The 69,328-nt window shown below is 54.0% G+C and overlaps 1 long non-coding RNA gene across 1 annotated transcript; it reads left to right on the top strand.

Moving 5' to 3' along the window:
• The first annotated feature begins 10,358 nt into the window (after positions 1-10,358).
• LOC123584424 lies at positions 10,359-40,582 on the top strand. The gene is made up of 3 exons (XR_006705411.1): positions 10,359-10,707; positions 36,347-36,612; positions 40,537-40,582. It is a non-coding gene; the product is annotated as an uncharacterized LOC123584424 (long non-coding RNA).
• Positions 40,583-69,328: the final 28,746 nt, after the last annotated feature.

The following is a 69,328-nucleotide window of genomic DNA, read 5'->3' as shown; positions in this document are numbered from 1 at the left end:
GAGTCCTGGGGGCGGGGCCGGCCCGTGGTCAGCTCCTCAGACACCCCCCCCCCCCCGCCAGCCACGCGAGGCACCTTACAGTCCCCGTGTCACAGGTGAGGGGCTCAGAGAAGTCCGGTGACCTGCTGGAAGTCACACGGCCGGTGTGGGTTGAGCCCGGGAGCCTTGCTCTCGGCACCCGGGTCCGCGGCAGCTGCCGCACGGGGCTGGGCACCGCCCAGCAAGCATGCTTCAGGGCGGACGGCGGGCGGCCCTGGTCCTGCTCCAACCGACTGGCCTCCCGTCCCGGGATTTGCCGTCGTGGCCTCTCTCCTTGTCTGGGCCCATTCGGGCCTGAGACCCTCACTCCAGTTGGTACATGAGGTCGCACCATTAGCCCCCTGTTGAGACTTTAAATCACTCCGTAGGAGTCTGCCCTGGCATCCATTCCGTGTGGCCGAGCAGCCCGCGGGGCCTTGACCTCGCACGTCCCCCCCACCCTCCCACAGGTCCCAACAGGTGCACACGCTAATAACGGCCCGGGGGCCTTGACCTCGCACCAGCTGATCCCACAGGTGTGCACTCTAATAGCCCACAGGGTCCCAAGTGGGCGTGGGTTCCTGAGGTGGTTTCCCCCCGCACTCCTGGTGGGGCACAGCCTCTCCTGCCCCCCAGCTCCCTCCCCTTGTGTGGCCCCTTAGAGAAAACCCCTCAGGGCGCAGCCAAACCCTGCTCTTTTGGGTGCAAGCCAGCCAGCCATGCGCCTGCCGGGAGTCCCAGAAGCACCCTGTCCGTGGACCGTCATCAGGGCGTGTGCCCGGGTCAGGCTGCTCCTGCCCGGTCCGCACCCCGTCCTGACTCCCCGCGGGGCCCCTCCAGGCGGGGTGCTTCCTCCAGACCTGTGAGTCATTCTCTTCCCTGCTTCACTTTCCCTGGTGGTCCCTGAGCCGTGCCTCCCCAGCAGACACCCCGCCCACACTCGAAGTCCAGCACCCCTGTGCTCGGCCAGGCTGGCCTTTGGGATGCCGAGCCGGACTCCCCACCTCGTCCAGCCTGATTCTTCCCTCACTTTTGTCCCCCGAATTCAGGACGCATCCCGTGCTAGCAGGATGTGCTATGTGACCGTTGTGAATTCAGGCCATTTTCACCCCAGAGCTGGCCCCTTCCACACTCCGGCCTTCCGTGGGGACGTCCATCCCACCCCCACGCCCTCCATGCGATTCTGCAGCTGGGACTGGGTCCCCGACCCCAGACCATGTGTCTGCCCACCCGCCGTGGGTACTGGTCCCGTGGTGGCCCAGGGACCCTCTCAGCCAGGCCAGGGGGAGCCTGGCAGGCTGTGCGGAAGCAGATGGGGCTGGAATGTGGTGGGGCTCCCCTCCAGGGCAGGGGAGGAGAGAGCAGGCTTGGACGCAGGGCTGGGTATTATTCCCACACCGAGATGTGCCAGGTGCCTCCTGAGAGCCCTGGGCAGAGCGAGCGGCCTGCAGCCAGATGGGCCCCGAGGCCACCAGCCTGCCGCGTGTCCTGGCTGGGGAGGAAGGCATGCGGCGGAGGGGCCGGAGGGAGGGTGGACAGCCAGCCCGAGCATCTGGTCTCCCTCCCTCCGCCCCTCCTGCACTGTTATCTCAAACCCCTCTTAACAGACTCGTGTCCCTGAGGGTCCCGGCATCTCGTGCCCCAGGGCCAGCACTAAGCTGGGGGTCCCGGGCCCCACCGCCTGGGAATTCTGGTCCCGCAGGCAGACACACTGGAGATGGGACACACCATCCACGGACAGGTGTGAACTTCGCTGCTGGGATGCCCTGAAGAAGCAGGACGGGAGGGGCGAAGGGATTCCGAGCAGACTTGCTGAGGCGCCCTGGCCGCGGCCAGGAGGACGCATGGGTGCCGAGTGGGGGCAGAGAGAGGACCCGCGTCCCAGGCCACGGAGCGGAGTGTGTGTGGTCAGGAAGGGGCAGGGGGGCGGGGTGCAGGGGCCTCCGCCGACTCTGAGATAGGTGCAGGGGGGTGGGGGCCCGGCAGGCTCGTTCCGCTGCAGGAGGCACGTTTTCCGGCACAGACGGGGAAGGTGGCTGGTGACGATGGCCGTGGTCCCCGTGCTCTGTGGTGGCGGTGTGGGGGCGGGCTCCACGGGCTCCCGGGTCCCCCCAGGGAAGAAGGGGCCAGGCCACCGTGCGGACCCACAGAGGGTGGCCGGGGCTGCTCGGGCAGCACAGAGGGGGCGCCAGCAGCCCCACGCGCACCCCGATTCCCACGCTCATCAGCGCCTCCACTTTATGGTCAGGCTGGACGCGAGGCCGGTGATGGAACGGGGTGGAAAGCCGCAGCGTCTCTCCTGCTTTGCCTTTCACCTGCAGGGCTGTCCCGTGCTGTCACTGGTCTACGGTCTTCCTCATGCCGCCTGGTGTAACCCTCCCACATCTCCAGCCGCCATTTCCGGTCGTGCTCCTTGGCAGCAGGCCACAAATTCGCTTCCCAGCACCCAGTGCCAAGCTCTCACTGCCTCAGGGCCCTTGCACATGCTAGGCCGTCTGCTTGGAGTTTCCGTCCCCTACTCAGCCTTCTGGTCGGATCTCAGATGTCGTCCCCCCCCCCCCCCCGCCCCGACTTCCACACAGATCGCGTGTGCTCATTTCCCACCGCAGGTAACCACGTGCCTGTCTTTGCGATGGTTCAGGTTGGGCATCCCCACGAGGCCTCCTGGAGGGCAGAGTGGGGTCTGTCTTGCTCGTGGCCGCGTCTGCAGCACTCGGCACGGGTCTGCACAGAGCCGGTGCTCAGAAGTAGGTGTTTCTGCGACTCCGTGAAAGGCTGGGGCAGATGCTCGTAGGCCTGACCAAGGTCGCTTTCTGGCTCGCTTCCCCCAGAAGGCCCTGTGTGCACTTCCCGCCCAGAAGGCGGGTCTTTGTCGTGAAACCAGCTTTGCCGCTTTGCCTGGGACGGAAGCAGATGCCACCCGGTCCCTACGCGCGGCTTCTGGCCGGCAGCTTGTCGCCCGCAAGCGCCTGAGTTGGTCTGTGACCCCCAGCATCTGCCCACGCGGTGGGCTCAAGCCCGGGGAGGGTGGCCCCGTGGGGTTAAGCTCTGTCCCCACAGCACTGGGTCATTTGGTGATGTGCCCTTTCCTCCCCGCTCCCCCTCGGCCCCCAAATAAGCCACTTGACTTATTGACTTATTAGCCATGTTGATTAAGTAAACATTAAAAAATTATAAAAAAAAAGAATTCGATACTTTTTAAAAATGTTTTACTTATTTTTGAGAGAGAGCAAGTGGGGGAGGGGCAGAGAGAGAGGGAGACACAGAATGCGAAGCAGGCTCCAGGCTCCGAGCCGTCGGCACAGAGCCCGACGCGGGGCTCGAACCCACGAACCATAACATCATGACCTGAGCCAAAGTCAGATGTTTAATCAACTGAGCCACCCAGACACCCTCACTACTATTTTTTTAATGTTTAATTTTTTTTGAGAGAGAGAGAGAGAGAACACAAGCAAGGGAGGGGCAGAGAGAGAGAGAGAGGGAGACACAATCCGAAGCAGGTTCCAGGCTCCGAGCTGTCAGCACAGAGCCTAGTGGGGCTCGAACTCAGACTGTGAGATCATGACCTGAGCTGAAGTCGGACGCTTAACTGACTGAGCCACCCAGGTGCCCCTAGGAATTAGGAACTTTTGTGTTCATTTTACAGAGGGGGACGTGGAGACACATCAGAGAGGTAAAGTGATTTGCCCAATGCTGAACAGCTGGTCAGCTGTAGCCCCCCCCCCCCCCACCTGCTGCTCAGGGATCTATTCTTTCTGTCACTGGGCCCCCGAGGCTGTGGGTGACTGTGTGGAGACCGGCTGTGTGCGAGGCCCAGGCTGTGAAGGGTGAACCCACACCCAACACCACTGGCCCTTAGAGGTCAGACGGTCAGGCGTAGATGCCCACACACAAGTCCCCAGAGACTCCTGCAGACCCACGAATGCCATTGTGTGCACACTTAGACCCCACGGGCAGGAACGTGCACACCTGTTAGCAGTGACCGCGGTTCTCGATGAAAACCAAACAGCGGGACACGTTCGCACACGCGAGCTCAGAGGACCTGGAGGCTTCCTCAGGTTGTCTGGCCCAGCCTCCTGCTGCTAAACTGTTCAGACACCCAAACCAGCATGGAACGAGGCCTTGTCTGCTCGGAAAGGGCACGCCCCCCAGCCATCGAGTGAGCGCTGGGGACCCTGGGGTAATGACGGGCTTCTCAAAATGGGAAGGTCGAGTTTTCTTTTTGACAGAGGTTGAAAAGTGCATAGTAGAACTGATAGGCCCCTTTCTGTCTCGTGTGTCGTGATACAACCACTCCAGTGTTTGGCTGCTGGTCCCCTCGGACGAAGCTCTGAGAGTCCGGCGGAATTGTAATACGGTGGCAGGCGTCACGCCGTGGCTCGTGACAGTCCCTGTGCTCAGCTGTTGTGCTGAGCAGGTGCGCATGGGCCAGAATCCAGGAGGAGGGCCGTGGGCTCCGTGGGGCTATCACGGAGCCCCAGGACGAGGAGGCTGGAGCCTGGGGGCTTAGGTGGGTGTTCGGTCTTCACCGTTTCCCCTCCGGAAGCACAGAGCTTCCCGGATGCCACGTCCACACAGGGACAGCCCTGCGTGGCTTCATCTCCGTGAGTTAGCGCCGTTCCTGCCACGGAGGAATCACAGGGAAGTCAACTCTAAATTGTGCGGTGTGCAGGAAGAATGGACGTTGAGGTCATTCTGCCCGGGACGTCTTAATTTCTGGAGTCGTCAGAGTCTGATGAGTCCGGCTCTCACACGGACTCAGCGCAAGGTGGGTGCTGAATGACAGTGATTGTGCCCGGAGTGTTACTGGGAGGGCGCGAGCTGAACATCAGCACCCCCGAAGGGGCTCAGCCAGCAGGATAGGGCTCTAGGACGTCCTGTGCTGCCCTGTCTCTAGAACTTTGGACTTCTGAGTTCCTTAAGAAACTTGGTTTGGTTTTTGTTTTTTTTTTTTCCATCAAAAAATCTCTTAGTTGGGACTCTTCTGGTTGCAAGTTCAAGACATCAGTGGAAACCGTGAGGCCAAGGGAGATGGTTTATAAGCCAGGAGAAATTAGGTGTGTTCCCCATCCTCCTCTCAAAGGGCTACCAAGACGCCGCCCCGGCCTTCCGGACGCCGGATGTGTCCTTCGCTCCAGGAGAGGAGAGCATTTTTTTAAAGTCTGTTTCAGTGGGGGCGCCTGGGGGGCTCAGTCGGTTAAGTGTCCAGCTCTCGATTCGGTTCTGGGGACGGCTGTGTCTTTAGGGGGCGTGTTGGGAAGCAGCAAGCTTCACTGGGAAACGTAGGATCTGCTGTTTCCGTTGTGAACGTCTCTGTGCTCAGAAGGAGGATCTGAGCTTGCGACCGGGTGTTGTTGTGAACGTCTCCGCCCGCTCGCTGCCCCGTCCGCGGCTCCGTGCCCTCGTCTGTGAGTTGGATGCCGTAGACCGTGTGGAAGGGATTAGACAGGCACGTGTGAATCCGGGCGCTATTTGAACGACGCACGCACTGCTCAACGTGGGCGTCGGCTGGGGGGCTGCTGTGTTGGTCTCGCTGTGGGTGCAGTCACGTGGACCAGGCTCGTGGATGTCACAGCAGGCGCGAGTGCAGGGCAGGGGTCACTGCTCTTGGCTTTAGAGCCTGGGGTCCCAGGAGCGGGCTGTTCATGTTTGTCTGTGCCACGTGTCTATACGTGGGGCGATGTCTTTAAAAGCTGGAAATCCTAACATGCTTGGTTTTTTTTCCCCCTCTTCTGGCTTCCTCTTACACCTGCTGAGTTCTCTGCTGAGTTTGTGTTTAGCCTGTTACACAGAGTATGAGTGTTAGCTCAGTGGAAATTACTACGAAAAGCCGAAAAGGGAGAAGAAAACCTTCCACTTGTCCCCCTTGAGGGAGGAGGGATCTTCAGCCCCCAGCACTGAGCCCCCAGGTCCCAGCACCCAGCCCCCAGGTCCTAGCCCCCAGCACCAAGCCCACAGCTCCCAGGCCCTAGCACCCAGCCTGCAGCCCCCAGCCTGCAGCCCCCAGGTCCCAGCCCCCAGCACCCAGGCCCTAGCACCTAGCCCCCAGCACCCAGCCCGCAGCCCCCAGCACCCAGGTCCTAGCACCTAGCCCCCAGCATCCAGCCCCCAGGTCCCAGCCCGCAGCCCGCAGCCCGCAGCATCCAGTCCCCAGCACCCAGCTCGGAGCCCCCGGCCTTGTGAGGATGTATGCCCCTCCATGCCCGCCCCTGTCTCAGCCTCGCTCAGCGCCCCGTCCCTGGGCCTTCCGTTCACTTCAGCTCTGACGTCTGTCTACCCACACATGGGCTCCTAACTCGTATCTCACTGGGCAGCCAGCCTTCCTCGGACGCCGGCCTTCCGTGCTCTCGGCAGCAACTGTCAGGCCGTGAACGTGACCCCTCCTGCCGTCCTCTTGTTGGAGGCTGGTGCTCCAGGCCGCTGGGGCCGCGCGTGTGCTGGGCCGGGCTGTATCCTGAAATGAGCTCTCCCTGGGAGCCGAGGTGGGAGAACAGCCACGTTTTATGAATGGGCCAGAGAGGCGCTCGAGGTTTTGCAGGAGGGAGGACCTTGGGCAGGAGAGGGGAAAGGGCTCGGCGGGCCGGGGATTCGGGAGAGCTTGCTCAGGAGTCCAGCCACATGGCGCCCGCGGGGGATCCTGGGGGGCCTTGCCCAGACGCCCCCGCGGGCCAGGGCTCCGACTCCAGCCGCTGTGTGTGCGCGCTGCCCCGTCTCTGCAGCACCGCCTTCGGTCAGCAGCGGCTACTTCCCTGCAGGTTGTGTGTCCCCTCCCACCTCCCCTGTGCAGCCCACAGCCATGCCCGGGCCTGCACACGTTCAGGAGGCCTTGCCTCCCGGGGCACCAGGCCTGGTGTGATCCCCGTCCTGGCTTAGCTTCTTCTCTGCTTCCTCCAGCCCCTGCTCCTGAGACTTTCCCCTCAGTAAGTCTCCTGCACCCACATCCTGGCTGCAGACTCTGCGAAGTGTTACAAAGATACCTGTCAGACTGCCCACCGTGCTCCCTCCTGCCGTTCAGACGTGCCCACCGTGCTCCCTCCTGCTGTTGAGACGTGTCCACCGTTGAGACGAGCCCACCGTGCTCCTCCCACCATTCAGACGTGCCCACCGTGCTCCCTCCTGCCATTCAGACTTGCCCACCATGCTCCCTCCCGCTGTTCAGACGTGCCCACCGTTGAGACGTGCCCACCGTGCTGCTCCCTCCTGCCGTTCAGACATGCCCACCATTGAGACGTGCCCACTGTGCTCCCTCCCGCGGTTCAGACATGCCCACTGTGCTCCCTCCTGCCATTCAGACTTGCCCACCGTGCTCCCTCCCGCTGTTCAGACATGCCCACCGTTGAGACGTGCCCACCGTTGAGACGAGCCCACCGTGCTCCTCCCACCATTCAGACGTGCCCACCGTGCTCCCTCCTGCCATTCAGACTTGCCCACCGTGCTCCCTCCCGCTGTTCAGACGTGCCCACCGTTGAGACGTGCCCACCGTGCTGCTCCCTCCTGCCGTTCAGACATGCCCACCATTGAGACGTGCCCACCGTGCTCCCTCCCGCGGTTCAGACATGCCCACTGTGCTCCCTCCTGCCATTCAGACTTGCCCACCGTGCTCCCTCCCGCTGTTCAGACATGCCCACCGTTGAGACGTGCCCACCGTGCTCCCTCCCACCAGGTGGCCTTTCTGTGAGCTCTTCCCTCTGCCTCGGATGTTGTTCCTGCTGCTGTTCGTCTAGTTAGCCCTCGTCTGTCCCCCAGCTCTCAACAGACGTCACCTCCTCAGGGAAGGTTTTCCTGGCTTCCCCGACCGAGTCAGCGTCCCTGCTACTAGATCCCCCCCCACCGTGTAGTGTCCCCTCTCCCTGTACAGTGTCCCCCGCCGATGAATGGGTTGTTACGGTTGCAATCTGACATCTGTGTGTGTAGGTGTTTGTTGTGCGTCTTTCCCATTAGCGTGTAGCGTCCATAAGGATGGGAACTGGTCACCGCCGTATTCCCGGCGCCTAGACCGGTGCCTGGCCCGCGCTGGTGGAAGGAAGGAGTATTTGTGGAAGGGACTGCCAACAAAGGACAGCTTGAGAGAAAGTGAAGCAGGGGACAGATCGCGGGGCCAGTGCTGGCGGGTGCTCCGGAAAGGCTGGCGTGTCGAGGACGGGGAACGTGCCCTTTGGGTCTGGTGAGTGGAGGTCCTGGAGGTCGAGGTCTTGCAGTGACGGAGGCTGGAGGCTGGGTCACGGCGTGGCGGGACGGCGTGGCGGGCAACTGGAGAAGGAGTGGACGTGGCCCCTCCTAGAAGGGCAGGGGGCCCAGAAAAAGGCCCTGGAGGTGGCAGGGGGGAGCCCGACCCCTCCTCTCTAAAGCCTGGTTCCACTGCAGACATGCCCGCCGTGCCCCCTCCAGCGCATGCCGGTAAGCCAACGGGCCCGCTGGAGTCCTGGGGGTGGCAGGGAGGCCGGCCTTTTGTGGCCTCCCCAGGGCCGTGTGTGCCTGGAGCCTCCGCGCTGCCCTGGCGCGTCCTTCAGCAGCACAGTGGCTCCCGTCCGGGTGGCTGGTGTCCCGTCCCACCGAGAGCGCCCCTGGGGATGGCGGGACTGGAGCCACGGGGCTTCTTCAAGGTCTAGAGCAGGAGGTAAGCTTGACGGACACGGGTCTTTTCCGTGGAAGAATCAAACTGGGCGCTGAGGCCGGGACACGGAGATGTCCCAGTGCTAAGGTGCCGGGAGTGTGCAGGCTGGCCTGTGCGTGGAATTGAATGACTTGTGGCCCTCAGACCCTACAGACCACCGGGTTCAGCAGCCACGCGTGTCACGTGGCCAAATGCCAGCAAGGTAGCCGCGGTCCTGTGACCTGACACCTCCAGGGACAGGAGCTCCTGCTTCCTAAGGCAGCCGATGCCATCCCGGGACAGCTCTCAACCGCGTTTTTGTAAAGGTCTCCTTTCTTCTCAAAATAGATCTCCCTTCCCATTGAAAACAGCCTTTCTTCGCCCCTGCTTATCCTTTCCTCCCTGTCGCCTCTCGTCAGCCCATCCCTCTGTAGGCTAATGGAAACAGAGCTACAGAATATTTTGGTTGTCAGGTCAGGGACCTCAGTCCACACTGCATGTGTCTGGGGAGCAGACCCTGTGGCGTCTCTGGTCTCTGAGATGAGATGTCTGCCCTGCGAGAGGGGCCCTGGGCGGGAGAGGCAGGTAGGAGCCTCCCCGGCGGCCATCCAGGCTAAGGAAGGCCTGGCAGAGCCACGGCGGGTCCCGGAGAGGAAGCCGGCCTTCGGGGAGCTCTGCGTCCTCCGGGACCTGGCCTGCCTCAGTGGCCCTGCTGGACCCCATCACCGGAGGGAGTTGCTCCTTGGCACAGACGTGAGGCTGGATTTCAGAGGCAGCTGGAGTTGTCAGGGAATTACTCTCTCTGTAGTTGGAGATCCGTGAGGCGCGTCGTGGTGGTCAGTGTGCCACGGTCTCCTCTCTGTCTGCCTCAGAATGAAAAGGTGGCCTTGTTCCTCCTGGAAAGGGCTGTTGGTGACCGCAGATATGCACATGTTTGGGTCTAGGGTTCCCTTCACCTTGTTCGCTAGCTCTCCTCCCAGGCAGTCTGCTCTCTGTCAAAAGCACTGCTTCCTGTGATTTTGGCTGCTGCTGGCCCTGAGGTGCCCCTCGGCTCCCACTGCGGGGGGCCCGGAGGGTCTCCGTGGGCACGGTACATTTGGTTCAAAGGGTTCTCCCACCCATTGTCCCATTGGACCCTCACCAGAACCTTGTCAGGTTTCCATTTTACAGATGAAGAGACCAAGACTTAAAAAAGCTAAAAGAGGGGCGCCTGGGTGGCTCAGTCGGTTAAGCGTCCGACTTCGGCTCAGGTCATGATCTCATAGTTCGTGGGTTCGAGCCCTGCATCCGGCTCTGTGCTGACAGCTGGGAGCCCGGAGCCTGCTTCAGATTCTGTGTCTTCCTCTCCCTCTGCCCCTCCCCTGCTTGTGCGCGCGCTCTCTCTCTCTCTCTCTCTCTCTCTCTCAAAAATAAACATTAAAAAAAAATTTTAAAAAAGCAAAGAACGGAGAGAGCCCCTCTCATCCCTTCCTTGAGGCTTGGAAGTCCTGCTCTGCCCATCAGGTACCAGGACGGAAAGGGTCACTTTCTGTTGTATTTGGCCAAGGATGCCCCAAAGCTTCAGAAACAGCTGTACCGGGGACCCGAGAGTAAACTCAAGGCCCCCTGACTTCTGCTCTGGTAATAATAGCTGTCACTGTAGGAACGTAGTGATAGTAACAACTAACACTTTAAAAACCATGTAACAGCTTACAAAGCGCCATTTGTACAAATTGACGTACTGCATTTACTTTCTGTCCTGCTTGCAGGTTCTCTGTGCTCCAGAACCACACGTGACCCCGCGGAGATGACCGTCCTCAAGGTCAGCAACGTGTTACCAATTTCACCTGATTACTGTGTGCAGAATACGGAAAGCCTAGGTGTGGTCCCCGAGGGTAATCTCCAAAGGGTGCGTCTTCCGTGGCCCAGCTCGGATTTCAACCCCGCGTGCTTGCTCATAGCGCCCCAGCCTCCACGTCACGTTCTTTACGAGTCAACGGTGCATTTACTGAAAGCAGAGTCAGCCCTCTGTTAGGACGCACGTGTGAGAGTGGGTTTCTGCCTGGCGCAATTCGATATACCGGCTATTAAGCCACCGAAAGACGGCTGAGGTCTAGGTGAGTATTTAAGTTTGCTCAGACTAAGGCATCCCCTATCATGTTTTTGCCAGGAAAGAGGCTGGGGATGGCAGCCTGATTTGCATATGCAAACCCGATCACCATGCTGTGTAAATACGTATCCCTCGTTCGTCGTCACTTCTGTGGTCGGCAGTCCCACAGCGAGCGTCCGTGCCGGCCAGGCCTGTTCCTGAGTCCGGGAGGAGACTTCTCCACACGTCATCCAGCTTCTGTGCAAGCGTAGTCTTAGCAGGGCGAATTGGAGGCTGAGTGTGTGCGTGTGTGACGGGTATGGGTGTGTGTGAGTGTGACAGTGTGTGTGAGTGAGTGTGTGTGCGTGTGTGTGACGGGCATGAATTCAAAGTGACACCGTTTGGGGCGCCTGGGTGGCGCAGTCGGTTAAGCGTCCGACTTCAGCCAGGTCACGATCTCGCGGTCCGTGAGTTCGAGCCCCGCGTCAGGCTCTGGGCTGATGGCTCAGAGCCTGGAGCCTGTTTCCGATTCTGTGTCTCCCTCTCTCTCTGCCCCTCCCCCGTTCATGCTCTGTCTCTCTCTGTCCCAAAAATAAATAAACGTTGAAAAAAAAAAAAATTCAAAGTGACACCGTTTAGTGGAAAGGCTGATTTATGTTCCCTCCTGCCTTGAGAACACTAATTAGGATAACGGGAGAGCCTTTCTGGTTTGGAAAAGCGTTCGAAGGGGGTCGGGGAGGACTTTTTGTCTCCTCTCTCAGGCCTCCTGCCCCTCAGCTGTGGCCCGTGGGCTCACGGGGTGACACAGGGGAGGACAGGTGGCTGTTAGGGACACTTTGTAGACTCCAGGGCGCCTGCCGACATCACGGGGGCAGAGAGCTCACCACGTCTCCTGATCGGTAGCGTCCACTTTGATCAACGTGTCCACAAATCAAAGTCCTGTCATTCAGACCAAAAGAAGTGACACCACGGCGCATAGGACGTACGACAGGACAGTCCTTACCAAATTCCGGCTGCCGTTTGGGACTAGGACAAGCTGGTCCTAAAATCCAGATAGAAATGCAAAGAACCCAAAATAGGCACAGAGAATTTATCGAAGAACTCACACTTCCCAGGCTCAAACTTACTACAAAATGACACAAATCAAAAGAGTGTGATGCTAACACAAGGGTAAGTATACAAATTAATGGGATATAGTCGACATTCCAGAAATAAAGCCTCACGTTTATGGTCAACTGAGATGTGACAAGGATGCTAAGACAACTCAATGGGGGAAGGAGAGTCTTTTCGACAAATGCCGCGGGGACAGCTGGACAGCCTCACACTGAAGAATGAGGTTGGACCCCTGCCTCAAAGCCCAGGCAAAAATTAACTCGAAAGGAATAGACGTAAGCACTTTAATTATAAAACTCTTAGAAGAAAACATAGGAATAAATCTTCCTGATGTTGGATCGGGAAATGGTTTTACAGAGACGAAGCCAGAAGCAAATGTGACCAAAGAAAATACGGGTATTTTGGACTCGCAGAGATTTTTAGTGCTCCGGAGGGCACTATCAAGAGAGTGAAGGATGGAGGAAAATATTTGCCAGTCAGGCGTGACAGGACTGGTTTTCGGAACTCTTAGGCCCGCGTAACGTAAAGACAAAAAAGGGCAAAGGATCTGAAGAGACTTTTCTCCAAATAAGATGTGTAAATGGCCAGTGAGCACAGGTGTTCCCTCGCTGACTATTAGAGAAATCAAAGTCAAGACCACAATGAGTGACTATTTCACAGCCATTAGTGCTTCCAAAGTAGAACACTCAGGTAATTACAAGTGTTGGCGAGGATGTGCCGAAATTGGCACCCCCATTCACTGCCGACAGGGATAGAAACACAGCTCAGAACGTTAACTATAGAGTCGTTACTTGACCCGCAGGTAGGAGACAGGACAGACCCGCACAAACGCTGTAACGTGAATGTACGTAGACCACGTGTAGTGTGTAAACAGCCACGGTGTAGAAGCAGTCCCGATCCGAATCAATTGGGGAACGGGCAAACACAACGTAATCTGTCTGTACAGTAGAACGTTATTCGGTAGTACGAGGGAGCGTTGATACACGCTCCAACGTGGATGAGCCCTAAAACCTTACCCTGAGTGAGAGAATCCAGACACATAAGGCTGACTGTTGTATGATCCCGTTTATAAGAAGTCCTCAGGCGGGGACCTCTGCAGACACAGAAGGTGTGGCAGCAGCTCGGGAGGCTGGGGCTGGGGTATCGTGGGTATTTGCAGAGGCGTTAAAATGTTTTGAAATTTCCTGTGCTGTTGGTTGCACAACTCTGAATATACTAACTGAATTGTACAATTTAAATTGGTGAATTGTATGGTGTGTGGATTATTTCTCAATGACACCGTTAAGACAAGGTGCAAAGGTAAAGGCCCCTTGTCTCTCCTTCCCCGTGTCTTCCCTCCTTTCAGAAATAAGGGTGGCTGTCGGTGGCACCAAATCCCGTTAAGTAAGTTTGTAAAGTTCCTAAGCTGTGACTTGAAAGCTGCCCCTGTGACTCCTCTGCGGGGAGGCGTCTTTATCTGAGGGTCGCATGCAGGGCCACCCTCAGGGGAGGCCTGTCACTGGCTGCTGGGAAGGGACCAAGGATGGATGAAGGGGCAGGTGTGCGTTCAAAGCTGGGGAGACCCAGAGCTGAGATTTCAGGAGTTGGGTGTTTAGGAGGTCCTGAGAGTGTCCTGATCCTTGCGTCCGGGCGGCTTGGCTCCCTGGGACTGGTTCTGTTTTGGGGAGGAAGTGAGTGGAGAGAGGTGTCAGTGAGGCTGAGAGAGCAGAGGGCCGGGGTCCTGGAGCAGAGGTGGCCCTGAGAACCCACAGCCGCCAGGATCCACAGACACCATGATCCCTCTCAGGGCCGGAAAGAGAGGGTTTGCATCAGGCTTGCCTAAATCTTGAGACAAGGTGACCCTAAGATGGGGTTCATGTGCTGGTGAAGTTCTTGGTCCAGAGCAGGCTGTGAACAGGTGCCCTTCCCGCTGGGTCTCCCCTGGGGGGGGGGGGGCTTCCGCTGCAGCAGCGTGGCCCCTGCTCTCCACCCCTCCTTCTGTCTCCACCCCTCCTTCAGAGAACATAGTGGCTGGCGCTCCGTCTGGACAAAATCTTGCCACGGTTTCTGCCCAACCAGGACCTGTCTCTGAAGAACCTCATCCGCAGCTTCAAAAACGTTTGGGGGCATCTGGGCGGCTCAGTAGGTTGAGCGTCTGCCTCTTGATCTCGGCTCAGGTCATGATCTCACGGTTCGTGAGTTCGAGCCCCGCGTCGGGCTCTGTGCTGACAGCATGGAGCCTGGAGCCTGCTTCGGATTCTCTGTCTCCCTCTCTCTCTGCCCCTCCCCACCCTCTCTCTCTAAAAAAAAAACTAAAAAAGAGTTTGGGAGTCAGACAGGGATCCGCGTCACCATCAGCCAGCCTCCCGGACCCTTGGGTATCTTGTCTTCTCCCTTTGACAACAACCTGTGACCCTTTATGCTGTACGAATCTTCGTTACTGGAGCCACTTCACGTCTGGCTCCTGTTGGACGCTTCTGGACGGGGCTGCACTTCTCCCGGACACATCAGTCACGACGGGGTGACCCAGGGAGGCTTGCCGCTGGTTTGGCCGTTCCTTGTACCGTTTCTGTAGTCTGTTCCATGTCTTTGCCGGGGCCGTTTCCGGGGACAGAGCGGACGTTTGCAAGCCCTTCAGATGAGTCAGGCCCTTGACTCCACATTCACCCTGAAAAAGAGGCAGGGCTCCCGTGCGGACTTTGTCTGCACCAGAGGTGGTCAATGGCAGTGGCGCCCCCGGGGAGCACCGTCGATGTCTGCAGACATGTGGGAATGCCAGAGCTCGAGAAGGGGCTCTGGTGTCTGGTGGGTAGAGGCCAGGAATGCTGCTGGAAGTCCCATAGTACACGGGGCTTAGAGCTCCAAGCCTTGGTGTGTGTGTGTGTGTGTGTGTGTGTGTGTGTCTGCTCACAAGTGAACGACACCAGGGGTCTTGACTGGCTGGGATTTTAGGGTTTGGATGTGAGGAAACCAGGGATACAAGCAAACACCGACTTTGCAGTAAGACGGATGAAGATATTAAAGAGGGAATATCGACCTCTCTGGTCAACGTGAAAGAACTTTCTATTCCTAGTGGAAAACAAACTAGCGAAACTGAAAACCGCCACCTCGGGGCTTCCAGGCAAGTCCACAAAGAACAAAACCAACATGGTAGGCCCCCCAGCGCCGTCACCCACCCCCCTGGCAAACTAGGACTTCCCTTGTTTAAAAGGCCGTCTAGACGATGGTGTCTGCAGATGTGTTTCGCACTGTGTGGGACACTTTGGTTCTGAAGAATGACGCTTAATTACTCTCCAGGCACTATGCTAATTTCTAAGTGCGGCATATTGGAAATTCTGTTTACTCTCAGCAAACGTGATTGGCCGGCATTCTCAGCGACGTCATTTCAGACGGGCGCTCATTAAATTCTGGCTGAATAACCAAAGCATCGGCTTAACAGAACTACCTTTCCAATGACTCATCTACTCGGCTACTTGGTTTAATTAAACATAAACACGTGCAGCTTCAAACGCTTATATTTGGCTTTCCCTTCAAGACTCTGGCCGGGACCCTAATTTGGCAATTACCCGTGGCAAGGAGCAAGGGGATGTCGGCATCTGGTCCCAAATGCCCATCCAGCCAGGGGCAGGTCCCCACATTCCCCAGAGCCTTCGCACGGGCATCTGGATGCGTGAGTGCCAAGGGCTCGGGGTGAAGAACCCATGGGCCAGGCCCACCTTCTCCCCCGGGATCCTCCTGAGACGTCCTTCGCCCATTGGCTTGGTCACCATTGGGCGTCTGATGACCCCCTTTCATTGGGTGCCTGATGACCCCCTTTCATTGGGCGTCTGATGACCCCCTTTCATTGGGCGTCTGATGACCCCCTTTCATTGGGCGTCAGATGACCCCCTTTCATTGGGCGTCTGATGACCCCCTTTCATTGGACGTCTGATGACCCCCTTTCATTGGGCGTTTGATGACCCCCTTTCTGCTGTCTGCAGGGAAAGACCAAGACCAGAACCCCGGCTGCTGTCACCGGTGTGGCTGCCTTTCCCGCTCTGTGCTGGAAACAGGTCTCTCGAAACATCAACACAGTCTCTGAGCCAGACCCAGGCGAGCCTGTTTTCTTGTCGGGCCCCAACTTGGCCAGAGTGGCGAGGTGTCCTCACCTGAGAGTGTGGGGGGCGGGGTCTCATGCCAGTTGGGGGCTCTGCCTTTCCAGAATTAAGCCCAGCAAAGTGCTTCGATGCACACCCCTTCAGGTTGGCATTGCAATCCTCCCTGGACCACAGCTTTGTAACCCTCGGTCCATGCACATAGCTGCCGGGGTCCTCGAAGCTGCTTCCTCTCCCCCCCAGCTGAGGACCTGCCTCTTCTCCCCTCCCCGCCCCCTCGTCCAGCTCTCACCTCTCGGACCGGATCCAGCACTTTCTCTGCGTTTCCGAAGCCAGTGTCCACAGACCCGTCCTCTGTCTTCTGCGTCCACCAAGCTGCCTGTGGATTGTGTGATTTATGGAAACATGTCACCCACACGAGAGGTGAAGCTCCAAGTAGCTCAGGACAAGCTGAGATTGTACTCAGCAAAACAGCCAGCAGCCAAGAGCAATTTTAGTTTTTTTTTAATTTTTTAATGTTTATTTATTTTTGAGGGACAGAGAGACAGAGCGCGAGCAGAGGAGGGGCAGAGAGAGAGGGAGACACAGAATCCGAAGCGGGCTCCAGGCTCCGAGCCGTCAGCACAGAGCCCGATGCGGGGCTCGAACTCACAGACCGTGAGATCACGACCTGAGCCGAAGTCGGACACTCAACTGACTGAGCCACCCAGGTGTCCCCAGCCAAGAGCAATTTTTAACAACTTGCCATTGTGCTCCTGTCCGTGGACGTTGATGGGAACCCGGTGAGCCGTCCACAGAAACAGTTCTTTCCTGGAGATCACGCGTGGGGACTGGGATCTGGGCTGGGGAGGCGCGTCTAGAGGCTACCCGACGGACACAGGGAGGGTGACCGCGTCTGGCTGCAGCAAGTCCCAGGTGTCATGGCTGACCCCCGCCTGCGCCTCTGGGGACAGTCCCTTTATCAGTCCGTCTTCAGATGACCCGGTCCCGGTGTGTCCTGTGCGTCCGGCCGGGGCTCTGCCTGATGCCGGAGTTAATCACGTTCTCTCTACGCCCTCACGGCGTCTTGTGCCCGCCCCTGCTTCCGCACACACCGTGCCGTCTCGTAGGACCCGATTCCGTGCTGGTGTTCCTGAGAGAGCTGTGAACTCCGGGGGACAGGGACAACGTCTTGCTCACCACTCTGCCTCGGGGCCAAGAAACTGTCTGGGGGTGTCTTTGCGGATGCAGGAGATGAGGCGGACGGTGCCCCGGGCAGGTGGGAGAGAGTCCCAGGCAGTCCTACCAGGTCGTGCCGCACGCGGGCGGGGGTCTCCCACGAGGCAGGGGTGGGGAGTGGGTCCAGATTCGGGAGCAGGACTGTCGGCCGTACGCCTAGTGTGCACGCCCAGGGGCCAGACGATCTGCGTTTGGAGCCGACTTCATTGGCTCGCCGGTTGTGTGCCTTTCCCTGCCCAGGTTTCTGTGCCCATCGTACGGTCATGAAACAGTGCCCACCTCGCAGGATCCACGTGTCGATGGGGTGTGATGCCACGTGCGGGCGCATGGTGAGCCCTCGGTCACCGTGAGCTTGAGCATAAGCCGTGCTCCCAGGGTTCAGGTGCAGGCCGGGGCACAGAAGGGTCTGGGCTCTCAGGTCAGCTGTGTCGTGTGGCCGCGACAAGTCGGTTCTGTCCTCTGGGTCCGGAGAGCGCTTCTGGGCCGACTTTCTCGCACCTACTGGCCGAACAGTTGTATCCGAGCTAGTCTTCGTGGGTTTCTGTAGGTAGAATGGTCCCTCTCCTCTCCCCGTGTCACTGCCAGAGCCCCTGAGCCCTGGGACGCGGTTTCTGCCCGTCTCTCACTCTTTGTTTGCTCAGCACTTGGGGACAGAGGTGGCCGTCCCCTGGCTAGGACCCGTGTTCTGCGTCTCCGTCTGTCCTGGAGCCTTGTGACCTCCTGCCTTCTCTCTGCCTCCCACGCGTGATAAGGCACCCGGGACGGGTGTGGCCCCCATAGGGCAGGGTGGGGGTGGGGAGGGGGTGGCCCCCACAGGGCAGGGCGGGGGTGGGGCTGGTGTGCCCCCTTCCCCACCCCGTCATGCAGGGCAGGGTGGAGGTAGGGTGGGTGTGGCACCCCCACGGGGGGGGGGGCGGGCAGGGCAGGGTGGAGGTGGGGGGGGTGGCCCCTAGAAGGTAGGGTGCAGGTGGGGCGGGGGTGGCCCCCACAGGGCAGGGTGGGGCGGGGCGGGACGAGGCAGCCCGCAGTTACCAGTGGTCCTGCGCAGCCGGGTGGGGGGAACGCTCTCCTGCGGGCCCATGTGGGACGTTCCTGTCCTGCCCGACCGCGCCGACCCCGCCAGCACTGAGGCAGGTACTTCGGTTCCCCGAGATTCCCGTGTCTACTTCTCGCAACGTGGAACAGAGAGGGGAGTGGACAGGTGTCGCCCTCAGTCTCCAGCGCACGCTGGGCTGACTGGGGAACGTTCTACGCGGCCCCAAGGACAGTGGCCAGAATCCTGCCTGGCAAGGCCTGACGGGCACAGCCGGCGGAAGTGTTCGTGACGCTGCCTGGGGTGTGTGGCCCGGGACCGCGTGTCCCGACTGGTGTTTGTAGGCGAGCCGTGGGTTCGGTGGATGCTGGCCGCACGGGCTGCACGGATGGGCCTGTGGGCCGGGCAGCTGCCCAAGCAAGGCTCTGCCTCGTGCCCATCTTGGGGCGAGCCGGGGGGGCCGAGGACCCCCTGAGCGTGCCGGCCGAGGGGGGCCCCTCTCTGGGCGGGAGGCTCGTCTGAGGGAAGGGCCCCTGAAGAAGCGGCTCCGCTCCTTGGGACCTTCGGCGTCCCACGCGGGGAGGGCGGTCAGTCCTTCCTCCTGGACTGCGGGGGAGGCGGGTGATGGGGCCTTGGGCTCAAGTGCGCTCACTGAACCCCAGTGTTCACGGGCTCGCTGTGCTGAGCGCTGGGGGTTGGCAGGTAAGTGCGTGTTGTGGTTCCCTCTCCGATGGGGAGGGACTGCTTAAGGGACTGGCGTCCGGCAGGAACGTTCCCCCTCCCGTCGGAGCGGAGAAGCTGGAGCAGGGCAGGGGAGAGTCAAAGCCGAAAGGCGAGCACGTGGCAGAAGGCGTGGCCTATCCTCGGGGTTCCGAGGGACTGTTGGCTGTGTGCCTGGCTGGGGAGGAGGACCCGGGAGCACCGTACCCGGTCGGGGAGGAGGACCCGGGAGCACCAGTGCACCCGCGAGGCCGATTTCATCCCCTGAATCCCCCAGCGAACGCTCACGGGTGGGAACTGCAGACAAGCCTTGCACATGGCGGGCAGCCCGGCGGGATCGAGACGGAAGGGTTTCTCTTCCCTCCCATGATTCCTCTGTGGCCCTGAGACGCCCCTGAGTCTCTACTAGAGGGCTTGCTCACGCAGGAATGTGGGTACGGGGACCCCCGAGTGCAGCTTTCTGCAAGCCTAACGTTCCCGGGCTGCCTGCTCCAGAGTCGGGGGGGTGACGGCGGCCGAGGGCTGGCGATTGTGTTCCGTGTCCCGCCCGCATGTGGGCTCTAGGGTGTGGGGCTGGGAGAGAGAGACCGCAGGGACTGCCAGCTGCCGACGGACGCCCCTCCGTGCCCACCCTCCGATGGCCAGATGGACGGACTGGGGAGAGAAACAGTTGTCAGGATTCGCACCGACACTCGGGTATGAGAGAAGGGGACTGTTTTTGTGCGTCGGGCTTTCCTGGGGAGTGAGATGGGAAGGGGTCCGGGGCTCCGTGTAGGTGACAGGCTTTGTAGCTCCTGGAGCCATTCTCTCGTCGCCTCCAGGGCCCCTTCTGCACCGTGTGGCTCCGTGTAATTCAGCATCACAGCGGGAACAGCGTGTGCCTTCTGGCCTGCAGGTCACAGTGGCCTTTGGTTAATGTGTCGTGTGGGGCCACCTCAGGGTCTTTCGAGGGGCGGAAGGTGAACAGCCCATCCCTGGTCCCCAAGGAGAGGTTGGTGTCCGCAGGGAGGGGGGCAGGCCTGTGCCTCTGCACAGGGGCCTTCGCACGCCTGCTTGACCGCAGGCTTCCGTGCTGAGCCCAGAGGGCAGAGCGTGACGCGTGTAAGAGGGGCCAGCCTGTCCCCTGGGAACCTCGCGTTGTGGAGGGTTGGGGACCTGCGGGGGGGGGAGGTGACTCACAGGGCTGGATTCCCCGGCCTGGAAGGGGTGCTCCTGGCCGGCTACCGGAATTGCTGCCGTGGCCTCCTCTGTGTCACAAGTCCACCGGAAGGCGTCCAGCCGTGGACACCTGTGGCTAGGAGGGCATCTAACTCACGGGGAAGGAGAGCCCGCCGCCATCAGGCTGGCATGCTGATCCCCAGCCGAGTTCCGTGGGTCTCCCGGCTGGAAGAGGGGGAGTTACCGAGCTCTCTCAGTCCCGCACTCGTTCCCCTTTCCATGTGGCCCCGGCCTCACGGGCAGTGCTCCAGCCACGGGGCCACGTGTGGTGTGGCCTGCACACAGCCTTGCCAGGTGCCCTGCACAGGCCACTCCTGTGCCGAGGGGCACGAGCTGTGAGGGCGTGTGGATGGGCCTTCTGGAGGCCAGCTTGGTTGGTGCCTGGTCCGCGGTTGGCACTCAAAGACCAGTTATGGAGCCACTGTTCCCTAAAATTCCAGAGAGCGGACCGCACGTGGCTTTGGAGGGGGGGCCGCACGTGTGTTTGGAGGGGGGGGCCGCACGTATCTTTGGAGGGGGGACCGCACGTGTGTTTGGAGAGTGGGCTGCACGTGTCTTTGGAGAGGGGACCGCACATGTCTTTGGAGAGGGGGCCCCATGTGTCTTTGGAGAGGGGACCGCACATGTCTTTGGAGAGGGGGCCCCATGTGTCTTTGGAGGGGGGACCGCACGTGTCTTTGGAGAGTGGGCCGCACGTGTCTTTGGAGAGGGGGCCCCACGTGTCTTTGGAGGGGGGACCGCACGTGTCTTTGGAGGAGGGACCACACGTGGCTTTGGAGGGGAGACCGCACGTGTCTTTGGAGGGGGGACCGCACATGTGTTTGGAGGGGGGGGGCCGCACGTGTCTTTGGAGAGTGGGCCGCACGTGTCTTTGGAGAGGGGCCGCACGTGTCTTTGGAGGGGGGACCGCACGTGTCTTTGGAGGGGGGACCGCACGTGTCTTTGGAGGGGGGACCGCACGTGGCTTTGGAGGGGGGACCGCACGTGGCTTTGGAGGGGGGGCCCCACGTGTCTTTGGAGGGGGGACCGCACGTGTCTTTGGAGGGGGGACCGCACGTGGCTTTGGAGGGGAGACCGCACGTGTCTTTGGAGGGGGGACCGCACGTGGCTTTGGAGGGGGGACCGCACGTGGCTTTGGAGGGGGGGCCGCACGTGTCTTTGGAGAGGGGGCCCCACGTGTCTTTGGAGGGGGGACCGCACGTGTCTTTGGAGGGGGGACCGCACGTGGCTTTGGAGGGGGGGGCCGCACGTGTCTTTGGAGAGTGGGCCGCACGTGTCTTTGGAGAGTGGGCCGCACGTGTCTTTGGAGAGGGGCCCCATGTGTCTTTGGAGGGGGGGGCCGCACGTGTCTTTGGAGAGGGGGCCGCACGTGTCTTTGGAGGGGGACTGCACGTGTCTTTGGAGGGGGGGGCCGCACGTGTCTTTGGAGGGGGGGCCGCACGTGTCTTTGGAGGGGGGACCACACATTTGTTTGGAGGGGGGGCCGCACGTGTCTTTGGAGGGGGGACCGCACGTGGCTTTGGAGGGGGGGCCGCACATTTGTTTGGAGGGGGGGCTGCACGTGTCTTTGGAGAGGGGGCCGCACGTGTCTTTGGAGGGGGGGCCGCACGTGTCTTTGGAGGGGGGACCGCACGTGGCTTTGGAGGGGGGACCGCACATGTGTTTGGAGAGTGGGCCGCACGTGTCTTTGGAGAGGGGCCCACACGTGGCTTTGGAGGGGGGACCACACATGTGTTTGGGGGGGGGGCCGCACGTGGCTTTGGAGGGGGAGCCGCACGTGTCTTTTGAGAGGGGACCGCATGTGTCTGTGCTGGAGACATCTTACAAAACAGTGAGACTCCTCCACGTGCCCAACCTGAAATTTGTGAATATTTGATCGATTTTTCCCATTCTGCCAGCTCTTAGCCATGGTTTGAGAACTCATTGGTTAATCCGAGAAGGAACTTTCCAGATGCAGAAGTGAAGGAGCCGCCCCCCTGGCACTCTTCCCGCCTAGGCCCTGGGACTCGGCTCCGGGGAGGGACAGGGCGTGAAGCATCCTCGTGCGCTCTCTGTGGGTCGCACGCCGACATGGTGATATTCGGGTTCATCGTGTTAAATGAAATGCGTATCAGTACTTGTTTCCTGTTTCACCTGCTTCTCTTCTCCTTTTCTGTCTTTTTTTTGTTTTTTCGCTTTTAGAGAGAGCATGTGTGCAGGGGAGGTGCAGAGAGAGAGAGAGAGAGAAAGCGAGAGAGGGAATCCTAAGCAGGCTCTGGGCTGTCAGCCCAGAGCCTGACGTGGGGCTCGATCCCATGACTGTGAGATCATGACCTGAGCGGAAATCAAGAGTCGGACACTCAACTGACTGAGCCGCCAGGCACCCTTGTGTTGTTGTTGTTGTTGTTACCTTTTTAACAAAATGCGGCTGCTGGAAAATTGTAAATGAACGTGTGGCCATCGGACGGGGCCGTCTTAACACTCCAGGTGTCTCCCCATCGTGGGCCGTTTCCGGGGACCGGGACGGCACCGGTTTGCACCGTGTCCTCACTGTTCTCTGCCCTTGCGTCACTCCTGTTAGTGTGGGCTCCACACTGCGTATGTCACTGCCACACTCTGTGAGTCTCACGGCTGGGTGGCGGAAGGGACCTGGCCCCCGAGTCCCGCCAGCAGGAATCAGCCTGAGTGTGCGCACGGCCCTGACGCTGCGGCTGGGTGAGGGCGAGCGGGACTCCAGCAGCCAGTGTGAACGTCCCGTATGTGACTCATGGCCCTGACCTAGGCGCGCTGGAGGGAGATGGGCACAAATGCTCACTTCTCCGCTGATGGAGACGTTGGGTGTTTTTAACTTCACGGCTGAGCTGCATCTTGACGATAATCAGAGAAGGAACAGGGCTCTGTGTCCAGGCACACAGCCAGGAGGGGTGCCGCATACGACACGGGACGAGGGCGTCGCCTTTGGAACGGTGACCCGGTGCCCCCACCATGGCTTCTGCACGCTCAGTGGGATGCTGAGGTCCGGTCACGACACGGCAGTTTAAATGGCCCGATTTTTCTTCACCAGAGTTTACTTAACACGGACTCATTGAGGTGGAAATCTATTTGTACAGAATTACGTACAGTTTGTTGGTTTTTTAAAAAAGGATCTGCTTATACGAAGGCACTTAATGGGCCCAAATGAGCCGGCCTCAGAAGCCCGAATCGTCCCTCGGGTCTCGTCTCATCAGTGCCCGCTAACGCGCGGTGACGTGTTTCCTCGTTCCTCCTGTTTTCCTGCCGCTGCCCTAATTTCTGGTTTAGTCCACACACTGGACACCCTTGTCCTTTTTCTGCCTGGCATCTCGTGCCGTGTCTTAGTGGGGCAGGGTACCTCCTTCCTACTACAGAGGCCAAAACTGCTAGACGTTTGCTGTCCTGCGTCCTGGGAGCCGGGGCGCCCTCCGTCGTGTGGCCCGGGCCTGTCCAAGCACCTGTTCACGCTGGAGACTGTGAGGCTGGGTCCAGCGAGGCAGGGAAGTAGGGGGCATGGGCTCACCCGCCGACAGTGATGCCCAGTGTCTCCGTGAGACCGTGACATGAACGGTCCCAGCGGGCAGCAGGGGCCAGCGGTGGTGACCCGGGTGGGGCGGTGATGGCCCGGGCTGGAGACCTAATGTACTGAGGCCCTTCCCGCAAACTCGCTCCCAGCACCTCTCGCCCCCGTACCTTTCTCTGCATTTTTAAAAGGCTGCGTTTGCCATCTTTTGACACACTGTGTTATTTACGTATTTTTCATATTTACTGCTAATACGTGTCCAGAGTGAAGTCCACGGGATGAGCACTTCTGTCTGTTTTGTGTGCCCACGTGTCCCAAGTACGTGTCCCAAGTACATGGCCCGTGTAGGCACTCAGTCCGTACTTGTTAAGTGACATGTTGGTGGCAGGATGGAATGAGGTCCTCCCAGGATGGGGTGGAGGCGGCCGGGCCTCCCTCTGCTTTCTTCCGAACCCCGACCTCCGGAATCTGCCACTGCCCACATGTTCCCATTCGTCCCCTTCCCCCTTAACTTAACCAGAATCGGCAGCAGCCGTTTGCAGGCAAGGTCTGCAGGGGGCGTGGGGTCACATCCCGAAACTTGCAAACGGCTGGGGCTCATTTTGTCCCCAGGGACGATCTGGCCATTTCCAGAGTCAGCTTTTTGTCACTACGTCCGGGACGTGCTGCTGGCGTCCAGCGGGGGAGGCCGGGGAGGCAGCTGAACGTCTCACACAGCAAAGGCTGGCCTGGAGGGTGGTCCCCTGGTAAGTGAAGGAACCTGGCTGCAACCCCTGTAGTTTCAAGGTCACACTCACCACGGGTGGAAATAGAATCAGAGAACGAGTAAGGCACGTGACGCAGAAGCTGGTGCTGTCACACAGGAGACTTAAAATCACAATGCTTCCTGTGTTAAAGGGTTAATGGAAAAGATGGGCAACGCGCATGAACAGACAGTGATTTAACCTGAGAAGCCGACCAGTGAGAGTAACCAAGTGAAAATGGGAGAACTGAAAAGCATAGTAACAAGGATAAAGAACGCCTTCTTTGGGCTCACTCATAGACTCAACACAGCCAAGGGAAATAATCACTGAGTCTGGAGGTAGGGTAATAAGAATTACCTGAGTGAATAGAAAGGGAAAAGAGTGGGGCGGGGGGCAGACCAGATCATGCTAGACCCCCATACAGCAGCATCGGTGGCATACCACAGCTGGCTGGCGTTGGCTTATGGAAGCCAGTTATGCACCTCTTTCCTGCTCTTTGTTCAGTGGCAAAGAACCGCGTTGAAATCCATGAGGATGCAGTTGTTTATACTAATGCCACAAATGGTATAAATGCCACCAATCAGGGCTTTTTCTCCCCTGGACAGCTGCTGTCACACACTGACCAGCACACCGCTGGACACACGCATTTAGATTCCCAGACTGGCAAGGGGGAGGCCAGGGGGCAGAAAAAACGGTGACAAGAAATTTCAAACTTAATAACAAACATATCTGGGAACAAATACCTGGTCTGGGAAGTTCAGAGACCACCAAGTAAAAGAAAACAAAACCATCTAGGTGTACTATCTCCAAACTACTGAAAACCGAAGACTAAGACAAAATCTCAAAGGCAGCCAGAGGAAAAATGGCGCATTACATAAAGAAGATATTTGTACAAAGATAATCATTACAGCCGATTTCTTATCAGAAAATATGTGAATCAGGGGACGATGAAGCAGCATCTCCTGGCGCTGAAAGAAAAAAATAATATCGTCAGTGCAGAATGCTGCACCGAGCAACATATCTTTCAAAAATGCAAGGGAAATAAAGACTTTCTCATAGAAAAAAACCCAAGAGGATTAATTTTCAGAATACTTGAACTACAAGAAATGCCAAGGAAATTCTTCTGGAAGGAATATGTATCAGTACCAGATGGAAACTTGAATCTATCCAGAGAAATAAAGATCATTCGAAATGGAGTAAAATGAGAGAAAGTGGAAAATTAATTTTTCCCTAAAAGATAATTGATATCTAAAGCAAAAATTGTAGAAATGTATTGTGTGTTTCTGATATATGTAAAAGTAAAATGTATAACAACAATGGCACAAAACATGAGAAGGAGAAATTGAGAGTATGACATTGTAAAAGGCTTACATTACGCGTGAAGCCGTATTATGCTATTCACAGTTAGACTTGAACTCAGATGTATATTGTAAATCCTAGTGGAATCACTAGGAACCTTAAATTAGTTTAAATTAAACATTAAAAAATAGATACAAGTAATAAGTCAATAGTGGAGATAGGACAGAATCATAAAAAAATAAAAAATGAAATCAAGTATACAGTCCCATTGACAATAGCATGAAAAGAATAAATTTAGAAACACATTCATGGAACGCCTGGCTGACTCAGTCGGTTACGATCGGCTCAGGTCATGATCTCATGGTTCGTGAGTTCGAGCCCCGTGCCAGGCTCTGTGCTGACCGCTCCCTCTCTACTGTGTCTCTCTCTCTCTACTCCTCCCCTGCTCCCACACTCTCTCTCTCAAAAATGAACAAACGTTAAAAACAATTTAAAAAAAGAGACACATTCATGATTTAGGATTGTATAATTTATACAATTATATAATAACATGTATTAAGTAATATGTACGTAATATAATATCATTATACGTTATATTAATTATTAATTAATATTAATATACTTATCACTATTATATTAGTAAAAGAAAGGCAATATTTGTGTGCCGGGATGACAAAATACTGCTTAGGGACAAATGAAGGTCTCCATCAATGAAGAGACATTTGTGTCCGTGGGCTGGAACTCAACATGTTGGACAGCACTCTCCCCATCAGTATAATCCACATCAAAATTCCATTGGATCTTTTTTTTCCAGAAGTTGATAAGAAGATCCTGAAACTTATATGGAAATGCACAAACATTTTGAATAGTCAAGACAATTTTGAAAAAAAAAAACAAAACAAAAAAAAAACAAAAGTTGGAGAGTTTTTATTTCCCGACCTCAAAACACCCTTTACAGGTCTTGTTACCAAGATAGTGTCGAACTAGAATCAGGACACACATATCGATCAACTGACCAGGATTAGGAGTCTAGAACTTAATCCTTACGTCCACAGTAGATTCAGTGTTTTACAAAAGTGTGAAAGCGGGTGTCTGGGGAAGGGATAGTCTGCTGGACGGCTGGCTCTGGGACAGTTAGACGCTCACGTGCTAATCGCCCAAGGTCTGCAGCTTACCTTAGGGTTTGCTCTTGGTGTACGTTCTGTGGGTTGAGACAAACGTATAATGACATTTATCCATCACTATAGTGTTACGCAGAGTATTTGCGCCACCCTAAAACGCCTCTGTGTTCTGCCTTGACTGCCACCACTGGCAGTGACTGACCCATTCGTTGTCTCTGTGCTCTTGCTTTGTCCGGAATGTCGATTTTGTTGGAATCATAGAGGGTTGGCCTTTTCAGATTGGCTTCTTGCACTGAGTAATACGCATTTAAGTTTCCTCCGTGTCTTTTGAGCCTGATGGCTCCTTTGTTTTTAGTGCTGAGTCATATTCCGTTGTCTAGATGGAGACGGTTTATTAATCCACTCACCTGCTGAAGGACATCTTCGTTGCTCCCAAGTTTCGGCGATTATGAACAAAGCTGCCTTGGACATCGCGTGCAGGTTTTCGTGTGGACGTGAGTTTTCAGCTCCTTTGGGTAAACGGCACGGAGCGTGATTGCCAGATTGCGTGTAAGAGTGTGTGCGCTTTTGTCAGAAACTGCCGACTGTCTTCCCAAGGGGCCGCCCCATGTTCCCGCCGGCGGAGAAGGGGGGTTCCTGTCGCTGCACGTCCCCGTCAGCGTCTGGTGTTGTCGTGGTTCCAGATTTTGGCCATTCTTCCAGATGCGTGGTGGCGGCTCCCTCATGTTTTCGTTTGCGTCTCCCTGGTGACCTGTGACGTGGAACATCGCTCTGTATGCTTACGTGGCGTCGTATGTCTTCCGCGGTGGGGCGTCTGTTAAGGTGTTTGGCCCACTTGTAATGGATTGTCCGTTTTCTTATCGTTGAGTTTTAAGAGTTCTTTGTGTGTTTTGCATAACAGTCCTTTGTCAGATGTGTCTCGTGCAAACGTTTTCTCCCGGTCTGTGGCTCGTCTTCTAATTTCCTGACCGTGTGTTTCACAGAGCAGACGGTTTTAATTTTAATGAAGTCCAGTGAAACGTTACTTCTTTCACGAGTTGTGTCTTTGGTGGTGTATCTAAAAAGGCATCACCACACCCAAGGTCATCGGGGTTTTCTCTTCCGTGATCTTCCGGGAGTTTTCTAGTTTTGCATTTTACATTTTGGTCTCTGGCCCATTTTGAGTGGATTTTTGCGAAGGGCGTAAGGCCCGCATCTAAATTCGTTAATCTGCACGTGGACGGCCAGCTGTTCCGGCACCATTTGTTGGAGAGACTGTCTTGGCTCCTTTGTCAAAGATCAGGTGACTGTATCGATAGGGTTTTCTTCTGTGCTCTTTGTTCTGTTCTGTTGATCTATTTGTGTATTCTTTTGCCAATACCACACTATTTTTGTTAGTACTGGTTTGTAGTAAGTCTCGGTGTGGGGCAGCATCGAGTCCTTCAACTTTGTTCTACTCATTCAGTATTTTGTTGGCTATTCTGGGTCTTTTGTCTCTACATATAAACTTGAGAATCAGTTTGTTGATAGCCACAAAATAACTTGCTGGGATTTTGGTTGGGATTTCACTGCATCTACAGATCAATTTTGGAAGAACTGACATCTGAACAATACTGAGTCTTCCTGCCCATGAACATGGACTCTCTCTCCATGTATTTAGCTCTTTGATTTCATTCATCAGAGTTTTGTAGTTTTCCTCATGTAAATCTTTTATGCATCTTGTTAGATTTATGCCTAAGTTTTGGGGGGAGGGGTATTAATGTAAATGGTGTTGTGTTTTTAATGTACACTTCTACTTTTCCATGATTGATATTTAGAAAGCAGTTGACTTTTGCATATTAAATCCATATCCTGCCACCATGCTGTATTTGACCGCTAGTTCCAGAAGATTTTTTCTTTTATTCTTTTGGATTTTCTACATAGATGATCGTGTCATCTGCAAACAAAGACAGTTTTATGTCTTTCTTCCCAAAGTGTATTCCCTTTTCTGGTCTTGTTGAATTATCAAGGACTCTCAGTGTGATACTGAAGAGGAGTGGTGAGGGAGGACATCCCTGCCTTGTCCCTGGTCTTAGTGGGAAAGCTCAGAGTTTCTCCTCATTAAATGTGATGTTTGCTGTAGGGTTTTTGGAGATAGCTTTTATCAAGTTGAGTAAGTTCCTCTCTATTCCTAGTTTATTGAGAGGTGTTTTTTTTTTTTTAAATCATAAATGACTGTTGGATTTTGTCAGATGCTTTTCCTGCATCTATTGATATGATCATGTGATTTTCCTTTTTTAGTCTGCTTAACATATGGGTCGTATCAGTCGATTTTCAAGTGTTGACCCAGCCTCACGTATCCCAAGTGGGATACATCCCACTTGGTTGTGGCATATATTTCTTTTTATAATTTTTTAAATTCAACTTGCTAATATTTTGTTGAGGGTTTTTGCGTCTATGTCCATGAGAGATACTGGTCTATAGTTTTCTTGTAATGTCTTTTTTCTGGCTTGGGTATTAGGGGAATGCTGGCTTCATAGAATGAGTTAGGAAGTATTTCCTCTGCTTCTACACTCTGAGAGAGATTGTAGAGAATTAGCATAATTTCTTCCTTAAATGTCTGGTAGACTTCACCGGGGAACCCATCTGGACCTGGTGTCTTCTATTTTGGAAGATGATTTTATTGATTCCATTCCGTTAATAGATCTAGGCCTCTTCAGGCATCTGTTTCTTCTTATGTGAGTTTTATCAGTTTGTGTCCTTCAGGGAACTGGTCTATTTCATCTAGGTTATCACGTTTATGGGCACAGAGCCATTTGTAGTATGTCGTCATGTAGTATGTCTTTCATTTCTGTGGGGTCGATAGTGATCTGCCTTCTTTCATTTCTGATATTAGTACCCTGCGGGCTCTCTCTTGTTTTCTTAGATAGCCTGGCTATAGTCTTACTGACGTCATTGATCTTTTCAAAGCACCACCTTTGGGTTCATTTATTTGTCCCTTGGTTTCTTGTTTTTAATTTCACTGGCTTCTGCTCTAATTCTTGCTTCTTTTCTTCTGTTTTCTCTGGATTTGCTCTCCTTTTTCTAGTTTCCTAAGGTGGAAAGTTAGATAATTGATTTTATTGTTAACTTTTTTGAGGCTCCTCCGAACTGTTTTCCAGAGAGGCTATACCCAGTCTGCATTCCCACCAACAGAATGGGTTCCCCTCTCTCTGCATCCTTGCCAACATCTGCTGTCTCTCGTGTTGTTGATAGATAATCGAATTTAGATCTTTCTTCCTTTCCAGTATATGCATTTGATGTTATAAATTTCTCTTTAATCACTGCCTTCACTGCATCCCACGATTTGTGATAAACCGTGTTTAATTTTTATTTAGTTCAAAAATATTTTAAAATTTCCCTTGAGATTTCTTCTCTGACCCGTGTGTTACTTAGAAGCATGTTGTTTATTCTGCATGTATCTTGGGATTTTCCAAAACGTTGATTTCTAGCTCCATTTCACCGTGGTCTGAGAGCAGGATTGCGTGATTTATATTCTTTCAGGTTTGTGAAGGTGCGTTTAATTTTTTTTTCCTTTGAGCGTAGGTGGCACACCGTGTTCCATTAGCTTGAGGTGCACAGCACAGTGATTCGACAAGTTTATACATCCCGCTGTGACACTCGTTACAATACAGACGGACCCAGAGTGTGTTATGCTAAGTGAGATAAGTCAGTTGGAGAAAGACAAATACCGTATGATTTCACTCATATGTGGAACTTCACGTGTGCTTTCCGGTCCAGAATGTGTCTGGGGACTGTTCCCTGTGAACCTGAGAGAACAAAGGCGCGTTCTGCTGTTGTCGCGTGAAGGTGTCTACGGAGGTCAAATACGTCCATTCAGTTGGTGGTGGTGAAGGTCCACTATGTCCTGTTGTTTTCCTACCTCCTGGCTTTGTCCGTTTCCGGCGGAGGGTTGGTGGAGTCTCCAGCCGTCACAGTGGATTCAGCTGTTTCCCCTTGATACTCTCTCAGTTCTGCCTCAGGAAAAACCGGATGATTTGTTGTCAGGCCCACGCAGTTCAAGGATTGTTGTATCTTCTTGGAGAATTGGCTCCTTTAGCCTTAAGTACTGCCTTTCGAGATCGCTGGTCACTTTCCTGACTTTGGAGTCTGCTCTGCTTTATTGATATAGCTACCCTTGCTTTCTTTTCATTAGTGTTAACATAGTATGTTTCCCCCATCCATGTACCTTAAATCGATACGTGTCTCTCTCCACGAAGGGGGTTCCTTGTAGAGAACAGAGAGCTGGGTCTTGTTTTTTGATCCACTCTGACAATCTTTTTTTACTTGGTGCACTTAGGCCGTGGACACTCAAAGGGACAAATATTAACATATTCCTTTTGTCTCGATGCCTTGATCTTTCAACTGTTCAGAGATCCTTTGCTTTCTCAGGTGGGCAGAGAGGGGTAACTGGCTTGCCATTATTGAGTTTTAAGCTGTTAAAAACTACGTGGATCCTTTTTCAAATCTTTTACCTTCAGAAAAAGAGGACAAAAACTAATTTTTTTATAGTAGTTTGTCTTGTTAGATTGGATGTCTATTTACCGGGGAGGGGTGGGGGGAAGGGAGTTACAGCCACAGGCAGATTTTCAGCACGATCCACCCCGGTGGGCTGAACGATGGCTTTTCCCTGCCCCTGGTAGGGTCTCAGCGCCAGCTGGGCACCACGGCCGCGTGCGAGGTGGGTATTAGCTGGTGATGCCCTAGCTCACCCACCCCCACCCCCACCTCACCCACCGAGCGCAGGCTCCGAAATGTGTTCCGAGCTCTGAGACCTCTCTCCTTCTTAGGAGTGTGCGGACCTCTCCCTTCTGACTATCCACGCCGGCCTTGCTGCTACAAGTTGAGAGGTGGTGTTTTTCACTCTAGAGTTCTATTTTTTTTTTTTTAACATTTATTTACTTTTTGAGACAGAGAGAGACAGAGCATGAATGGGGGAGGGTCAGAGAGAGAGAGAGGGAGACACAGAATCTGAAACAGGCTCCAGGCTCTGAGCTGTCGGCACAGAGCCCCACGCGGGGCTCGAACTCACGGACCGCGAGATCACGACCTGAGCCGAAGTCGGACGCTTAACCGACTGAGCCACCCAGGCGCCCCGAGTTCTATTTTTTCAATGTGACTTATCGTCAAGTTAGCTAACATACAGTGTATATACAGTGTGCTCTTGGCTTTGGGGGTAGGTCCCCCTGATTCATCACTAACATACAACACCTAGTGCTCCTCCCGGCAGGTGCCCTACTCCACGCCCATCACCCATCTTCCCCTCTCCCCGCCGCCATCAGCCGTCAGTTTGTTCTCTTTACTTAAGAGTCGCTTATGGTTTGCCTCCCTCCTTCCCTCTCTGCAACTATTTTTTCCCCTTCCCCTCCCCCGTGGTCTTCTGTTAAGTTTCTCAAGTTCCACATACGAGTGAAAACATATGGCATGTGTCCTTCTCTGCCTGACTTATCTCACTCAGCAGAATACCCTCCAGTCCCATCCACGTTGCTGCAAATGGCAGGATTTCATTCTTCCTCGTTGCCAAGTAGTACTCCGTCGTGTATATAAACCACATCTTCATCCGTTCGTCAGTCCATGGACTTCTAGTTGGTGGCGGAGAGGCGGGCACAGTCATGCTGCAGGGAACACTTGGGCAAAGTGGCTTCTTCTCCGTGTTGGTTGGGGCGGCTCATCGAGCGGCAGACGACCCTCCCTTGATTCGGGCATCAGAGCCCGCTGCGGCCACAGCTCGGCTCTCCCTAGTACCCGGTTGGTTCCGCGGAAAGGCTGGAGACAAGACATACGACGCCGGCTGTGTGCCCAGCGCAGGGGCACGCCCGTGAGCAACCTGTGGGGGCGAGTGCACGTCTCTCCCAACCCCGCTTGTCTCTAAACCTGCCGTTGCCGGTGAGGCGTTTGCACTCCGCTGGGGACGCTTCGCACCTGCTCCCAGGTGAACCTTCTCTTCGGATCCACCTGCCAATTAGGGGACGATTGGAAATTTCCCCTAAACCAGGTGCGTGCTACGTAACTCACGTAAACCTAGTACTTGGCGGCACCTGCCATCCACTGATAGATTTCCTGTCTTTCTCGTGTCTTTATGTAGTAACGTATCCGAAAGTCAGGAGAATGGGACGGTGCGTGTTTGAGCTCCAGTTTCCATCTGGAACCAGGCCAGCAAAGCTCTTGACCAGGACAGTAACGTTATTTAAATGGCCCTTTTGGAGCCTCCTTTCTGCACCGTGCCCGTGCACGCAGACAAGTCCTCTGCTGCCGTCTCAGAAAACCTTGGACTAATCATGCTTGCGGCTGGCTTGTGCCCGAACAGCTCCTGGGCTGGGGCAAAGCACCGTCCCCTGGTCAGAATCTCCTTGTGGTCCATGGTCGGGTCACTGTGTAAACTCTGATCTTTATGGTCCCGATCCCTCGTTCCTGTCTCCTTTGTCAGAATTTCTTCTTTGTTAGACTGTTTATGGTGTGTGGTACCTTTTGCCCCCACTTGCTAACTTTGCGTGTGTTCTGGGTGTCCCAGTTAGGGATTCGGATTGCCGTTGTTTCGGCAGGAATCTAGTCTGAACATTACAGGGTGACAGGGTGGAAACTGCTGTGTTTCTACGCTGTAGCCATCCTTTCTCTTTCTCTTACTAACGGAACCCCAGTGTTGTTGAGAATGGCATTGTGCCTAGATCAAAGATTATTATTTTGTACCATTCTCGAAGCCAATACTTGTCCAAGAAAAACTTGCTGAGGCTTATTGAGAGGGTTGTACTTTCCTGATATAGATACCATGCCTTCCTCCTTCTGGCCCTTCCTAATTCTCAGAACTCGGATGTGATGGCTGGAGCTGAAGCATTCATCTTGCAAATGTGAGGGAAAAACGAAGATCATTTCAGAGCCCCTGGTCCTGACGTCCGCTTGGTAGAGTGACCTACCTCCCATCTTCCCCGGTGAGGCTACCGGCCCAGGACTGTGGACGGAAGCACCCGCTCGCATCCCCGGCACCCCGGCACCGCTCTGTTTGGTCCGAGCCGGCTTAGCCTCTCCTCACACCAGGTGGTGGGGACAGGAGGGCGTAGACACAGGCAGTGAGGAAGCCGGTTCGCAGGGACGATGCAGCGGCACCGGGGGTCCTGCTAACACACAGATCCCGACTCCGTGCGTCTGGGCCCCACGTCCTGTATCTGTCACCAGCTCCAGAGGACGTCTGGAGCTGCCGGTCCGTGGACCACGAGTGGGGGACTCAGAGGGTGACAGCAGGAATGAGGACATGGAGGCAAAGGGCAGTCGTCAGGGAGCGGAAGGGTGACGAGCGTGTCTGCACAGGTAGTGACAGATAGTGACAGGGGCAGAGAGCAGGGGCCTTGCGCTGTGGTCCCCCTGGCGGGGTTCTGCAGGTGGGGGCTCCGGAAGCCTGGCGCGGAAGGACACAGGCACCGCCCCCGGCTGTGACGCCCCGCCCCTTGCCTCGGGGCTCGATCCCGCAGTTAGCCTGTCCGGGTGCCACTTTCACACCAGGCCAGCCCTTACTGGGTCCTTGTGAGTATTCGGCAGGCCACCACTTGCAGAGGGGCTCGGGCGGGCCTGCCCGGTGGCAGGTCGGCCTCGTGGCAGGTGCTCGTGGTGGCCGTGGGGGTCAAGCCGCAGGGTAGGGCTCCCCAATACCAGCTCGTGGTGGCCGTGGGGGTCAAGCCGCAGGGCAGGGCTCCCCAATACCAGCAGGAGGGGACAGGCGAGTTTGCCACAACCACAGGGAGCAAGGCAGAACCCCTGTTGCGTCTCGGGACGCGAGGGGCACCGGTCCGGGGGATGAGGAGGTGGCCCTGGGGCTGCCTCCGCCGTTACCCCGTGGGGTCCGTGCCCACGGAGCCCGTGTCCGTGACAGCCTCGCAAGGTCAAGTCGCGGTCGGTGCCCGGTCCCCACGCTTCACCTCCGGGACCCACGGCGGCCGGGGGCCTCTCGTGTGGGTTCACGGGGTCAGCTGGGCGAAAGCGGATCATGGAAGCCGATGGACACTCGGCAGTATTTATATTATTTGGCCTCGGGAAGGCGCCCCCCGCCCCCCACGGCCGGAGACCCTCTCTGCTCCGCGATCCCTCGTGTCACAGGGCTGGCCTCTGGGAGGGCCCGCCCAGGCAGCTGCAGCGGGGGCCTCGGTGCCCCATCATCTTCCCACCTGCCGTCTCTACGGCAGGCCTCCTCCTCCCCTTCCCCCTCGTTCCTTCTGGAGTCAGGACCCTCCCAGCTGTCCACGACAGGACCCCACTCAGTTCTGTGAAAAGAATCAGGTACGTTCACATCTCACTTAACGGGAACGTGCCCTCACTGTCGAGCCTCGTCTCCTGACCGCTTCATCCTGCGAGCCTGAAGCTCGGTCCCCATTAAACGGCCAGCCCCTGTCCCCCCGCCACCTCCTTTCTGGCCTCGGCCCCCCATCTTCCCACCTGGGAACCCCGCGGGGGCGAGAGAACGTCTCTCCCGAGGCCGTATGTTAATCCCCTGTACCTGGGGTGAGGGGCCCGCCTGCGAGAGCAGCACAGCAGACGGGCAGACAAAGCTCTGTTCCTGATGACGCCCTTGACCTGCTCACCAGAACTGGGTCTCACGACCTCCAGACGTGCCCTTCACTGCCCCGGCCTCTGTCTGTGTCACTGCTTCCAGGGAGCACGTGATACCTGCCGTAGGGCGTAAACGCAATAAAACCTCACCCTAGGAAAAGACGGGAAACAACAGGCTGTGATCGCTAGTCCTGCCATACAGGAAGACGCAATTTCCTCCTCGGACAGTGGAGTCGTTCATCAATCAATCATACTGGCCACCCTTCATTTTGTTCTCTGTGAAGATCTCTCCTGTCCACTGAGGAACAGATTCAGCTGCTGTGCTTTTTTTTTTTTTTTGGCCTGGAACGCAGATGTGACGGCTGGGGTTGCGGCAGTTATTTTGGGTTCATGAGGAATGGCCAAGAACATCTGAGACTTTTAGCCCTCGGATCTTAAATCTACTGGATCAGTGTCACCAAACCATCTACCTCCAGCCTTCTTGTTATATAAGGAAAAACATTAAATAAATACTAAGTTTCCTCTGAATCTGTGCTTCATCTTTTTTTATTTCTGCGTCTGAGCCACAGGCCTTGATGTTTTGCGTTATAGTTTCCCTCAGATGTGGCCTTGTGTCAACATGAAGCTCAGAACATGAAGCTCTTCAACATGAAGAACAGACCCGGGAACTCCATCCCCTGAATGGGACCCCCCATCAGTATCTGTCTCCGGCTCCGTCCAGGGCCCAGTCTTACCCTCCGCCGTGTTTCCTCTTCACTCCCAGGAAGCCTGTGATACCTTTGTCTTGGGGTGGAGAATTTGGATTTGTCAGAAGAACCTTTCTAGACACAGCCGGGGCCCATAAAATGCCCAACAGTTGCACTTAAGTTCCACTTAAATAGAAACGCATTTTTCATTCATAGCCAAATTAAAAGGCTTCGGGATCTGTGAGTAATCTTGGGCTGCTCTTCCCCCCCCCCCCCCCCTTAACTGTCACTCTCCTAATTTAACCATCTGGAATTCTTTTTAAAGTGCCATCCTATTCAGCATTTGGAAACGAGGGGCCCGACTCTAAATGGAAAAAAAATCTACATTTCATTGCAGAGGGAGAACTCGACGCCAATGTCATATTCGACAGAGACCGCGGCAACCCGTATGCCTCGCGGACGGCAGAGGGGAGCTTCGGAAAATTCATTCCACGTGTGACGGGAGACCCCCAACTGTGGGAATGGGCGCGAGGACTGGAAGATGCACTCCCCGAAGACCTGAGCGCCTGCTGCTGTCTCCCTCTGACGTCTGCGGCACGAGGCTTTGTCACGTGCGGCCACGGCCTGGCTGACACGGAGCGCCAGTGCCCAGACGCTGCGAAGGTACTTGTCGTCTCCCTGCGGCTCCAGTGTGACCGTCTGTCCTGTCTTTTCATTTCCTGCATCAGCAAACCCCCCCCCCCCCCACACCGCCCCCGGCGGGTCTGGGCTGCCTCTCCCCGCGTCCTCACAAGCACCAGGGGAGGCAATGGTTAGTGCAGCTGACGGGTGACCAGCTCCGGTGGGGCGCAGACCTGACCTTCCTGGCCCCCTGGTCGTGGGGCAGGACCCGACAGCTAGTTCTGGCCCGTGAGCGGGAGTGAGTACGTCGTTCCTGGGTTGGGGCGTTGAATAGCCTGTGTGTGACTTTCTAGAATCCCCCGCTGAAGTAATTACAGAAGCAGAAGTGAATTTGGAGCCCCCCCATAGGCTCAGAACCCCGCGTGGCTGGAGGGACCAGAATGTCCCTGCCCACCTGCAAAGTCATGGAGCAGGAGGCAGAAATAAGTCCGTTTTGAGCCTGAGGTTGGTAAGCCACGGCCTGCAGTCCACATCTGGCTCGTTACCTACTCCTCAAATGAGGTTTGCCTGGGTCACAGCTCGCCCGCTCGTTCATGGGTTATCTGTGGCTGCTGTTTTGCTGCAATGACAGAGTTGAATAGTTGTAACAGAGACCCTGTGGGTCACAAAGCCTCACGTATTTCCCATCTGGCCGTTTACGTAGAGAGTTTATCAGCTGTGTTTTCAGCCACTGCCTTTTTGAGACTGGTTCTTACCACAGCCTAACCAGCCTCTCCCGATGGCTTACTGAGCACGGTCTTAAAAGCTTGTTAATCTCATGGGCTAAAAAAAAGTAGGGTTACGTTATGTTTAATTTACATTTCTTTGATTATTCCTGGAGTCCCACCGTTTTCCATTTGTTCAGTGGCCGTATTTCTCTTTTGACTGTTGATACTCGTTGCCATTTTTTTCATGAAGGCCTTAGTGATTTTCCTCTTGATCTGGTTGAGTTCTCAAAGGAGGGAGGGTATTAATCGTTTGTAGCTTACATTTGATTTATTCTACCGAGTCTCAGTTTAGGAAAGAAATAGTCCCTTCCCTCCAGAAGTTGGATGAATACTCAGTTATATTTGCTTTAGTCTTTGTATCGGATTTAAAAGCATATTTTAATCCAGCAGCAATCTTAGCACAAGGGAGAGGGTAAGGGACGGGGTGGGATGCTTGTCTCAAACTATTTGTCGCTCAGCTTCCCCTCACCCATCGTGTTTTTGATGCTTACCTCTTGTAGTTTGATAAGTTCTTCTGTATTGAAATGGCCCATGTTAAGGCTGGTTTTTCTGTCGCACGGATTATCCTGATTATTGTCGCAACATGCTTTCCTCGTCGTTTCACGGCTTACACGTGAAAAAGCAGGCGTGAAGGTCTCACGTGTGTACACAGTCGACCGTCCAGAGAGGGCTGTCGCCACAGTGAGGCAGTACCCGTCGTAGAAACAGCCCGGGAGGCAAGAAAACCTCTAAGACGTTAAGCGGTTTTACAGTTTCCTCCATCCTTCCAGTTCTGGCCATTTTCACAATCGTCTCATATGCACAGTAATGGAAAACTAATTTATTTTGTGGGAAAAATCGCATCCCAGGAAGGAACCTCGCTCTCCGAATGCCTTTGCCTGCCTGCGCTGTTGACTGCCGTCGTGAGAGTTCTGCCTGCGTCTGGAACGCTCCTGCCTTTTAATTTCTCCGCGGCCGTTTTCTATCTTGCCAGGAGTTGCCGCGGTCACCTCCTTAGCTACTCACACCAAGACCCTTATATCCTTCTGCCAGTTTTTCAGGACTCAGTCTCTGTTGAGATTTAGATCAGTTCTGGTGAAAGCCTGACTCCTGCGGGGAAGCCACGGGAGGCCAGCCGCGGGACATAGGAACCGGGGGCTTCCAGAACTCCGGGCCCACATCCCCAAACGCCCGCCCGCCCCACCTACCACGTTCTTTCCTCCTCTGCCTTTGTGTGCCCCCCACCGGCCTCCCCACCACGCCGGCTGCCACACCAGAGACTGGAATCCCGCTCCCCGCTGACCGCCCTCACCGTTAGCACCGCCGGGCTCGTGTGCCCCCCGGAGGCCCCCGTCCGCCCCTGGTGCACGCCTTTGCCGTCACTCGTTTGCGTTGAGCGGATCTCCTCCTCTCTGGTCTAATACACTCTTCCAGCGTCCCAGGGCCTTCCTTCTAGAACACAGAGCTCAGATCAGAGTGTTTGCCCCAAACGCCTACTGTTGATTTCGCTGCCCCGACTCCCGTCCTGCTCTCACTGCACAGTGTCTGTGTCTCATACCCTTGGTACCTGAGCCTCAGCATTTCCTAGAGCAGCAGCTCATCACGCACAGAGCTGCTCTTTGTCCTTCGTCCCCAGCATCTATGTCTCCACAACCCCCCCCTCGTGACCAGCCGTGTGTGCTCTGTAGTTTGCTTTGCCTCTTTTCTTTCTTTCTTAAAGTCCACATATGAGCGAAGTCCTGTGATACTTGTCTTTCTCTGACTAATTTCACTTAGCATAATCCCCTCCAGTTCCATTCGCGTAGTTGCAAACGGCAGGATTTCATTCTTTTTGATTGCTGAGTAATATTCTATTGTATACATACCACATTTTCTTTATCCATTCATCTATCGGTGGACATTTGGGGGTCTTTCGATACTTTGGCTACTGTCGATAGTCGGGGTGCATGTGTCCCTTCGAAACAGCACACCTGTATCCCGTGGATCAATGCCTAGCAGTGCTATTGCTGGGTCATAGGGTAGTTCTATTTTTAGTTTTTTGAGGAACCTCCACACTGTTTTCCAGAGCGGCTGCACCAGCTTGCGTTCCCACCAGCAGTGCACGAGGGTCCCCCTTTCTCCGCGTCCTCGCCAACAAGAGCTATTCTCCACGGAGCATTTTTATATGTCAGGCGCTGTGCTAAGAGCTTTATATACATTAACATATGGATTTCTCATAACTCTGTGGGGATGATATTATCAGTATCTTCATCTTATAGACGAGGATACGAGGTGTAGGAGGCCCAGGTAAATCGCCCGAGCTCTCACGACCCCTGCCCGGTGTGGTTGGGAACCCTGGCACGACCCTGGCCCGGTGTCTGTGCTGCCAGAGCCCACGCTCCTGGCCACTGGGCCGCATTTCCACGCTTTCTTCTCTGACTTGCTCTTTCCGGGTGTCCGCGCCCTGTGCTGACCCAGGCAGACATCCACACCCTGGGTCGTGCTCGTTTGGACCCCTAAACCACGGCACCGACACTGGCCGTGAGGGGCAAGGCGTTTATCCAGAGCAGGAGCTGGCACCGGAGGCCCTTGGCGGCCCCTCCCGGCTCCGGACTGGGTGATTTGTGCAATGCGTCCTGGACCGCGGCCAGGGACCAGTCAGGGCAACGCGGGAAAACGGAAGCGTGTTTGGGACGTCATGTGTCAGCTCGGCTCTTTGTCCGGGTTCCTACTTCAAGACGGGAGAGGGGGACAGCTATGCGGTCCCCCGGGGTCGGAAGGTTCCGTGTCCCGGGCCGCGTCCGTGTCTTACGGGGTGGTGTGGGGGGCGGGCTCTTCCTAGATGTTCTGCTTTTCAGAGCTCCGGCTTCAGTGACGTCGCTCTGTCAGCCTGACCCTGACGTTGACGGGAGCATTTACACCGTGGGAATCAGCACAGTCTATGCAGCACTCAGCAGAACACCACCGGGTAGGATCCACTGGTTCAGTGCTCAGACTCCACCATCACGAGGCCTGGGTGTGCGTCCCCGCAGCAGCACGCACCAGCTGGATGGCTCTCTGAGCCTCAGTTTCCCCGATGGCCAAGACAGGGATCCAAACAGCAGTATCACAGGGCAGGCGTGAGGCTTACGTGAAACGATGCGTGTCCAGGGCTTAGCAGAGCGTCTGCCCCTTGTCAACCCTCAACAAGGGGTGTCGATTATTTAAAAAATTTTTTTTTTACTGTCTATTTACTTTTGAGAGAGAGAGAGAGAGTGCATACGAGCAGGGGAGGAGCAGAGAGAGAGAGGGAGACACAGAATCCGAAGCAGGCGCCAGGCTCCGAGCCGTCAGCACAGAGCCCGACACGGGGCTCGAAGCCACGAACCGCGAGATCACGACCCGAGCCGGAGTCAGAGGCTCAACCGGCTGAGCGCTGGAGGTGCCCCAGTGGGTGTTGATTATTATCACTAAAAAGCAGGATAAGGAAGTGCACAAAAATGACGAGGTGAGCATGGCCACTAAAATGCCTTTGCGCCCTTGACCACAATGCACGGTGCCAGCGAGACAGGATGTGCGTTCCCGCAGGGCAGATGCACGTCAGGGGGTCCTGCACGAGCCAGGAGGTAGTCGACGGGCAGGAGGAGGCTGTTCTGGGCAAACAGAAGGAATGGCTCTCAGTCGACTCTCCTCGTGGATTTCAGAGGCGGAGCCACAGGGCCGTGTTGGATGGGGTCTGAAGTCCACAGACCAGGGCACCAATGTACGTTTGGCGCTTCTGTGACCTTGACCTGACCTTGGCAGACCTTTGCTGTCTCCTCTCTGGACTGAAGAGAACCGACTTCTGCTGGAAGAATTACAGCCAGCGCTGCGTGTGGGGATGACCTCCGGGGAACCGCCGGGCGGCTGTGTCATCAGGGGGGGCCCGGCCGGGGCCGACAAGGGCATGTGGAGCCTCGACGTCGGTCCGGCGCGCTGGGCAGGGCCCCTTCCCAGCAGGGGCGTCTCGGCTCTCTTTCAGGAGCCGTGTCTCCTGCTGCAGAGGGCCTGGAAATGGGGACGGGGTCCCCGGGGCCGTCCCCGTAGCCGTGTGTCATCCGTATTAACAGGGGACGTCCTCGGCCTTTCTCTTACTTGCCCTTGCCCAGCCTAACGGATGTTGTCTTTGTCTTTCCAACGCGGCCGCTCCTTGCTTGTCGTGTCCCTCGGGTGTGGCTGCGTGGGTTCAGCCGGGTGACGTGTGCAGACGCCTCTTCTGCCCGCGGACACAGGGGCGCTCAGTGGGGGTACGAACCCCGATGGCCGTGCTGCCCCCTGGCTGCTGCTTCCTGTTTGTCCGCGCCTCGCGGTGAGAGGTTACTTCCGTCACACCCTGGGGCGTGGCTTCGAGACGCGCAGTTCAGGGGGGCACAGAGAAGTCACCCCGGCCCCTTCTCCAGGCGTCACGTACGGCCGGAGATCCTGAGGAAACTGTCAAAAATGGAAACAGCCCTGGCGGGAGAGAAGCTCCCTGGCACGGATTTGTGGGGCGGGAGAGGCGCACAAGCCCCCTCCTACCCGGGACCCCCGATCTCAGGTGTTCTGTGTCCTTGTGAGCGGGCCCTCCTCCCTGGACAGCGCCAGTTCCAGCTGTTCTGGGTCCCTTATTTACTAGACAACACTTCTTTTTTTACTTTACTTTTATTTTATTTTATTTTATTTTACTTTACTTTTTACTTTATTTTTTTATTTTTTATTTTATTTTATTTTACTTTACTTTTTACTTTATTTTTTTATCTTTTATTTTATTTTACTTTACTTTTTACTTTATTTTTTTATCTTTTATTTTATTTTATTTTACTTTACTTTTTACTTTATTTTTTTATCTTTTATTTTATTTTATTTTACTTTACTTTTTATTTTATCTTTTATTTTATTTTATTTTACTTTACTTTTTACTTTATTTTTTTATTTTTTATTTTATTTTATTTTACTTTACTTTTTACTTTATTTTTTTATCTTTTATTTTATTTTACTTTACTTTTTACTTTATTTTTTTATCTTTTATTTTATTTTATTTTACTTTACTTTTTATTTTATCTTTTATTTTATTTTATTTTACTTTACTTTTTACTTTATTTTTTATTTTTTTATTTTATTTTACTTTACTTTTTACTTTATTTTTTTATTTTTTATTTTATTTTATTTTACTTTACTTTTTATTTTATCTTTTATTTTATTTTATTTTACTTTACTTTTTACTTTATTTTTTTATTTTTTATTTTATTTTATTTTACTTTACTTTTTATTTTATCTTTTATTTTATTTTATTTTACCTTACTTTTTACTTTATTTTTTTATTTTTTATTTTATTTTATTTTACTTTACTTTTTACTTTATTTTTTTATCTTTTATTTTATTTTACTTTACTTTTTACTTTATTTTTTTATCTTTTATTTTATTTTATTTTACTTTACTTTTTACTTTACTTTTTTTATCTTTTATTTTATTTTACTTTACTTTTTACTTTATTTTTTTATTTTTTATTTTATTTTATTTCACTTTACTTTTTATTTTATCTTTTATTTTATTTTACTTTACTTTTTACTTTATTTTTTTATTTTTTATTTTATTTTATTTCACTTTACTTTTTATTTTATCTTTTATTTTATTTTATTTTACTTTACTTTTTACTTTTTTTATCTTTTATTTTATTTTACTTTACTTTATTTTTTATTTTTTTATTTTGTTTTATTTTATTTTATTTATTTTACTTTACTTTTTACTTTATTTTTTTATCTTTTATTTTATTTTATTTTACTTTACTTTTTACTTTACTTTTTTTATCTTTTATTTTATTTTACTTTATTTTTTATTTTTTTATTTTGTTTTATTTTATTTTATTTATTTTATTTTACTTTTTACTTTATTTTTTTAATTATTTTGTTTTATTTTATTTTATTTTATTTTTTTATGTTACATTACATTACATTACGTCACGTCACGTCACGTTAGAGGGAGAGAGAGAATCCCAAGCAGGCTTCAGGCTCAGAGCAGAGTCCAACGCAGGGCTTGATCCCACGACCCTGAGATCATGACTCGAGCTGAAATCAAGAGCCAGATGCTCAACTGACTGAGCCCCCCAGGGGCCCCACAAACAAACATTTTAGTAGGAGTTTCTAATTTCACTTACTTTCTTTTTATCACCATATGAAATTACTTTATGTAACTATTCATTTTCTCTTGTGTTTGTTTTTTTTCAACTAGAACGTAAGCCCCGTGAGGTTTTGGACTTGATCTGTTTTATTCACCATGGAATTGCCAGCGTTAAGAAACGTACCTGGCAATATCAGTATTCATTGCATGAATGAATGAATGGATTTTTCTTTACAAAAGTGTTGTTTTTTCACGTGAGACACTTCCAGTCACTTCCAGTGTTGTCAGAATATCGTGGCCGGGTGTATCGCCTGACCTCCATAAACTTGGGAAACAGGGAAATAAGAGTGAAATTCATAGTAAACAAGGTTAGTTCATAACAGACCCAAAGGTGCAAAGTCGTCTCAAAGAGGCAAAGTGCGTTAAGGTTCGTGAGGTGTGACGTAACACGGCCGAATGTACTAACGCAGGTAAAGGATGTGACCAAAAAGAGGTTGGACAGTGATGGACGTACAAATGGAAAGGTAGTTGGAGGGCTGAACTTGGGCCGTTTCCTCTGAGGACGCAGGGGAGGCATCCTGGTCGCTGGATTCGAGTGTTGCGTTTCTGTTGAAGGGCTCCCCCACCACGACAAGTGGCCACTGGTTTATCATGACCTCTTCTTGAGTTCCCGCTCACCCCGCCATTTTCTTGATGGCCCCTTACCTTCCCAGCCAGGTCTGCTTTTTGGGGGGAAAGTGTGCGGGTCATAATTACCAGAGGCCCCTGGACCCTACAACTGTTGTACTTCTCTTTGTGACACAACTAACATAACAAATTCTGGTGTTGTATATCCTTCTCCTCACCCTGCTAATGGGAGTCTAGCCCCGTTCCCCACGTGCTAGCAGTTATGGTGTTGAGCCTGCACAGCCATGGGTCAGGCCGACATTTTGGGTTGTTCACCGTGAAGAATGTTCCTCAGCGAAAGCTCCAAAGAGGCCACCATCATCTCTTGGAGCTACCATGACTTTGCTATGGGCCACTCCCCTATGATCCAAACATCTTTGGGAAGAACTGAAGTGGTCTTTGTAACAAACATATGGCACCAGCAGTACCCACCTGGAAAATTCTTCCAGGGAGGCCAGTATTTCTCCAGCCACTTCTCCTCTCCTCTCTGAGAAGGGCCTTCAAGGCCACTTGGCATCGCTGTCACAGCATGTCATTTCGTCCAGCCACTGAGCCTGTGCCTTGTGCCGGCTAGAGCACTAGTCACCAAGGGCCATAGTCTTTAGTAGCAAGAGCCCCTGGGAAACACCGGCCCTCACACCCATGATGAGAGCTCCCTGTCCGACTGACTACCAACTCACTGGACTTGGTTCCCAACATTCCTGTATTTTATTGATTCCAGAGGTTACATCTGCATCCAAAGACCAAAATTTCTTCACCATTCAAGACCAAGACATTTTAATAAACCTACCTCAGTCTCCAAGGGCAATTTCTCTCTAACAAATTTATGTTTCCATAGCGGCAGCATCATTAAAACAGGTTTTACGGCTTGTCTTCATATAGTAACGACTTTGAAGGGACATAATAATTCAGATATACAACCCTAGGATCTTTGTTGGAGACAAAGCTTTCCTCAAAAGCCCTTTTTAGTGTATTCATTCTTAACTCAGCCGCTGGGCAGTCTCACTGTGAGTGTTAGCGTTTTCCATTCCTAAGCACATTCTAGTTTTGCTTACACATGTGAAAAGAGGTTGTTTTATATTCTTAAATCTCCCTTTTAATATTCAAAGGCCATTTTAAACTTTCTGAAGGATGCGCGTGGAAAAAATACTTTCGCAAAGAATGTACCCAGCTGTCCTCAACCCTGGCTCTGCTTTAAAATCACCTGAGGTGCTTTGAAACTACCTGCCCAGGTCCCATGTCACAAGAAGTAAGTCACAGACTCTGGGGGTGATGCCTAGGTGACTCACATGTGTGCAACCACGCGTGTGAGTCACAGAGCCCTAAACCTGGCTAGGGTGAGGTGCCAGAGGGGAGGTCAGAGAGCCCTGGAGACCCAGGTGGGGCCCCACTTTCCTACAACGAGAAACTGTTGGATGCTCACCAACCAGGGGTCTCACTGTCTTGGGCACAGTGACCAAGACATGGAACTTTTCGGATGAAAACAGGAGGGTCTCAGGAGACCTAGGGGGGGCCACCCTACTTATGGGTCAACACAAAGTGCTGTCCATACTCTGCGTTGGAATGAGGCCGCCATGACTTTGTGGCCTTCATCTCTTGGCCAACGCCACCTGGATTTCTGAGCTCATCTAGGGGCCCTCCCTCTGATGGACATGCAGACCCGCTATGGTTTCTCTGCTCAGTCATTTAGTTGCTGGGAGAAGGGATTTCCTCAGAGTTTGTTTAGAGCATGGCTTGGAGCCTTGACCATTAGGAAGCATTGTTTGCTAATCTGTGCTTGAGCATGGGTGCCTTTCCTTGGGCCTGACTTTATTGAATCTCCAGGATATGGGGGAAGAGGAGGAAGGTACCAATGTTTCTTGTGAGCTGTTTTATGTATGTGATCTCATGTGATCCTTCTAGCAACCTTATGAAGTCGGTTCTTTCAGATGAGAGAGAAAGCTGAATCCCAGACAGGTTAGGTCAACCGTCCAGAACAAACTCAGATCTATACGACTACAACTCTGTGTTCTCCACGCAGCGTTATCTCTTTAAAGGCTTGATCGACAAGGTGAACAGGGAAAATTGCAGATTTCTGGTGATTTTGTAAAGTAGCTCCGTAGGCTGCTCCTTGCTGGGAGAAAGCCCTGAGCGCTGCTACGGCAAGTTCTCAGTTGTCTTGGTGGATGTGGGAAGGGATGCCACACAGCATGTGGGGTTAGCTTCAGTTCAGAGCATCACGTCAGGAAAAGGCGATTCTGCTTGTGAGTGTGTCAGAGCAAACAGCTGGGATATAAGGAAACATGATGTCGAGCACTGCAGCTGGAAAAACAGGAGTCAAGGCCTCAAGAGGCCACTTTTCTGTTCAGTCCTGATGCCTCCGGTCCAGTCTTTGGGGCAAAATGTCCCAGGTCTCCTGAGGACATGGACAGGATCGTGGGTGGGTCAAGCTGGAAATGGTCATCTATGGAGCCATAGGGGGTGGAAGACTGTCCAAGTGCCCAGGAATGTTCTTCCAAAAGACAGTTTTTGCTATAAATGGCATCTCATCTGTGATAATTTAAAAATAGAATTTATTTTGGTAAATGCCGATGGTGATTTTTTTTTCAAATAAAAAATACCATATTAATTCTGCGTTCCTTTTAATCTTAACCAACTATCTGGTTAGAAGACCATGGTTGTAGATGCAGTATATCCTGATAAACTAGTGAGTACCCAGAAAGCAGGTCCCATTCACTCATTCAGAAATAGGCTGAAGAGGAGACAGACCTTCACCCCTGCCCATATCAGGCTTTCAGCCCGGACACCCTAACACAGAGACAGATTAACAGAAGAACAACAGCTGATTAACTCATGCAGTTTGCATCACGTGGGAGAAGCCCAAGTGAAGGGTAACTCAAAACGCTGTCGTAGAACTCTGGCTTACGTGGCGTCTGCATCTGCAGAGGAGGGACAGGACGCAGGAAGGCGGTCCCAGGCATACGAGGGCTGTGGACTGTTGAGAATATTCTGCTTGCAGAGGCCTCTGGTGCAGCTGAGTGTCTTGAGTAAGAGGAGAATTTATGTCCTACCCTCAGACAGAAAAGGAGGCTAGAGGGAGCTTGCCATGTGTTTGCTGCTGCTTCATTGCCTTTGGCCCAGAATAACTTTTAAGTCAAAGAAGCATATTTTGGGGTGACATATGATGGTTTCCTTCAGTGTGTTGAGTGTCTACTCTGATCCAGCATTGTGCTAGGTGATGGAAAACAGCAGCAAATGCCTGGTCCCCGTGCTCACAGACCAGTGAGGGAGGGAGACAGCTGACCAGTGCCTGTAACTGACTGTGGTCGACCCAATCCTCATAAAGATGGCCTAGGTCACCGTAGGTGCCCATAGCACATGATTCAGGGAGGACTTCCTGGAGGAGGTGAGCTATATCCTGAAATCTGAAGCATGAGTTGGATGGAAGGTGGCTGAGGTTGGGGTGGGGCTGGATAGAGAATATTCCAGGCAGAGGGAACAGTGAAAAGCGGTATTTGGGGAAATAGAAAATGTTTAGTATAAGTGAAGTGCGCATGTGTGTGCATGTGTGTGCGTGCACGTGCATGGGGGAAATGGGGTACGGGTGGTAGTATTGGGGAGAGATTGCAGGATCGAGATCATGCGGGTTTGTGAGCCATGTAACAAATTCTGAAGTTTATTCTAAGCACACCCAGGAATTATTGATGGGCTTACACCCAGGGAATAATAAGATCAGATCTGAGATCTGGGAATGACTGCAGGGTCAGACTGGACAGGGGAAGGGGGGTGCCAGTTAGGAGGAAAGATCCAGAAATCCAGTTGTGACGGGATGCGGCCTGATCAGGGTGGTAGCTGTGGGGCTGGAGAGTAGACCGATTCGGGAGATGTTTAGCGGTAGAATGGACAGGATTTGGGAAGAGGGACAAGGTGGAGAGAGGGATGGTTTGAGCATCCAGCCGTCCTCACAGCTGATGGGCAGGGAGGGGTGTTGGTGGACTTTAACTGGGTTATGTTGTGCTAAGGTGGGTGCCCGAATGGGACTATTAGGAAGTTGGACATATGGGATAGATTTGTGGCTTTGAAAGTCACCAGCCTGTGACGAGGTGTAGAAGGTCTCAGGGGATGGCATGTGGGGTTAAGGGCAGAGGGCACAGCCCAGAACTGCGTAGATGCCGCACGTAGGGTATGGACAGAGGGCGAGGCACTCTGGGGAAGACCAGGAAGGAGGGGTAGGGAGGTCGGAGCATCAGCAGGAAGTTCTAGCATCCCCCAACCCCCACTAAGAGGGTATTTTAAGGGGGAGGAAGTAGTCAGAAGGGTCTACAGATGCCAAGAAGCCAAGCTGGAAAAGGATGAGGTGTGTCCATGGGATTGGGCCTACGGGTGTCCCCCGGGAGGCAGGTCTGGAGGGGGGGTGGTGACAGCCAGGGTACAGCAGGCAGAAATGCCAAGGGGGACAGGGAGTGAGGACAGTAAGGCTGCACCCCGCTTAGGATGTTGGGTGGGTAGCGGCTGGAGGGGTCTGTGGAGCGGGGTGGTGGTCTCGGTGGTGAAGACCAGGCTCACTGAGGACTTGACCAACACAGAGAAGGAGAGGCTGGGAGACGGGCGGGGGTGGCCGGGGAGGGCACAGTGCACACGTGGAGATCCACAGTCACGCTTCCTCCCACCTCTGGACATCTGTCCCTGGACACCAAGGTCCAGCTGAGCTCATCGTACAATGTCGCCTAGAAGCCAACAGCAGTTCTCAAACAGTGGTCACTGTATTGTAGAAAGGCTCTTGGGTGTACGAGCAGGACTGCCTTCGGGGGACACTTGAGTCCCTCGACATAAAGTGGGACTCAGACCTTTCCCAGGGAACGCTGCACCCGACGAGGGCCAGGTGTACCGATCACGGCGCCTTCTTGCTGAGACAGGTGTCACCTCTTGTACAGGTGAGGGCACAGAGGCACGGATGTTAGGGGAGTTATTCAAAACCAACTTGGTTGTACCAAGAGGCAGAACCAAGACCTGAACTGAGTCCCACATCTTAAGTTCATCCATTATGAAATTATGCACTCGGTGCCTTTGACATGGGGAAATCCTCAGCTTCCCTTCTTGTTTTCCCCGGTCCGTAAATGGGACTTTTCCTGTCTGTTCGAGGAGCCATTTTAGGGTTATACTTCTCAACAGTTGGGTGGATCTTAATGTCTGATGTAGAGTGTCTTTTTAAGTCTTCAAAGATTTTCTTGGGAAATATTTCCTCACCCCCCCCCCCAAAAAAAGACTATTCAAAAATGATATTGGGACAATTGGCTATCCTCATGAAAAATAATCAAATTAAGCCTCTAACTTACACCATACATCAAAATAAATTCCAGAGGGACTGGAGTGCTAAATGAATGAAGTCAAACCATAGAAGTTGTAGAAGAAAAGGAAGGATTATTTATAACTTAGGGGTGAAGACGCTTCCCACACAAGATGCAAATTCAGAAGCTGTAAAAGGAGAGATTGATAGACTTGATTACACGTATGAGGATGTGATTACAGCATTGTTTATAATGGTGAGAAATGAGGCGCAATCTAAAGATTCTGTAAAAGGAACTATTTAAATGCAATATTGAGCACGTGCGTCACGAAGAGGTCACGTCGCCTCGCGGTTAAAAGCGTGGCCTTCTGACGCCAGACTGCCCGGGACTGGATCACCTCTCCATCACTTAACCGTGTGTCTTTGGGAAAACAAGCCCTTCAATTTCCTCGTCTCTAAATTCAGCAGGATGATTTGATTTATCTTACAGTTACTGTGCGATTGAGTGAGCTAATCACGTAAAGTACCGGGAGTCTGTCCGTATGCCCAGGGAACAACCCGTCCATCAGTACAGGCCGATGTCAGTGTGATCTCAGGCATGTTATTACAAAGTGGGGACAATGTGTAGAGGAGCGTTCCATTCAAATAAAAGTGAGTCCATATTAACGTCTGCGTGTGTGGACACGAGGGGCAGAAAAGACCGCAGACAGGACAACGGCCAGCCTGCGAACGGCTGTTACGTCTGGGGGGCGCGGAGGGCGGGATTGGAGGGCAGTGTATACAGTCCACACCATGTGCTCTGCACGGCTCTAGTCTTTCCCGGGAGAACGAGGTTACACACTTTGTGTTAAGGAAGAAGCAGGGAGGCAGGGCCGATGCCTGTCACGCTCTCCGCCGTCAGCCTGGGAATAAACTTCATGGCGTCAAAGTCCGAACACCTGTGTGGGGACGCGGGCCCTGTCCTCTGGCACAGCTCCCAGTTCTTGGAAGAGGGAGGAGAGAAGGAACCAGAAACGGTAGTGCAAGCCCGTCGTTCAGATGATCTTTATGATTAATGGAAAAATCAAATCTTAGGCAGCTGCTACATAAAGCCGGCATTAATTCAAATGGAACATTGAGTTACATCTTGAATAAAGGACCAATTTTCTTTTCTCCATCAGACCATTAGCGTTCTTCCGAAAACTTCTTTCCAGATTTGTGCATGTTTTAAATAAGAAGAGGGGCTTTCTCATAAATTCCCAGGCTAGTGGAAGGAGGACAATCAAGTGTCTTTGTGTCTGTGTGTGTGTGTGTGTGTGTGTCTGTGTCTGTGTGTGTGTGTGTCTGTGTGTGTGTCTCTGTGTGTCTGTCTGTACGTGTGTGTGTCTGTGTGTGTTTTCAGTCACCGATCTATTGACTTGGTTTGTCATTGTCTTCACACCTCCAGGGAGGGGACATAATTTAGAGGGTCAAACTCATGGCTTGGATAGAACCAGGGTCAGGAGGCAGGAAACCCGACTCCCCCTCTCCCTGAAGGCAGTGGTTGGTTGTGTGTCCTTGAGCAAATTGCTGAGTTCTGCAGCTGTCAGTGCAGAGATAGGTCAGTTCCCATATGATGACTTTGGTCCCTTTTACTTTCCAAAATTCCAAGATTTGCCGTAGGATTTTATTTTCAAAACCAAACAGAAAACAATCCCTCTCGACACGGGGCTCGAACTCATGAGCCATGAGATCATGACCTGAGCTGAAGTCAGACGCTTAACCGACTGAGCCACCCAGGCGCCCCAAGAGTTGTTTCCTTAACTTCATTTTTGAATCACTCATTGCAAGTATACAGAAATACAGTTGATCTTTGTACATTGCTATTATATCCTGCAACTTTGCTGAACCCATTTACTGGTTCCAGTAAGTTTTTTGATTTGGAGGATTCCTTATATATGGCATTATTTCATATGCAAATAGAAATAGTCTTACTTCTTCCTTTCCAATGTGGATGTCTTTTATTTCTTTTCTTGCTTAATTGCACTGGCTACAGCCTCCAGTACAATGTCGAGTCTTGTCTTGCTCCCAATCTTCAGGGGAAAGTACTCAGCCCTTCACCTCTAAGTGTGATGTTACCTGTGGGGCTCTTGCAGATACCTTTTATTCCAGGCATTTTCTTTCTTCCTTCCTCCCTCCCTCCCTCCCTTCCTTCCTCCCTCCCTCCCTTCCTTCCTTCCTCACTCCCTCCCTTCTTTCCTTCCTTCCTCCCACTCCTTCCTTTCTTTCTCCCCCCTCCCTCACTTTTCTTCCTTCCTTCCTCCCTCCCTTCCTTCCTTCCTTCCTTCCTTCCTCACTCCCTCCCTCCCTCCCTTCCTTCCTCCCTCCCTCCCTTCCTTCCTTCCTTCCTTCCTCACTCCCTCCCTTCTTTCCTTCCTTCCTCCCACTCCTTCCTTTCTTTCTCCCCCCTCCCTTCCTTTTCTTCCTTCCTTCCTCTTTCTTTCTTTCTTTCTCTCTCTCTCTCTCTCCCTCCCTCCCTCTCTCTCTTTCTCTCTCTCCCCCCCTCTCTCTCCCTCCCTCTCTCCCTCCCTTCCTTCCTGTTGAGTTTTCTCAAACTTCAGATTTAGAAAAGGTGCAGAAATGGAAGAGAGCACTGCCTTGTCTGTCTCACCCAGTTTCTTCTACTGTTACCATATTTCATCATGGTGGTGCATTTGTCAAAACTTAGGAAGATGCCATCAGTACATTAGGATTAACTGAGCTCCAGACAGACTTTTTTGAGGTTTCTTATTGTTAAGTTCTGACAATTCTGTATATATTCTGGGTAGAAATCCTTTGTCAGAGAGTGATCTGCAAATCTTTCCATCCCATCTATGGCTTGTGTTTGCATTCTCTATATTTAAAATTTGCCCCTAAAATGTCCGCAAAATTATTGAGAGTGGTGTCATTTTTGTTTTATTCTGTATATCCCTCTCTGGTGAGTATAGATGTTTTCAATAAAATAATAGCAAAATACTATTCCAAAATACCACGCTCAGCTTAACTTGAATTAAATGGCTCAGGAACCAATGCCGATTCCGTTAACGTTGTTTTTGACTTACAAATTCCAAGTGTTTCCATTTCCTTTTTTGGTTTACGACACAAGCCTTAAAATGTCAAGCTACGAGTGTTACTACCCGAGGGCAACGCGCTCTGTGGTGATTACATCCAATTGCTTTCATACCTGAGATTGCAAAATCAAGTTTCACCGTGGCTGCAACATCGCAGCCTGGCTCATGTGACTTACGCCCCTTTGCAGGTTTGAAGCTGTGAATCTTTCCTTATTCCGGGTGGAAATCTTCTGTCTGCCCCGCTGTACCTTTTGATGCCGGTGTGATGTCACTGCCGTGGTTCTGAGTCTGTTCCTGAACCCAGAGGCCTGATACCGCGTGTGACAGAGCCTGGGTAACGAGGGAGACTCCGGAACCCTCCGGCCACACGCCTGGCCACAGCTGTCACGTAGCTCCGCCGAGGCCGGCCTGGAGCAGGTGTGATTGGCGCCTTCCTTTCTGCCCCAGCGCCCCACCTGTGAGTCCTGCTTCCCCCCCCCCCCTCTGTCCTTGACGTCTGCCCAGGTCCCGGCGGCTTCCGTGATTCTGAGAAGTTAGCAACAGCAGAAGGCTGTCAACCCTCTGTGACTCGTTGGAGAGGGAGAGGCACAGCATGCCAAGGAAACCCAGAGAGACGGGGGCACTGAAGCTTGGCGAGGGAGGCGTCCACTGTAGATGCTGGCCAGTCAGCACCCGCTGCTGTTGACAGTGTTGGGACGAGTGCTACACGGGGAGTCAGCCTGGAGCTTCCGCCCACGGTGGCCTTGGCTCACCGTGTGCCTGCGGCAGGAGTCAAGGGGTCGGCGGGTGGGTGGGAGAGGCTCTCTCCCTCCCTCTCTCTCTCTGGCTGTTTCCTCGTCTGTGGCGGTGTCCTGGTGGTGTGGAGGGGTGGACTGCTTGATCCCCAAGGTCGCCAAGCCCTGATGGTGTAGGACAGGGGTCTTCACCCGTTCTGGCTCATGTACTTCTCAACGACTTTCTGGAAAACTATGACGTAGCACATTAGATGATTGATATCTAAAGTTTTGAACCCTCTATTTAATAATTGCAAAGGCGATGATTTCCAACATGCTGTAAGAATTGTAAGGAGAGAATTGACGTGTTTAAAGTTGTGTCGGGGCCCCTGAGTGGCTCAGTCGGTTAAGCGTCCGACTTCGGCTCAGGTCATGATCTCACGGTTTGTGAGTTCGAGCCCCGCGTCGGGCTCTGGGCTGACAGCTCGGAGCCTGGAGCCTCATTCAGATTCTGTGCCTCCCTCTCTCTCTCTCTCTCTGCCCCTCCCCAGCTCACATCTGTCTCCCCCTCTCTCTCAGAAGTAAAACAACATTAAAAAAAATAATAAAGTTGTGTCTAATTGAATCTAAATGACATGAGACCCCTTCATCCACTGCTATAAACAACTCCTTTTCCCCCCAGCTGTTCGAAGTTCTGTTTTCCTTTTACCCATGGATTCATGCCTTCAGTCCAGTTCTCCCACAAAATCTTACCTTAATGCACGTGTTTTATCGTTGGAAGTTCTTTTTTTTTTTTTTTTTTTAATTTTAATTCCCGTTAGTTAACAGACAGTGTAATATTAGTTTCAGGTGTACAGCAGAGTGCCCCGACACTTCCGTACATCCCTGGGTTCTCATCACAACAGGTGCCCTCCTAAATCCCCACCCCCGGTTTCCGCCACCCCCTCCCCTCCCACCTGCCCTCTGCCGACCAGCAGCGTGTTCTCTGTAATGAAGAGTCTGCTTTTTTATGTGTCTTTTTCTTTTTGTTTCATACCTGAAAGTTTTTTATTGTTCATTCTATCACATTAACCACAATAAGATTATGCCTTAGAAATTAAAAACTTTAAGTTTGTTTTATTTCCTGTGACTATAAGGTTTTCAGTATTTAAACGTCCTCTGTATCGAGTTATAGTCATGAGTAGTACATGATCAAAAGTGAGAACATATATGGAATTTTTACTGATAATTATTAAATAGAAATTATTTTATTGGAACCATGTTTATTAATGAGACGCACAGGAATCTTTCCCAATCATTTCCTGTCTCTGTGTGAACGTGGAAAGTGGAGACCAGCACGGTTTTGTCCCTGCTCTGCCTTTCGTAGACGTAAATGCCGAGAAAACCCCCACGTCAAAGTGCACAGGAAGAGAACCTCGCTCCGTTACTGTCTCTGGGTCCCAACCTCCTAAGCTTTCGAGTTAGAGGCCAGAAATCCCACTGGTTTATCACCAAGTTTATTTTCAGTTTTGTTAAAGGCAAACAGTCGTTCGCTTTTCGTCTTACTGAGCAGTATTTTCGCAGGATCCTCGAGTGTCTCTTAATGAGCCTTCCGCTTTTGCTGAGACCATCTTTTCTGATATAATCCTTTGTAATTATCATGTGCTTTGGGTGTATTTTCATCGAAACCTTGGAGCCATGTTTTGTTTGTCAAGTACATGTAAATCGTCTGCTCCACAATCTCTTCGGCGAACACAGTCCTCACCATAAAACCAGTCGGCTAAATCACTGTTACTCTCCGTGAAGATAAACATCTGATTTTTTTTTTTTCAATTCAATCAAACATGATGCTAATAAGCATCTCAGGGACTATTATAAGTTTCCCTGGAAAAAAATTAGGGCCCCGTCTTGGAGGAAAGATAATAAAAGCCGTCAAGTCAGGATTAAAATGATGAGAACTAACGTAATTAATTTGTCCATTTTTATAATGTTATCAGAACAAAGTCATAAATCAACAGGCAGCTTCTCTTGACTGGATCTGTAACGGGGCGACACTGTGTGCACGCAAAAGGACGTTTACAAAATAAATCTGGTGAGGGTGGGTGGACGTGGGTGTCAGGTGTGGGTTTTCTGCTTTGGGGAATAAACAGGCGTCAAATATGACGATGAGAAACTGCCCCATTAGTTTTCCGAGACGGCACAATCAAACTCGCCCATCCAGCACTAAGCGCCCGTCAGTCTGGAGCTTAGGATACAGTCTTCTGTTCTGGTCGGAGGTGGAAAATTCTGAACACATCTTATTCCGGGATGTGACGGCCGTGGACCCGGCTCTGTGCCCTGCGGGCTGAGGGGCCTGTGGCCGGGCGCGTGGGCAGTGTGTCCGAGCCGCTCTGGGTGGGTGACAGCGCCTCTGTGTCCACGGGCTGGGGGACGGTGCGCGCGGGACGGGGACCCCCCCCCCCCCCCGAATCCCCACAGCCTTTCTCTCTGCGGGATTTTCTCTCTGGCTTCCCGATGGTCTTCTCAGCGTTTTCTTACCAATCTCCGAATTGGTGAGTCAACCCTCGTCCCTCCCTGGTCACTGCCTACTGGATGTCCTCCGTCCAGGGGGGATTAGCCCGTCGGTCTGTGGCCCCAGTGCTCGGCCCCCCGCAAGTGAACTGGGCCCAGACCTGGAACCTGCTCCTCCTCTTAGTTCCAGAGAGGGACTTGTCCCTGTCCCCAGCTCTCCCGGGGTCAGCACAACCGTGTGTGCTGGGGGGGCCCCGGGTCAGCTCTCCCTGCAGTAACCAGCAGGAGGGGAAGGGGGGGCTGCTGGCTCTACTGATGCAAACACTCACCCCCCTCTGGCACGGCGCCCCCGGTGTTGTGGCTGAGGGATTCGGGGGCTGTCACGTCCCTACACGGCAGACCTCCCGAGCCCCTGCTGGTTTGTAAAGTGTGAGGCTGTTGCAGTCCTGTTGGCGACGTTGAGGGGGTTCCGAGTGACCTGTGACCCGTGGAGGAGGGGGTGACACCCCTCCCCCCACCGGCCGCGTCCCCTGTCAGACACTGCAGCCCCCTGGTCACTGATTCTCCTGCCCACCCCCGGGGTCCAGCCTGCCCGGTTCCTGGCCCTCCTGCCGACAGCCCTTCCCTCCCAAGCGGCCTGAGTCCCGTCCCCAGGGCCGTCCAGTTGGCCCTACCTGCGTCTCCAAAAGGCCATAACTGCCGCCTGCCAGGGCCATGGGGTCCCTTGGGGTCACCACCTCTTTGCACAGGGGTCTCAGTGAGTTCCAGGATGTCTAATGGCGTGGGCCATGGAGCTTCACTGGGGAAGTTACCCCACGCAGAGGCATGTGGGACAGCGGCCCCCTTCCCCTGATGGCTGCTGGCCTACTCGCACCCCAGACAGAGTGACCCAGAGGCTGGGAGATTCCTCCGCATGACCACCGTGTGCCCAGGCACTCTCCTCCCTGCTGACCTTGGCCTTGAGAGTTTCTCCTCTGGAAACAAGAGCATCCCTCGCCTGCACCAGGGACAGTGCGCAGTCCCTGGAGAATGGCTGGGCGGCCGGAGGCCGAGGGGCAGAGACCTGACTGTAGGGAGGTTGCCGTGTAGACGGGTGGGAAAAGGCAGATTCTCACATCCACTCTCTTTCCCCTCGTGTGAGTATCCCTCCAAGGATGCGACCTGTGGGGTCAGCCTGGGGACCGAGGAGCGGGGGCTCCCTGCCGGCTCTCTGCGCTGTGCCCAAGTCAGAGCTTCTGACCGAGGCCACCTTCCTGAAGCCATGTGTGCCCCCCTCCCCAGGCTCAGTGGTGCTGGGATGAGCCCCGGCGGGGGGCGCTTTCCTCCTGTGGGGGATGGGGGGCCTTACACTCCGGAGAGTGGGGGTGGGCGAGGCTCTGCCCAGGGACGGAGGGTGGGGACCGAGGGTGGGGCCCAGGAACGGGCTTTGGGGTAAGGCCTGGGTGGAGGCCAAAGGGAGCCCGAGGGCGGGGCCTGGGGGTTGGGGGTTGGGGGCGGGCCCATAGTGGGAGCGGAGGGGGGCTGCTGAGAGGCCCAGCAGCCCTGGAACCGAGCACGTGGAGGTTAGCACGGAGGGTGGGGGTCGTGGGGGGGGGGTGGGAGGAATGGGAGGAGGGGAGGAATGGGGGGGAATGGGAGAGGTGGGGGGTGGCTCCCTCAAATCCACCCGTGTCCGTGTCCAGATACCCCTTAGAAAGTCTCCACGTTCCCTGGGAGGTGGGCCTTCCCTGAGGCATGTGACACCCCCGGCCGGTCCACAGTCTAGGTGGAGGCACCAGGCCCAAGGCTACAGTCCACAGAGCAGGTGTGGGAGACGGCCGGCTTGTCGGGGGATCCTTTCCTCGCCACCGATCTGGATACACAGCCACTGGGGGAATCACTGTCACCTTTCTAACCCGGGGCTGCTGCCCCCACCGCCAGCCCTGCATCCGGCCCTGGCCACGGTGGCCTTCTCGCCAGCTAAGCCCAGACATGGCCTGCAGCGCTCCTGGCCGAGCCCCGGCTGCTGGTGGCCAGGGGCGTCCTGCAGGCTGGGCTGCGGCTCCTTCCACGGCCCCCCTCCTCTGCGGTCTCAGCCGCCGGCCTCTCTGGGCCCTTGTTCCAGACGTGGTGCAGGGATGTGCTGTTCTGAATTTCTCCTGTGATTTTTCTCATCCCCCCTTCACCGGGCTGCCCCCAGGCACGGCTCAGAAGGCGTGACCACGGGAAGCGCTCCTCTGTCCTCTGACGGGGGGGTTGAGTGGCTCCGAGTCCTCTCGCGCTGCTGTGACACGTCCCCAGCGCCTCCAACTCTGACGTCCTGTCTTCCCGCTGGATTTAGGGCACATGCGAGGGAGGGACGTGTCTTGTCCACCTTACGTCCCGGGGTTGGCACACTATGGCCCGTCGGCAAAATCTAGCCTGTGGCCTGTTTGTACGCGGCCCTCAAGCCGAGAACGGATTTTGTGGTTTTCCCAGAGCGTGAGAGGCCATGTGTGGCCGGCAAAGCCTCACGTGGTGGTTAGCGGGACTCTGACCGCGCTAGCCTGGCTCCTAGTCAGTATGGGAGCAGTGTTCCCGGATCAGCACTGGAGTCTTAAACCGGCTGCCGCGAGGGCTGTACCCGCAGCTGAGGTTCTGAGCCGCGTGGGGAGCTGGGACATCGTGCTGCTTGTTAGCGACGGTCACGTGTCGGCTCCTCTCCTGCCCCACTGTGAGCCCCCCACGGTGCCCCCTCCCCGAGCCGGCGTTGCCCCTCACAGGAGAGGTCTAAATCTATGTGTCTGCCTGGCCCTGTCCCCGTCCGCCTCCTGTGAGCAGCCTCTGTGAGTATGAGAGAGTTGGGGGGGTGGGGGGAGGAAAGATGGAGAAACACTGCCCTTTATGAGATGACGTGACCTTGCCCTTGTGCGCCTCTCTGCCCTTAAAGTGCACAGCCCTCCCTTTCATCAGCTTGCGGGACTTACGCCAGCCTGCCTTCTAGTTCTCAGACAGCCGCAGGGCCTTTGCGCTCCCGTATCCTCCGCACGGAGCACTCTTCTTCCGGATCCCCGGGCACCTGCTTGTGTCCGACATTCGGGTCACAGCTCAGTCGTCATCTCTGCAGAGACGCGTCTCCCTCCGTGTCTCATCGCCCTGTGTTATGTCCTTCCCAGCCCAGCTCACCGTCCGGAGCTCTCCTATTTCTTTGTTTACCTCCTCAGGGCCTCTCTCCCCACAGAGAATTCCAGCTTGATGCAAGTGGGCGCACTTCCTCCCTGGTGTACCCGCCCCCACCCCCCCCCACCCCCCGTCCTTAGAACTGCGTCCGGCATATGACGGGTTCTCAGAAACAGAGTTGGAGGGAAAGCAGTTAGACAGGGAGCTGAGCGCGTGACGTCTCTGTCAGCTTTGGCCTGAGGCCTGAGGCCTGAGACCTGTCCCTGGGGAAGCAGGTGTCTGAGAAGAGGTCACAGGTGCAGGCGTGGGGGGAGGCCGTGTCCCCGTGGCAGGAAATGCTGAGGGCCCCGGTGATGGGGCTGCAGGGCCAGGCTGGGGGAGCAAACGTGTGCTGTTGTCTGGGTGGGGGGCTGCTGTGTTTATGGACTGAGGTCTCCCCCCGGGGCTGCCTCAGTGCAAACCCCGTGTCCCCCGCCTTTAAACTGTTGGAGGAGGGTTCCGCATAACGGCAAGCTTTATTGCCCTCCTGAAACAAATAACCGAGAAAAACGTTTCCGACAGGAAATCTGTGAGGCCGGGTGAGAGTATACAACATCCCATTCAAGGTGGTTCATCGTCCCAGAGTCTGTCTCCGTTGGGAACACGCACTGACCCTGACTCCTTTCCCGCTCCCGCTTTTTCCCACAATGTTTCTTCTTTTTTTAAATTGGTTTAATGTGTATTTATTTTTGAGAGACAGACAGAGACAGAGTGTGAGCAGGGGAGGAGCAGAGAAGGAGGGAGACACAGAATCCGAAGCAGGCTCCAGGCTCCGAGCTGTCAGCACAGAGCCCGACGCAGGGCTCGAACCCACAAACAGTGAGATCATGACCTGAGCTGGAGTGGACGCTTAACCGACTGAGCCGCCCAGGCGTCCCTCCAGCAGAATTTTAAAAACAGATCGGGATGGAAGGGTACAGTGCAGAGAACCCAAAACGACTAATCACTAAATAAGCCAGGATGATTGAGGACTGGCAGAGACAAGGCTGGAAAGCAAACTGCCAACACAGGAGAAGGGCCTGAGCGAATAAAGAGAAGGATCAAGATGTAAACAATTTAAGAAGGACAGACAGCTATCAACGATCAGTAAAGATGCACCTCCGTAAAGTAAACCGTGTGCCAGAAAACGGGGAAGAAAGGACACAGAAGCCAAGGGCACACAGAAGGGTGGCCAGAGATGTAACTGAAGAAAAATCTCCCCAGAATGAGTAAAACCCTCACAGGCAGCTTGAAAGAACCCGCCACGTTCCAGGGAAAACGGGCACAGAACGATGGCGAATGACAGGACGCTGGTGTAGACGGTGAGAATTGGCTAAGTGTGGGCTGTTGCCCTACAAACGTTTAAAAGAGGACAAGACAGAACCGTCCCTCAGGAGCCTGAGCAGAAACAGCCAGATGCCCGTAAGGGAAGGACGTGGCCGTCCCCAGACATCCTCACGGCCGTGTGCAAGGCCAGCATCGTGTGGAACAATGTCCGAAGTCCAGGGGAAGTGTCTGACCCGGGAATTTCACGCCAGCGTCAAGTAGGGGGAGCGCGTCCGGAAGTACTCAGATGAGGATTGCAGCACGCACGGGCTTTTCTGGGGAAAACGCGGCAGTGAATGCCCGGCTGTGAAGTCAAGGCAGCCCGTTCACAACAGAAGGGTCCACGGTGAAAGGACGGGAGCCAACGGAACGAGATCTGTGAAGCTGTGAACAACGGAAAATGTGATCCGGGAGCGAGATCCGCTGCGTAACGGTCAAGCGGTCTCGTGCGCACCTGACCAGGGGTTTCTGAGCCATGCCTGAGTGGGCTGAGCAGAATCCCATCTGACGGTGCAATCCAGCCGACTGAGACGTTTTCAAACGACCCCAGAACACTGAGGAATGAAAAAGAGTGTAAAGGGAAAGGACCGATGGTTCTTGTACCGTGGGAATCACAGCCCAGAAGCAAACACGGGACGTGCAGACCTTGGAAAAGCAACCCCAGTGTCGCCGACCAGACCCGGCTTGCCAGCTGGCTGTGAAGCAGGCAGTGTGCTCATCTCACGTGGCCCGGCGTTGACCAGACTCTGTCCCCGAAGCCAAGGACACAAGAGCAGTTTCGCCGCGCTTCAAGGTTGCGTGCCGACGCCCTTTGCAGAGCTTTGGAGGGAGTGCCCACAAACAGGTGCTCTTGCCCTCCACGCACCAGCCCCCCGGGGGGTGTACACGTGGGCGTGGGGGGCGGAGGTGGCTTTTGCCCCCTCGGGCCTCGGACGTGAGGAGGAGACGATGCTCTGAGACGCCCCTCCCCCCCGGTCTAGAGCAAGCTGGCGGGACCCCGGGCCTGGCAGGGGGCTCTGGTTGGTGAACTAGAAGGCAAGGGACTGCCTTGGGGGCAGGGTCACCATCCGCAGGGCAGAGGCGGTCCCGTGGGAGGGAACCGACAGGGAACGTGGACTTGGCCCCAGGGACTTTGTCTGCGAGAGTCAGCAGGTGGACAGCGGGGGCGGGGGTGGGGCTCCAACAGGGAGAATGTACGAGGTCCACCTCCAGATGCCAGGTTTCAGGGGCTGGGGTCATTTCCAGAGGAAAGACATCTTCAGTGGGAGTTTCTCAGTTTCCCAAACTCCAAGAAACCCGGAGGAGTCTCCACATGCCACAAAGGTACCAGCCAGAGGACTTTAATTCCCTTTTGTCCTGTGCTCGGCTGTGGACAGGCCACAAGGCCGCTGAGCAGGTGTGGGAGAAGGGCTGGGAGGGAGGGAGCAGAGCCAGCACCAGCCGGCCACTCTTACGTCCTAGGACGGGGCGAAGGAGCAGGCGTCCTTGGCTTTCCGTTGGGGCCACCTGACCGTCGCTCTCCCCTCTCCTGAAACCTTCCAGCTCCTTCCACAAATACCCCTTAGCCCTCCTTGTAGCACTGAGGACCAGCCTTCGTGGTCATTCCCTTCTGACCGTCAGTCACTGGTACGTTAGCAGTGGCTTACGGGCTGTCCTCCAGTCCACGCCGTGTGGACCTCTCGTCCGGGAGCCTCTGTCTCCTCTCCTCTCCTCTCCCCCCAGGGTCTTTTCCTCTGACACACTGCCGCCGGTCGCCAGTAGCCGCACCACTTCCAAAACCCTCACTCAGTGTCTTCCCCTACTTCTAGAAAGATCTTTGACCCTGGAAGGACCTCTCCTCATCAACTCTGCCTCTTTCGTTTACCTGCATCTGGACGTCCCATGGATTCCAAGGTTCAACTTTACAACAGCTAACGTATTTAACCTTGTCCCTTGACAAGGGACAACCTCAGCCTTGTCCCCTGACTCCCTCCGTCATACTCAACTCATCTGGTTACGGGCGGTCATCGGCTCACTTTCCACCGGGGCTAAGCAGCTGAATGCGACCAGGGAGAAGCCCGAGTATGCTCCAGGGTCTTGTTCTAAATGTAGGACCGCCCGGCCGGCAGCCGTCCCCACTGTTCTGGTCAGTTCCTCTGCCCATGCTCCTGGGTGACTCTGTCACCTTTCTTCCCAAACCCCATTCCCAACCCAACCCCATGCCTTTGTCAGTCTAAGCGACTGGTCTTACTTTTCAAAAAGTAAAGACAATAGAAGTAATCAGGGTAGAGCCTCCTCATTTTCCTCTCCCAGGTCTGCACATCTGCTAACGCGTGCCCACAATACCTTCTCTTCCCTTCTTTCCTAAAGGATAAACTCTCCCAGTTCCGCCCACGGCCGGCTTTTCTCCTTGCACCCTGGATTCCAAACCCTCTGTCCTACTTGCAAACTTTGCTCCTGTAATTATCATCTCTCTCCTTCCAGAACAATTTTCCCCTCCGCTGAACCATGCCCGTCACCACTTATCCATACCGCAGCGTCTCCCAGGTAAAAAATAACTCTTCCTGGACCCCACGCCGCCCTCCGATTGTAGCCTCGTTTATCTGCTCATCTACAGGCGAAAACATCTTTAAGGTGTCTCTACGCTTAAGATCTTAATGGTTCTCTTAAGATCTAATGGCCACTCAACCAGAACTCCTGTTGTCAAGGTCAGGGGTGACGTACGCGCTAAACCCAGTGGTCGGCCCAGATCCTCCCCTTACTGGACCCTTTGATCACCCGGTGGTTGTTGACGCCCTCGCTCGCGACACGCACCCTTGCTTGGATTCCAGACTCTGTGCTCTCTGGCTTCCTCTTCCCCCACCGCCAGCTCTGTCTCCGTCCTCTTAGTGGGCCCTCCTCTTCCCCACCTCTACACGGCACGGTGCCCCCGGTGCCGTCCCGTACGTTTCTGCCCTCTTCCGCCTGCGTCCACTCCCTCAGCCACCGCGCCAGCTCCGTGGCTCTGAGGCCCTGTCTGTGCCAATGATCCCTGGCCCATTCTGCTCCCATCTCCTAATCTCAGAATACAGCCGTCCCCTCTGGGCCCCCAACTCAAGAGTCTACAGATGCCTCATACACAACGTTTGCCAGACAATCTTTATTTACTTCTTCCCCCAAATCTGGTCGCGTCGCTCCCCATCCATTCTCCCCGCCTTTCTTCGGAGCGCAACCATTCGCTCTACTCTTCGGGTCAAAACCAAGACGTCTCTCTCAACTCCCCCCCTTTCTTTCACACCCTGCCATGAGTGAATCGTGCCTTCCTCCCGCCCCTCCTGTTAAAGTCCTACCTCTCAGGACCTCAGAAGACGTAGGAGTCCGTTGGAGTAGAGGCCCCTCATCCCTCTTAAGAAGACGCCGCGTGAAGGCAGACACAGCAGGTGCCATGTGAGCACCAAGGCAGGGGCTGCAGGTCAGGGGGTGTCGGAACTTTCTGGCAAAGCACCAGAAGCCGGGAACGGCAAGGAAGGACTCCCTGCAGGTTTCAGGGGAGCGTGGCCGGGCCGAGACCCCGCCGACGTTGGACTTCCGGCCTCCCGGAATACATTCCGCTGTGGAGCCACCCAGCCTGTCAGGTCCTGCTTGCTCCCGAGGCCCTCGGAGCTAACACAAGCCCCACGTTCACCCGCCAGCGGGTCTTCTGGCGCCACCTTCAGAAGGTGGACCGGCTCTGGCACCTCGCCACCTGCCCCACCTGGCCCACACCTCCGTCCTCTCTCCTCCACACGACCGCGGCACCCGGCTGACCGGCCTCCCTGCCTCCGCTCTGCCTGAGCCCGACCCAGGCTGTCGCCACCTATCAGTCAGAGCAGCCTCCTCCAAGAGGTCGCGTCACTGCTGTGCTCAGGACCTTCCAGGGGCTTCTCTTTTCCTGTGACTACAGTCTGACTGCCTCCCCGCGCTTGGAAGGCTCTGCCGACCTGCAGCTTCCCCCCTCACCCCTCCCACTGCTCGCTCAGCCCCCCCCCCTCCACCGCTCGCTCAGGCCCCCTGTCCTCACTGCTGCTGCTACACTGATCCGGCCCGGCCGTGGGCGTCGGCCCTGCCATCCTCCACCCGGAACACTCCTCCACCCCTGTTCTCATGGTCGCACCCTCACCCCGTGCGGGCTCCCTCTCTCGTCCCCAGAGAAGCTCTCCAGGGCGTGTCATCCTCGTTGGCCCCGGCTCCGCGTCACCCTGCTTTATTTCCCTGCCTGGCACCGGCTCCCGCTGGCATCATATTTTGATTTTTCCACGTTGCAGTGCCGGTGCCTGGACGGTCTCGTGGGTGCTGAGTGCTCAGTGAATGAGCAAATGAGTTCCCGTGCTGTGCCCAGACTCAAACGTAGAGTTAAAAACCAGTGACTCCCACACCTTCCATTTGTAGCTAAAATTTCCCTAATTTCAGTGGGAGCTTTTAGGAATGACGATCTCTTGTGCTGAAGAAACATTCACGTGAAGTTCAGGAATTTCTTCGGTTTCTTGCCAATTCCTCTTTGTTCTGTTAAATACAAGTAAAATTACAGTAAATATCTTTTTTAATGTTTATTTATTTGGGGGGGGGCATGAGTGGGGGAGGGGCAGAGAGAGAGGGAGACACAGAATCCGAAGCGGGCTCCAGGCTCCGAGCTGTCAGCACAGAGCCCAACGCGGGGCTCGAGCCCACGAACCACGAGATCATGACCTGAGCCGAAGTTGGATGCTCAACCCACTGAGCCACCTGGGCGCCCCTAAATATCTTTTTTTTGACTTAAGTAACACGAGAAGCACGATCTCTTCTGCATAAACACCTGACACGAATTGTGACTTTTGCAGGGGGTTGGATTCAGGGGAATGGTTTTTTTTGCTCTTTTTCCCCATACTTTCAGGACCTCGGTATTACCTATTTATACTTCGTGTATGTCGTTCCAGTACGATGATGTCACTGTGTTTTGTAAACAAGGTCTCAGTGACTGTGCTGCACAGACTAAAACGGAACGGTTTGTGCTGGACGCGCGCTGGCCTGTGCACCTGCCGTGCTAAGGAGGAAGTCGGGATGGTTTCATTCCATACGACGCAGAATGGGACGTCACTTTCTTCACTCAGACCGCCGTGTCACAGCCAGGCAAACTGGGACCGTTGAGCACATGAATTATGGCATCAGCAAGTGGGAGAATTTCCCAGAACTCTGTGCATTAAACTTCACGTATTTCTGAAGAGGCTTTAAACTCTGCCTTCTGGAACTCCATTCCCACGGAGATAGGCCGGGCCTGGAGGGAGAGGCCCCCCGAGGCCCAGGTGCAGGTGTGGCTGTGGTTGACGCCGGCCTGGGGGTGTCCAGGGAGTGCCAGCGGGAGCTGGGGCTGGAGCGGGGACGGGGGGAGGGGAAGCCGACCCCGGGCAGAGTCGGCAGCGAGGGTGAAGAAGCAACGTGGTCCAGCTCGCCGTGGACTCCAGGGCAGCCGGGTGATCGGTGTGTCTGGGGAGCGGCCAGGGGAGGGGGACCTGGGACGAGGCCACAGATGGTGGGGCCAGACCATGCGGGGTACCGCCGGCCGGCCGGAGAGTTGGGGTCCTCGCCCGGAGGCTCGAGCGTGTGCCCCGGACAGAATGGTGTGGGGTCTGCGTCTGAGGCTGGCTCTGCAGCCTTCCCCCTGCTCCCGGGGCTTGGGGGGCCCGGAGAAAAGCCCCCGAGCTGCGAGCTCCCCCGGCAAGGGCGCCCGCAGACAGAATGGCTTTCCTCTTCCAGAGAGAGGCCGTCGGGGGGAAGGTGGCTGAGCTCTGCAGGGAGGCGAAAGGACAACAGGATTGTTTTAACACGGTCTGTTTGTGCAGAACTCTCTTGTCAGCTTCTCAGCCTTGAGGAAGAGCGTTCCTCTCCTCTGGTGTGGGGACGGGGGACATCCTCCCCGTGGGGACGTCACCTCCTGCTTCCAGGAATTAAAAGGAGGCTCAAGGGCCCTTCCCGCATCTGACTGTTTCTCGAATGCCTTTAGCTCCAAATAATCAATACGCCGAAGCTGTGTATTTTGGGGTGCCGTCCCTGGACTCCTTCAACCGCGTGGGGAGGGATGAGGCCTGACGGGCTGGCCAGGCGGTTGCTGCAGCGGTGCAGGGAAGGGGGGATGAGGTCAAGAGCAGGTGGCGGCAGTGAGAAAAGTGAAGACGATGCAGGTGCAAGGCTGCAGAGGTAGCAATGACTGAGGCTTGTGACCGACCGCGCGCGGCAGGGACGCAGGGACCAGGAGATTAAACAGGGAGGAATCAGAAGGTCCCCCTGAGATGTGCGGCTTGAATGATATGTCAGCAGGGCCAACCTCAGACATTTATAAAATGGCCCCAACAGTTACTCTATAGGGAATGAGTTTCTGGCTCATAAAATCCATAAATGTTCTCTTACTGCACGAAGTCTCACATCTTTTGAGACCTGTTACTCCTCACGTAACAGGACTGGAGGAAACCATTGTGGCAGCAGCAGGAAACCAGCGTGAGGTCTTGGTTGGCTTCTCTCAGGGGCTGGTCTCACTCAGCCCCGCCCAGGAGATACTTCAGGACACATCCACAGAGGGCAGCGGTCAGTACAGAGGCCTCTGGGACCTTCAAAGAACCTTGCAAGTGGCAGATGTCCTCTGTAAACCTCCCTGGCGACAGCACCGAGAGCAGGCTAGACCCCGCAGCGCCCGCACGTTTGTAAGTCAAGGCGTGAAGCGAAAGCCATCGGCCTCTACTCCCCAGGAAGAAACCGTTACCAGCAAAAACGGATACGGTGGCTGCAATACTTCGATGACATATTGATGTCTGCCGGAAGCCGCCTGGTGGTCACTGTTCTCTCTGATTCCAGAAGGACATGCCAGGGGTCAGTCTGTGCTGTGATTCCTCAGGGGCTGTGGCAGGGGGTGTCAGTCCTCCATATGCAGGAGCGTTAAGAACGTCCCAGCTCCCGGACCCTACGTCCCCAGCTCACCTTCCATGACAAGAAGCCAGCCCATGCTCCACACCCACATTTACCCTATTTAAGTCCCGTCTGGCCAGTCCTTGCCTGATTTTTTTTTTTTTAAATCAAAGTGATGAAAGGTTTGCCAGTGAAGCACATGCTTGAGGTTTATCCGGATAGACCGTGGTTCCTAAATAACTTCACGTCCAAGAATTCTAGTGTTCAGAGAGTCACTTCAGGGTGCTTGGTCTTTCCATAATCCTCTCCATCTGGAACGTTGCCTCTGCCCTCTCCTGCCTGTTTAGACCCTCCTCAAGCTCAAAACCCAGCTCGTAAGCTGCACTTCTTATAAAAACTTCTCCATTTAGAATTTATCCGTCTCCCCTCCGTGCTTATTAGAATTCTGTGTGTATGCCCAAGATAGCATTTACTCGTGTGCTCTGCTGAAGAGAATAGGTCCCCCCTGGACTTGAAGCATTTAAGGGAGGGGCTACGAATCCGCTTTTGTTTGGGAACTTCTGCTTCCGCTCCCTCCGGGGCCCAGCACAGCGCCTGCCTTCCAAAACAACAGCGATTTGTCAATCTTTTAGTACGATTTAGGCACAAAAGCTGTAATCCTAAAGCCGCTCGAGGAAGTAGATGCTATTTTTATCTCCGTTTTATTTATTTATTTATTTTTTTTAATTTTTTTTTTTTTCAACGTTTATTTATTTTTGGGACAGAGAGAGACAGAGCATGAACGGGGGAGGGGCAGAGAGAGAGGGAGACACAGAATCGGAAACAGGCTCCAGGCTCTGAGCCATCAGCCCAGAGCCCGACGCGGGGCTCGAACTCACGGACCGCGAGATCGTGACCTGGCTGAAGTCGGACGCCCAACCGACTGCGCCACCCAGGCGCCCCTTTATCTCCGTTTTAAATACTCCTTCCCCAGCACCTCCATTTATAACAAGTTGTCCTCTAAATGTATTTGCACGTGAAACTGAGCCTTGTATGAGGTTATTTATTCGGCACGGACCGTAACAAAGAGTAGACACCTAACTGAGGACCCGTTCAACAAATGAGGGCACACGTGCATACAAGGGAATCCTCCCATAGATCCCCAGGGAGGGCAGCTCAGCACCATCTGGTGTGGAAGGTCTCTAAGATAGATAGATAGATAGATAGATAGATAGATAGATAGATAGTTTTTAATTTTTATTTACTTTTGAGAGAGAGAGAGAGACAGAGTGCAAACAGGGGAGGGGCAGAGAGAGAGGGAGACACAGAATCTGAAATAGGCTCCAGTCTCTGAGCTGTCAGCACAGAGCCTGACGCGGGGCTCGAACCCACGAACCGCGAGATCATGTCCTGAGCTGAAGTTGGACACTCAACCGACTGAGCCCCCCAGGTGCCCCTCCTAAGATTATACTTGTAAGTGAAAATAAAAAGTTGTATGGATGGCATATACATTACTGTCTGTAAAAAATATAGATTTGTGCATGTACTTGCCTAAACGCACATGGATGATCTCTGGGGCGATACGCAACAAGTCGGCAGCATTCGTTGTCTCTGGGAGGGGGACTCGTGTCAGGCTCCCTTCGGTCACATGTGACCCGCATACCTCCACCCCGGGGTTCCTTCATCCACAGCCCCTTGCACTGGCACAGGCCACCACTGACAGTGGCTTCAGTGCCCTATTTCTCAATCTGCTAGAGGGGGAGCTGGAGAAATTTGCGTGAGAGAACCGTTCTGTTAGTTAGCACGGTGCTAGATTTCCTTCTTTTTAACTAAAAGCCCAAACATGGAGACTACGCAGCAGCATATTAAAACTGCGAGGCAGTGGTACATTCTGTATTCATAGAAATTTCTGAAGGTAATCCTGGGGGAATGTTTAATTATGATCTACAGAGGCCATGGACCTCCCAGATGTCTGTGGAGACAGAGAGGAGACCTGTGAGCACCCAGGGGACCCTTCCTTCCTGCCCCACGGTGCCTCGCTGCCCCGAGGGGCTGCAGTCCACAGCTTTCCTGGAAAGCCTCCAGCTGGGCTCGCACCCTCCTGGGGCTTTAACGCATGGTGACCGCTCCTATTTTTGTCACGTCCCATCTCTTTGATGCTGTTCCATTGTCCCTCCTGCGGGTTGCCCTTTTTCGTTCTTTAGAATTTTAATTAATGTTGTTTAATTATCCCTGGCCTCCTGAGGCTTTTAAAGGGGCGAATTCGGTGGAGGGACGCAATGAGTGAATTCCCAAGTCTTCTGCTCACCTGTTATTAACAGCTTTGCTCCAAGGGGTACAGCTAACAATTTCCAACGCATTAATAATGCCAGAAGAAGGGACTTT

Source organism: Leopardus geoffroyi, chromosome B3, assembly GCF_018350155.1.
Source record: "Leopardus geoffroyi isolate Oge1 chromosome B3, O.geoffroyi_Oge1_pat1.0, whole genome shotgun sequence".
In the NCBI taxonomy this organism is placed as follows: Eukaryota; Metazoa; Chordata; class Mammalia; order Carnivora; family Felidae; genus Leopardus; species Leopardus geoffroyi.
Note: the sequence above shows the minus strand (reverse complement) of the source record. Positions and strands in the feature narration are given on the sequence as shown.